Source organism: Heterodontus francisci, chromosome 18 (assembly GCF_036365525.1).
Source record: "Heterodontus francisci isolate sHetFra1 chromosome 18, sHetFra1.hap1, whole genome shotgun sequence".
NCBI classification, from domain to species: Eukaryota; Metazoa; Chordata; class Chondrichthyes; order Heterodontiformes; family Heterodontidae; genus Heterodontus; species Heterodontus francisci.
The window spans coordinates 91,475,025-91,547,113 of record NC_090388.1 but is presented as its reverse complement, the minus strand read 5'-3'; positions in this window follow the sequence as shown (position 1 = coordinate 91,547,113).

Here is a 72,089-nt window from a genome sequence, read left to right as displayed (position 1 = left end):
ACCCCTTACCCACACAATGAAACACCTTCCCCACACACTGATACCCCTCCCGCACACAGTTAAACCCTTCCCCACACACTGAAACCCCTTCCCCACACACTGAAACCACTTCCCCACACACGGAATCCCCCTCCGCACACAATGAAACACCTTCCCCACAGAATGAAACACCTTCCCCACACACTGAATCCCCCTTCCCGACACACTGAAACCGCATCCGCACACAATGCAACACCTTCCCCACACACTGAAACACCTTCCGCACTCACTGAAACACCTTCCGCACACACTGAAACCCCTTCCCCACACACTGAAACACCTTCCCAACACACTGAAACCCATTCCCCACTCATTGAAACACTACCCCACACACAGAAACCCCTTCCCCACACACTGAAAGCCCTTCCGCACACACTGAAACACCTTCCCCAAACACTGAAACCCCTTCCCCACACACTAAAACCCCTTCCAAACACACTGAAACCCCTTCCCCACACACTGCAACCCCTTCCCCACACACTGAAAGCCCTTCCGCATACACTGTTTCACCGTCCCCACACACTGAAACACATCCCCACTCACTGAAACACCTTCCCCACACACTGAAAACCCTTCCGCAAACACTGAAATACATCCCCACACACTGATACCCGAACCCACAAACTGAAACCCCTTCCCCACTCACTGAAACCCCTTCCGCACACACTGAAACACCTTCCCCACACACTGAAACCACTTCCCCACACATTGAAACCCCTTCCGCACACAGTGAATCCCTTCCCCACATCCTGAAACCCCTTCCCCACACACTGAAACCCCTTCCCCACATACTGAAACCCCTTCCCCACACACTGAAACACATCCCCACAGACTGAAACCCCTTCCACACACACTGAAACACATCCCCACACACTGAAACACCTTCCCCACACACTGAAACCCCTTCCCCACACACTGAAACCCCTTCTGCACACAGTGAAACCCTTCCCCAAACACTGAAACCCCTTCCCCACACACTGAAACACATCCCCACACACAGAAACCCCTTCCCCACACACTGAAACCCCTTCTGCACACACTGTTTCACCTTCCCCACACACTGAAAAACATCCCCACACACTGAAACACCTTCCGCACACACTGAAAACCCTTCCGCAAACACTGAAACACATCCCCACACACTGAAACCCATCCCCACACACTGAAAACCATCCCCACACACTGAAACACCTTCCCCATGCACTGAAACCCTTCCCCACACACTGAAACACATCCCCACACACTGAAACACATCCTCACACACTGAGACACCTTCCCCACACACTGGAACCCCTTCCCCACAGACTGAAACACATCCCCACACACTGAAACCCCTTCCCCACAAACTGAAACAACTTCACCACACAGTGGAACCCCTTCCCCACACACTGAAACACCGTCCTCTCACACTGTAACCCTTCCCATCACACTGAAACACTTCCCCACACACTGAAACACCTTCCCCACAAACTGAAACCCCTTCCCAACACACTGAAACCCTTCCCCACACACTGAAACCCCTTCCCCACACACTGAAACCACTTCCCCACACACTGAATCCACCTCCGCACACAATGAAACACCTTCCCCAAACAATGAAACACCTTCCCCACACACTGAATCTCCCTTCCCCACACACTGCAACCCCTTCCCCACACACTGAAAGCCCTTCCGCACACACTGTTTCACCGTCCCCACACACTGAAACACATCCCCACTCACTGAAACACCTTCCCCACACACTGAAAACCCTTCCGCAAACACTGAAACACATCCCCACACACTGAAACCCCTTCCCCACACACTGAAACCCCTTCCGCACACAGTGAAACCCTTCCCCAAACACTGAAACCCCTTCCCCACACACTGAAACACATCCCCACACACAGAAACCCCTTCCCCACACACTGAAACCCCTTCCACACACACTGAAACACCTTCCCCACACACTGAAACCCCTTCCCCACACACTAAAACCCCTTCCGCACACACTGAAACCCCTTCCCCACACACTGCAACCCCTTCCCCACACACTGAAAGCCCTTCCGCACACACTGTTTCACTGTCCCCACACACTGAAACACATCCCCACTCACTGAAACACCTTCCCCACACACTGAAAACCCTTCCGCAAACACTGAAACACATCCCCACACACTGAAACCCATCCCCACACACTGAAACCCATCCCCACACACTGAAACAGCTTCCCCATACACTGAAACCCTTCCTCACACACTGAAACACATCCCCACACACTGAAACACATCCCCACACACTGAGACCCCTTCCCCACAGACTGAAACACATCCCCACACACTGAAACACCTTCCCCACACACTGAAACATCTTCCACACACACTGAAACACCTTCCCCACACACTGAAACCCCTTCCCCACACACTGAAACACCGTCCTCTCACACTGTATCCCTTCCCATCACACTGAAATACTTCCCCACACACTGAAACACCTTCCCCACAATCTAAAACCCCTTCCCCACACACCGAAACCCTTCCCCACATACTGAAACCCCTTCCCCACTCACTGAAACACCTTACCCAAACACTTAAACCCTTCCCCACACACTGAAACCCTTCCCCACATACTGAAACCCCTTACCCACACAATGAAACACCTTCCCCACACACTGAAACCCCTCCCGCACACAGTTAAACCCTTCCCCACACACTGAAACCCCTTCCCCACACACTGAAACCACTTCCCCACACACGGAATCCCCCTCCGCACACAATGAAACACCTTCCCCACAGAATGAAACACCTTCCCCACACACTGAATCCCCCTTCCCCACACACTGAAACCGCATCCGCACACAATGCAACACCTTCCCCACACACTGAAACACCTTCCGCACTCACTGAAACACCTTCCGCACACACTGAAACCCCTTCCCCACACACTGAAACACCTTCCCAACACACTGAAACCCATTCCCCACTCATTGAAACACTACCCCACACACAGAAACCCCTTCCCCACACACTGAAAGCCCTTCCGCACACACTGAAACACCTTCCCCAAACACTGAAACCCCTTCCCCACACACTAAAACCCCTTCCAAACACACTGAAACCCCTTCCCCACACACTGCAACCCCTTCCCCACACACTGAAAGCCCTTCCGCACACACTGTTTCACCGTCCCCACACACTGAAACACATCCCCACTCACTGAAACACCTTCCCCACACACTGAAAACCCTTCCGCAAACACTGAAATACATCCCCACACACTGATACCCGAACCCACAAACTGAAACCCCTTCCCCACTCACTGAAACCCCTTCCGCACACACTGAAACACCTTCCCCACACACTGAAACCACTTCCCCACACATTGAAACCCCTTCCGCACACAGTGAATCCCTTCCCCACATCCTGAAACCCCTTCCCCACACACTGAAACCCCTTCCCCACATACTGAAACCCCTTCCCCACACACTGAAACACATCCCCACAGACTGAAACCCCTTCCACACACACTGAAACACATCCCCACACACTGAAACACCTTCCCCACACACTGAAACCCCTTCCCCACACACTGAAACCCCTTCTGCACACAGTGAAACCCTTCCCCAAACACTGAAACCCCTTCCCCACACACTGAAACACATCCCCACACACAGAAATCCCTTCCCCACACACTGAAACCCCTTCCGCACACACTGTTTCACCTTCCCCACACACTGAAAAACATCCCCACACACTGAAACACCTTCCGCACACACTGAAAACCCTTCCGCAAACACTGAAACACATCCCCACACACTGAAACCCATCCCCACACACTGAAAACCATCCCCACACACTGAAACACCTTCCCCATGCACTGAAACCCTTCCCCACACACTGAAACACATCCCCACACACTGAAACACATCCTCACACACTGAGACACCTTCCCCACACACTGGAACCCCTTCCCCACAGACTGAAACACATCCCCACACACTGAAACCCCTTCCCCACAAACTGAAACAACTTCACCACACAGTGAAACCCCTTCCCCACACACTGAAACACCGTCCTCTCACACTGTAACCCTTCCCATCACACTGAAACACTTCCCCACACACTGAAACACCTTCCCCACAAACTGAAACCCCTTCCCAACACACTGAAACCCTTCCCCACACACTGAAACCCCTTCCCCACACACTGAAACCACTTCCCCACACACTGAATCCCCCTCCGCACACAATGAAACACCTTCCCCAAACAATGAAACACCTTCCCCACACACTGAATCTCCCTTCCCCACACACTGAAACCGCTTCCGCACACAATGAGACACCTTCCCCACACACTGAACCCACTTCCCCACACACTGAAACACCTTCTGCACACACTGAAACCCCTTCCCCACACACTGAAACACCTTCCCAACACACTGAAACCCATACCCCACTCACTGAAACACACCCCCACGCACTGAAACCCCTTCCCCAAACACTGAAACACATCCCCACACACTGCAACTCCTTCCACACAAACTGAAACACATCCCCACACACTGAAACCCCTTCCCCACACACTGAAGCCCCTTCCGCGCACAGTGAAACACTTCCCCACAGACTGAAACCCCTTCCCCACAAACTGAAACCCTTTCGCCACACACTGAAACCCCTTCCCCACACACTGAAACCCCTTCGTCACACACTGAATCCCCTTCCCCACACACTGAAACTCTTCCCCACACTCTGAAACCCGATCCCCACACTGAAACACCTTCCCCATACACTGAAACCCCTTCCCCAAACACTGAAACCCCTTCCGCACACACTGAAACACCTTCCCCACACACTGAAACCCCTTCCACACACACTGAAACCCATCCCCACACACTGATAACAGAACCCACAAACTGAAACCCCTTCCCCGCACACTGAAACCCCATCCGCACACACTGAAACACCTTCCCCACACACTGAAACCACTTCCCCACACACTGAAACCCCTTCCGCACACAGTGAAACCCTTCCCCACATCCTGAAACCCCTTCCCCACACACTGAAACACATCCCCACAGACTGAAACCCCTTCCACAAACACTGAAACACATCCCCACACACTGAAACACCTTCCCCACACACTGAAACCCCTTCCCCACACACTGAAACACCGTCCTCTCACACTGTAACCCTTCCCATCACACTGAAACACTTCCCCACACACTGAAACACCTTCCCCACAAACTGAAACCCCTTCCCAACACACTGAAACCCTTCCCCACACACTGAAACCCCTTCCCCACACACTGAAACCACTTCCCCACACACTGAATCCCCCTCCGCACACAATGAAACACCTTCCCCAAACAATGAAACACCTTCCCCACACACTGAATCTCCCTTCCCCACACACTGAAACCGCTTCCGCACACAATGAGACACCTTCCCCACACACTGAACCCACTTCCCCACACACTGAAACACCTTCTGCACACACTGAAACCCCTTCCCCACACACTGAAACACCTTCCCAACACACTGAAACCCATACCCCACTCACTGAAACACACCCCCACGCACTGAAACCCCTTCCCCAAACACTGAAACACATCCCCACACACTGCAACTCCTTCCACACAAACTGAAACACATCCCCACACACTGAAACCCCTTCCCCACACACTGAAGCCCCTTCCGCGCACAGTGAAACCCTTCCCCACAGACTGAAACCCCTTCCCCACAAACTGAAACCCTTTCGCCACACACTGAAACCCCTTCCCCACACACTGAAACCCCTTCGTCACACACTGAATCCCCTTCCCCACACACTGAAACTCTTCCCCACACTCTGAAACCCGATCCCCACACTGAAACACCTTCCCCATACACTGAAACCCCTTCCCCAAACACTGAAACCCCTTCCGCACACACTGAAACACCTTCCCCACACACTGAAACCCCTTCCACACACACTGAAACCCATCCCCACACACTGATAACAGAACCCACAAACTGAAACCCCTTCCCCGCACACTGAAACCCCATCCGCACACACTGAAACACCTTCCCCACACACTGAAACCACTTCCCCACACACTGAAACCCCTTCCGCACACAGTGAAACCCTTCCCCACATCCTGAAACCCCTTCCCCACACACTGAAACACATCCCCACAGACTGAAACCCCTTCCACACACACTGAAACACATCCCCACACACTGAAACACCTTCCCCACACACTGAAACCCCTTCCCCACACACTGAAACCCCTCCCACACACAGTGAAACCCTTCCCCAAACACTGAAACCACTTCCCCACACACTGAAACACATCCCCACACACAGAAACCCCTTCCCCACACACTGAAACCCCTTCCGCACACACTGAAACACCTTCCCCACACACTGAAACCTCTTCCCCACACACTGAAACCCCTTCCGCACACACTGTTTCACCTTCCCCACACACTGAAACACATCCCCACACACTGAAACACATTCCCCGCACACTGAAAACCCTTCCGCAAACACTGAAACACATCCCCACACATTGAAACCCATCCCCACGCACTGAAACCCATCCCCACACACTGAAACACCTTCCCCATACACTGAAACCCTTCCCCATACACTGAAACACATCCATACACACTGAAACACATTCCCACACACTGAGACAACTTCCCCACACACTGGAACCCCTTCCCCACACACTGAAACACCTTCCCCACACACTGAAACATCTTCCACACACACTGAAACAGCTTCACCACTCACTGAAGCCCCTTCCGCACAGTCTGAAACACATCCCCATACACTGAAACCCCTTCCCCACAAACTGAAACAACTTCACCACACAGTGAAACACCTTCCCCACACACTGAAACACCGTCCTCTCACACTGTAACCCTTCCCAACACACTGAAACACTTCCCCACACTCTGAAACACCTTCCCCACAAACTGAAACCCCTTCCCCACACACTGAAACCCTTCCCCACACACTGAAACCCCTTCCCCACACACTGAAACACCTTACCCAAACACTTAAACCCGTCCCCACACACTGACACCCTTCCCCACATACTGAAACCCCTTCCCCACACAATGAAACACCTTCCCCACACACTGAAACCCCTCCCACACACAGTGAAACCCTTCCCCACACACTGAAACCCCTTCCCCACACACTGAAACCCCTCCCACACACAGTGAAACCCTTCCCCAAACACTGAAACCCCTTCCCCACACACTGAAACACATCCCCACACACAGAAACCCCTTCCCCACACACTGAAACCCCTTCCGCACACACTGAAACACCTTCCCCACACACTGAAACCTCTTCCCCACACACTGAAACCCCTTCCGCACACACTGTTTCACCTTCCCCACACACTGAAACACATCCCCACACACTGAAACACATTCCCCGCACACTGAAAACCCTTCCGCAAACACTGAAACACATCCCCACACACTGAAACCCATCCCCACGCACTGAAACCCATCCCCACACACTGAAACACCTTCCCCATACACTGAAACCCTTCCCCATACACTGAAACACATCCATACACACTGAAACACATTCCCACACACTGAGACAACTTCCCCACACACTGGAACCCCTTCCCCACACACTGAAACACCTTCCCCACACACTGAAACATCTTCCACACACACTGAAACAGCTTCACCACTCACTGAAGCCCCTTCCGCACAGTCTGAAACACATCCCCATACACTGAAACCCCTTCCCCACAAACTGAAACAACTTCACCACACAGTGAAACACCTTCCCCACACACTGAAACACCGTCCTCTCACACTGTAACCCTTCCCAACACACTGAAACACTTCCCCACACTCTGAAACACCTTCCCCACAAACTGAAACCCCTTCCCCACACACTGAAACCCTTCCCCACACACTGAAACCCCTTCCCCACACACTGAAACACCTTACCCAAACACTTAAACCCGTCCCCACACACTGACACCCTTCCCCACATACTGAAACACCTTCCCCACACACTGAAACCCCTCCCGCACACAGTTAAACCCTTCCCCACACACTGAAACCCCTTCCCCACACACTGAAACCACTTCCCCACACACGGAATGTCCCTCCGCACACAATGAAACACCTTCCCCACACACTGAAACCCCTTCCCCACACTCTGAAACCCCTTCCCCACTCACTGAAAGCTCTTCCCTACACACTGAAACACCTTCCCCACACTCTGAAAGATCTTCCCTACACACTGAAACACCTTCCCCACACAATGAAACCCCTACCCCACACACTGAAACCCATTCCGCACGCACTGAAACCCATCCCCACAGACTGAAACCATTCCCCACACACTGAAACCCCTTCACCACTCACTGAAACACCTTCCCCACACACTGAAACACCTTCCCCACACACTGAAACCCATTCCGCACACACTGAAACCCATCCCCACACACTGATACCCGAACCCACAAACTGAAACCCCTCCCCCACTCACTGAAACCCCTTCCGCACACACTGAAACACCTTCCCCACACACTGAAACCACTTCCCCACACATTGAAACCCCTTCCGCACACAGTGAATCCCTTCCCCACATCCTGAAACCCCTTCCCCACACACTGAAACCCCTTCCCCACATACTGAAACCCCTTCCCCACACACTGAAACACATCCCCACAGACTGAAACCCCTTCCACACACACTGAAACACATCCCCACACACTGAAACACCTTCCCCACACACTGAAACCCCTTCCCCACACACTGAAACCCCTTCTGCACACAGTGAAACCCTTCCCCAAACACTGAAACCCCTTCCCCACACACTGAAACACATCCCCACACACAGAAACCCCTTCCCCACACACTGAAACCCCTTCCGCACACACTGTTTCACCTTCCCCACACACTGAAAAACATCCCCACACACTGAAACACCTTCCGCACACACTGAAAACCCTTCCGCAAACACTGAAACACATCCCCACACACTGAAACCCATCCCCACACACTGAAAACCATCCCCACACACTGAAACACCTTCCCCATGCACTGAAACCCTTCCCCACACACTGAAACACATCCCCACACACTGAAACACATCCCCACACACTGAGACACCTTCCCCACACACTGGAACCCCTTCCCCACACACTGAAACACCTTCCCCACACACTGAAACATCTTCCACACACACTGAAACACCTTCACCACACACTGAAACCCCTTCCCCACAGACTGAAACACATCCCCACACACTGAAACCCCTTCCCCACAAACTGAAACAACTTCACCACACAGTGAAACCCCTTCCGCACACACTGAAACACCGTCCTCTCACACTGTAACCCTTCCCAACACACTGAAACACTTCCCCACACACTGAAACACCTTCCCCACAAACTGAAACCCCTTCCCAACACACTGAAACCCTTCCCCACACACTGAAACCCCTTCCCCACACACTGAAACCACTTCCCCACACACTGAATCCCCCTCCGCACACAATGAAACACCTTCCCCAAACAATGAAACACCTTCCCCACACACTGAATCTCCCTTCCCCACACACTGAAACCGCTTCCGCACACAATGAGACACCTTCCCCACACACTGAACCCACTTCCCCACACACTGAAACACCTTCCGCACACACTGAAACCCCTTCCCCACACACTGAAACACCTTCCCAACACACTGAAACCCATACCCCACTCACTGAAACACACCCCCACGCACTGAAACCCCTTCCCCAAACACTGAAACACATCCCCACACACTGCAACTCCTTCCACACAAACTGAAACACATCCCCACACACTGAAACCCCTTCCCCACACACTGAAGCCCCTTCCGCGCACAGTGAAACCCTTCCCCACAGACTGAAACCCCTTCCCCACAAACTGAAACCCTTTCGCCACACACTGAAACCCCTTCCCCACACACTGAAACCCCTTCGTCACACACTGAATCCCCTTCCCCACACACTGAAACTCTTCCCCACACTCTGAAACCCGATCCCCACACTGAAACACCTTCCCCATACACTGAAACCCCTTCCCCAAACACTGAAACCCCTTCCGCACACACTGAAACACCTTTCCCACACACTGAAACCCCTTCCGCACACACTGAAACCCATCCCCACACACTGATAACAGAACCCACAAACTGAAACCCCTTCCCCGCTCACTGAAACCCCATCCGCACACACTGAAACACCTTCCCCACACACTGAAACCACTTCCCCACACACTGAAACCCCTTCCGCACACAGTGAAACCGTTCCCCACATCCTGAAACCCATTCCCCACACACTGAAACACATTCCCACAGACTGAAACCCCTTCCACACACACTGAAACACATCCCCACACACTGAAACACCTTCCCCACACACTGAAACCCCTTCCCCACACACTGAAACCCCTCCCACACACAGTGAAACCCTTCCCCAAACACTGAAACCCCTTCCCCACACACTGAAACACATCCCCACACACAGAAACCCCTTCCCCACACACTGAAACCCCTTCCGCACACACTGAAACACCTTCCCCACACACTGAAACCCCTTCCCCACACTAAAACCCCTTCCGCACACACTGAAACCCCTTCCCCACACACTGCAACCTCTTCCCCACACACTGAAACCCCTTCCGCACACACTGTTTCACCTTCCCCACACACTGAAACACATCCCCACACACTGAAACACATTCCCCGCACACTGAAAACCCTTCCGCAAACACTGAAACACATCCCCACACACTGAAACCCATCCCCACGCACTGAAACCCATCCCCACACACTGAAACACCTTCCCCATACACTGAAACCCTTCCCCATACACTGAAACACATCCCTACACACTGAAACACATTCCCACACACTGTGACAACTTCCCCACACACTGGAACCCCTTCCCCACACACTGAAACACCTTCCCCACACACTGAAACATCTTCCACACACACTGAAACAGCTTCACCACTCACTGAAGCCCCTTCCGCACAGTCTGAAACACATCCCCACACACTGAAACCCCTTCCCCACAAACTGAAACAACTTCACCACACAGTGAAACCCCTTCCCCACACACTGAAACACCGTCCTCTCACACTGTAACCCTTCCCAACACACTGAAACACTTCCCCACACTCTGAAACACCTTCCCCACAAACTGAAACCCCTTCCCCACACACCGAAACCCTTCCCCACACACTGAAACCCCTTCCCCACACACTGAAACACCTTACCCAAACACTTAAACCCGTCCCCACACACTGACACCCTTCCCCACATACTGAAACCCCTTCCCCACACAATGAAACACCTTCCCCACACACTGAAACCCCTCCCGCACACAGTTAAACCCTTCCCCACACACTGAAACCCCTTCCCCACACACTGAAACCACTTCCCCACACACGGAATGTCCCTCCGCACACAATGAAACACCTTCCCCACACACTGAAACCCCTTCCGCACACACTGAAACCCATCCCCACACACTGATAACAGAACCCACAAACTGAAACCCCTTCCCCGCTCACTGAAACCCCATCCGCACACACTGAAACACCTTCCCCACACACTGAAACCACTTTCCCACACACTGAAACCCCTTCCGCACACAGTGAAACCCTTCCCCACATCCTGAAACAACTTCCCCACACACTGAAACACATCCCCACAGACTGAAACCCCTTCCACACACACTGAAACACATCCCCACACACTGAAACACCTTCCCCACACACTGAAACCCCTTCCCCACACACTGAAACCCCTCCCACACACAGTGAAACCCTTCCCCAAACACTGTAACCTCTTCCACACACACTGAAACACATCCCCACACACTGAAACACCTTCCCCACACACTGAAACCCCTTCCTCACACACTGAAACCCCTCCCACACACAGTGAAACCCTTCCCCAAACACTGAAACCCCTTCCCCACACACTGAAACACATCCCCACACACAGAAACCCCTTCCCCACACACTGAAACCCCTTCCGCACACACTGAAACACCTTCCCCACACACTGAAACCCCTTCCCCACACTAAAACCCCTTCCGCACACACTGAAACCCCTTCCCCACACACTGCAACCTCTTCCCCACACACTGAAACCCCTTCCGCACACACTGTTTCACCTTCCCCACACACTGAAACACATCCCCACACACTGAAACACATTCCCCGCACACTGAAAACCCTTCCGCAAACACTGAAACACATCCCCACACACTGAAACCCATCCCCACGCACTGAAACCCATCCCCACACACTGAAACACCTTCCCCATACACTGAAACCCTTCCCCATACACTGAAACACATCCCTACACACTGAAACACATTCCCACACACTGAGACAACTTCCCCACACACTGGAACCCCTTCCCCACACACTGAAACACCTTCCCCACACACTGAAACATCTTCCACACACACTGAAACAGCTTCACCACTCACTGAAGCCCCTTCCGCACAGTCTGAAACACATCCCCACACACTGAAACCCCTTCCCCACAAACTGAAACAACTTCACCACACAGTGAAACCCCTTCCCCACACACTGAAACACCGTCCTCTCACACTGTAACCCTTCCCAACACACTGAAACACTTCCCCACACTCTGAAACACCTTCCCCACAAATTGAAACCCCTTCCCCACACACTGAAACCCTTCCCCACACACTGAAACCCCTTCCCCACACACTGAAACACCTTACCCAAACACTTAAACCCGTCCCCACACACTGACAACCTTCCCCACATACTGAAACCCCTTCCCCACACAATGAAACACCTTCCCCACACACTGAAACCCCTCCCGCACACAGTTAAACCCTTCCCCACACACTGAAACCCCTTCCCCACACACTGAAACCACTTCCCCACACACGGAATCCCCCTCCGCACACAATGAAACACCTTCCCCACACAATGAAACACCTTCCCCACACACTGAATCCCCCTTCCCCACACACTGAAACCGCTTCCGCACACAATGAAACACCTACCCCACACAATGACACCACTTCCCCACACACTGAAACACATTCCACACACACTGAAACACCTTCCCCACACACTGAAACACCTTCCCAACACACTGAAACCCATTGCCCGCTCACTGAAACACACCCCCACACACTGAAACCCCTTCCCCAAACACTGAAACACATCCCCACACACTGCAACTCCTTCCACACAAACTGAAACACATCCCCACACACTGAAACACCTTCCCCACACACTGAAACCCCTTCCCCACACACTGAAACCCCTTCTGCACACAGTGAAACCCTTCCCCACACACTGAAACCCCTTCCCCACCCATTGAAACCCCTTCCCCACACACAGAAACCACTTCCCCACACACTGAAATGCCTTCCGCACACAGTGAAACCCTTCCCCACATCCTGAAACCCCTTTCCCACACACTGAAACCCCTTCCCCACATACTGAAACCCCTCCCCCACACACTGAAAGACATCCCCACAGACTGAAACCCCTTCCACACACACTGAAACACATCGCCACACACTGAAACACCTTCCCCACACACTGAAACCCCTTCCCCACACATTGAAACCCCTTCCGTACACAGTGAAAGCCTTCCCCAAACACTGAAACCCCTTCGCCACACACTGAAACACATCCCCACACACAGAAACCCCTTCCCCACACACTGAAACCCCTTCCGCACACACTGAAACACCTTCCCCACACACTGAAACCCCTTCCCCACACACTAAAACCCCTTCCGCACACACTGAAACCCCTTCCCCACACACTGCAACCCCTTCCCCACACACTGAAAGCCCTTCCGCACACACTGTTTCACCGTCCCCACACACTGAAACACATCCCCACTCACTGAAACACCTTCCCCACACACTGAAAACCCTTCCGCAAACACTGAAACACATCTCCACACACTGAAACCCCTTCCCCACACACTGAAACCCCTTCCGCACACAGTGAAACCCTTCCCCAAACACTGAAACCCCTTCCCCACACACTGAAACACATCCCCACACACAGAAACCCCTTCCCCACACACTGAAACCCCTTCCACACACACTGAAACACCTTCCCCACACACTGAAACCCCTTCCCCACACACTAAAACCCCTTCCGCACACACTGAAACCCCTTCCCCACACACTGCAACCCCTTCCCCACACACTGAAAGCCCTTCCGCACACACTGTTTCACTGTCCCCACACACTGAAACACATCCCCACTCACTGAAACACCTTCCCCACACACTGAAAACCCTTCCGCAAACACTGAAACACATCCCCACACACTGAAACCCATCCCCACACACTGAAACCCATCCCCACACACTGAAACAGCTTCCCCATACACTGAAACCCTTCCTCACACACTGAAACACATCCCCACACACTGAAACACATCCCCACACACTGAGACACCTTCCCCACACACTGGAACCCCTTCCCCACACACTGAAACACCTTCCCCACACACTGAAACATCTTCCACATACACTGAAACACCTTCCCCACACACTGAAACCCCTTCCCCACAGACTGAAACACATCCCCACACACTGAAACACCTTCCCCACACACTGAAACATCTTCCACACACACTGAAACACCTTCCCCACACACTGAAACCCCTTCCCCACACACTGAAACACCGTCCTCTCACACTGTATCCCTTCCCATCACACTGAAATACTTCCCCACACACTGAAACACCTTCCCCACAATCTAAAACCCCTTCCCCACACACCGAAACCCTTCCCCACATACTGAAACCCCTTCCCCACTCACTGAAACACCTTACCCAAACACTTAAACCCTTCCCCACACACTGAAACCCTTCCCCACATACTGAAACCCCTTACCCACACAATGAAACACCTTCCCCACACACTGAAACCCCTCCCGCACACAGTTAAACCCTTCCCCACACACTGAAACCCCTTCCCCACACACTGAAACCACTTCCCCACACACGGAATCCCCCTCCGCACACAATGAAACACCTTCCCCACACAATGAAACACCTTCCCCACACACTGAATCCCCCTTCCCCACACACTGAAACCGCATCCGCACACAATGCAACACCTTCCCCACACACTGAAACACCTTCCGCACTCACTGAAACACCTTCCGCACACACTGAAACCCCTTCCCCACACACTGAAACACCTTCCCAACACACTGAAACCCATTCCCCACTCATTGAAACACTACCCCACACACAGAAACCCCTTCCCCACACACTGAAAGCCCTTCCGCACACACTGAAACACCTTCCCCAAACACTGAAACCCCTTCCCCACACACTAAAACCCCTTCCAAACACACTGAAACCCCTTCCCCACACACTGCAACCCCTTCCCCACACACTGAAAGCCCTTCCGCACACACTGTTTCACCGTCCCCACACACTGAAACACATCCCCACTCACTGAAACACCTTCCCCACACACTGAAAACCCTTCCGCAAACACTGAAATACATCCCCACACACTGAAACCCATCCCCACACACTGAAACCCATCCCCACACACTGAAACAGCTTCTCCATGCACTGAAACCCTTCCTCACACACTGAAACACATCCCCACACACAGAAACCACTTCCCCACACACTGAAATGCCTTCCGCACACAGTGAAACCCTTCCCCACATCCTGAAACCCCTTTCCCACACACTGAAACCCCTTCCCCACATACTGAAACCCCTCCTCCACACACTGAAAGACATCCCCACAGACTGAAACCCCTTCCACACACACTGAAACACATCGCCACACACTGAAACACCTTCCCCACACACTGAAACCCCTTCCCCACACATTGAAACCCCTTCCGTACACAGTGAAAGCCTTCCCCAAACACTGAAACCCCTTCGCCACACACTGAAACACATCCCCACACACAGAAACCCCTTCCCCACTACTGAAACCCCTTCCGCACACACTGAAACACCTTCCCCACACACTGAAACCCCTTCCCCACACACTAAAACCCCTTCCGCACACACTGAAACCCCTTCCCCACACACTGCAACCCCTTCCCCACACACTGAAAGCCCTTCCGCACACACTGTTTCACCGTCCCCGCACACTGAAACACATCCCCACTCACTGAAACACCTTCCCCACACACTGAAAACCCTTCCGCAAACACTGAAACACATCCCCACACACTGAAACCCCTTCCCCACACACTGAAACCCCTTCCACACACAGTGAAACCCTTCGCCAAACACTGAAACCCCTTCCCCACACACTGAAACACATCCCCACACACAGAAACCCCTTCCCCACACACTGAAACCCCTTCCACACACACTGAAACACCTTCCCCACACACTGAAACCCCTTCCCCACACACTAAAACCCCTTCCGCACACACTGAAACCCCTTCCCCACACACTGCAACCCCTTCCCCACACACTGAAAGCCCTTCCGCACACACTGTTTCACTGTCCCCACACACTGAAACACATCCCCACTCACTGAAACACCTTCCCCACACACTGAAAACCCTTCCGCAAACACTGAAACACATCCCCACACACTGAAACCCATCCCCACACACTGAAACCCATCCCCACACACTGAAACAGCTTCCCAATACACTGAAACCCTTCCTCACACACTGAAACACATCCCCACACACTGAAACACATCCCCACACACTGAGACACCTTCCCCACACACTGGAACCCCTTCCCCACACACTGAAACACCTTCCCCACACACTGAAACATCTTCCACATACACTGAAACACCTTCCCCACACACTGAAACCCCTTCCCCACAGACTGAAACACATCCCCACACACTGAAACACCTTCCCCACACACTGAAACATCTTCCACACACACTGAAACACCTTCCCCACACACTGAAACCCCTTCCCCACACACTGAAACACCGTCCTCTCACACTGTATCCCTTCCCATCACACTGAAATACTTCCCCACACACTGAAACACCTTCCCCACAATCTAAAACCCCTCCCCCACACACCGAAACCCTTCCCCACATACTGAAACCCCTTCCCCACTCACTGAAACACCTTACCCAAACACTTAAACCCTTCCCCACACACTGAAACCCTTCCCCACATACTGAAACCCCTTACCCACACAATGAAACACCTTCCCCACACACTGAAACCCCTCCCGCACACAGTTAAACCCTTCCCCACACACTGAAACCCCTTCCCCACACACTGAAACCACTTCCCCACACACGGAATCCCCCTCCGCACACAATGAAACACCTTCCCCACACAATGAAACACCTTCCCCACACACTGAATCCCCCTTCCCCACACACTGAAACCGCATCCGCACACAATGCAACACCTTCCCCACACACTGAAACACCTTCCGCACTCACTGAAACACCTTCCGCACACACTGAAACCCCTTCCCCACACACTGAAACACCTTCCCAACACACTGAAACCCATTCCCCACTCATTGAAACACTACCCCACACACAGAAACCCCTTCCCCACACACTGAAAGCCCTTCCGCACACACTGAAACACCTTCCCCAAACACTGAAACCCCTTCCCCACAAACTAAAACCCCTTCCAAACACACTGAAACCCCTTCCCCACACACTGCAACCCCTTCCCCACACACTGAAAGCCCTTCCGCACACACTGTTTCACCGTCCCCACACACTGAAACACATCCCCACTCACTGAAACACCTTCCCCACACACTGAAAACCCTTCCGCAAACACTGAAATACATCCCCACACACTGAAACCCATCCCCACACACTGAAACCCATCCCCACACTCTGAAACAGCTTCCCCATGCACTGAAACCCTTCCTCACACACTGAAACACATCCCCACACACTGAAACACATCCCCACACACTGAGACACCTTCCCCACACACTGGAACCCCTTCCCCACACACTGAAACACCTTCCCCACACACTGAAACATATTCCACACACACTGACACCCCTTCCCCACAGACTGAAACACATCCCCACACAGTGAAACACCTTCCCCTTCACACTGAAACATCTTCCACACACACTGAAACACCTTCCCCACACACTGAAACATCTTCCACACACACTGAAACCCCTTCCCCACACACTGAAACACCTTCCCCACAGACTGAAACACATCCCCAAACACTGAAACACCTTCCACACACACTGAAACATCTTCCACACACACTGGAACACCTTCCCCACACACTGAAACCACTTCCCCACACACTGAAACCCCTTCCGCACACAGTGAAACCCTTTCCCACATCCTGAAACCCCTTCCCCACACACTGAAACACATCCTCACAGACTGAAACCCCTTCCACACACACTGAAACACATCCCCACACACTGAAACACCTTCCCCACACACTGAAACCCCTTCCCCACACACTGAAACCCCTCCCACACACAGTGAAACCCTTCCCCAAACACTGAAACCCCTTCGCCACACACTGAAACACATCCCCACACACAGAAACCCCTTCCCCACACACTGAAACCCCTTCCGCACACACTGAAACACCTTCCCCACACACTGAAACCCCTTCCCCACTCTAAAACCCCTTCCGCACACACTGAAACCCCTTCCCCACACACTGCAACCTCTTCCCCACACACTGAAACCCCTTCCGCACACACTGTTTCACCTTCCCCACACACTGAAACACATCCCCACACACTGAAACACATTCCCCACACACTGAAAACCCTTCCGCAAACACTGAAACACATCCCCACACACTGAAACCCATCCCCACGCACTGAAACCCATCCCCACACACTGAAACACCTTCCCCATACACTGAAACCCTTCCCCATACACTGAAACACATCCCTACACACTGAAACACATTCCCACACACTGAGACAACTTCCCCACACACTGGAACCCCTTCCCCACACACTGAAACACCTTCCCCACACACTGAAGCATCTTCCACACACACTGAAACAGCTTCACCACTCACTGAAGCCCCTTCCGCACAGTCTGAAACACATCCCCACACACTGAAACCCCTTCCCCACAAACTGAAACAACTTCACCACACAGTGAAACCCCTTCCCCACACACTGAAACACCGTCCTCTCACACTGTAACCCTTCCCAACACACTGAAACACTTCCCCACACTCTGAAACACCTTCCCCACAAACTGAAACCCCTTCCCCACACACTGAAACCCTTCCCCACACACTGAAACACCTTACCCAAACACTTAAACCCGTCCCCACACACTGACACCCTTCCCCACATACTGAAACCCCTTCCCCACACAATGAAACACCTTCCCCACACACTGAAACCCCTTCCCCACACACTGAAACCAATTCCCCACACACGGAATCCCCCTCCGCACACAATGAAACACCTTCCCCACACAATGAAACACCTTCCCCACACACTGAATCCCCCTTCCCCACACACTGAAACCGCTTCCGCACACAATGAAACACCTTCCCCACACAATGACACCACTTCCCCACACACTGAAACACCTTCCGCACACACTGAAACACCTTCCCCACACACTGAAACACCTTCCCAACACACTGAAACCCATTGCCCGTTCACTGAAACACACCCCCACACACTGAAACCCCTTCCCCAAACACTGAAACACATCCCCACACACTGCAACTCCTTCCACACAAACTGAAACACATCCCCACACACTGAAACACCTTCCCCACACACTGAAACCCCTTCCCCACACACTGAAACCCCTTCTGTACACAGTGAAACCCTTCCCCACACACTGAAACCCCTTCCCCACCCATTGAAACCCCTTCCCCACATCCTGAAACCCCTTTCCCACACACTGAAACCCCTTCCCCACATACTGAAACCCCTCCCCCACACACTGAAAGACATCCCCACAGACTGAAACCCCTTCCACACACACTGAAACACATCCCCACACACTGAAACACCTTCCCCACACACTGAAACCCCTTCCCCACACATTGAAACCCCTTCCGCACACAGTGAAAGCCTTCCCCAAACACTGAAACCCCTTCGCCACACACTGAAACACATCCCCACACACAGAAACACCTTCCCCACACACTGAAACCCCTTCCACACACACTGAATCACCTTCCCCACACACTGAAACCCCTTCCCCACACACTGAAAGCCCTTCCGCACACACTGTTTCACCGTCCCCACACACTGAAACACATCCCCACTCACTGAAACACCTTCCCCACACACTGAAAACCCTTCCCCACACAATGAAACCCTTCCCCAAACACTGAAACCCCTTCCCCACACACTGAAACACATCCCCACACACAGAAACCCCTTCCCCACACACTGAAACCCCTTCCGCACACACTGAAACACCTTCCCCACACACTGAAACCCCTTCCCCACACACTAAAACCCCTTCCGCACACACTGAAACCCCTTCCCCACACACTGCAACCCCTTCCCCACACACTGAAAGCCCTTCCGCACACACTGTTTCACCGTCCCCACACACTGAAACACATCCCCACTCACTGAAACACCTTCCCCACACACTGAAAACCCTTCCGCAAACACTGAAACACATCCCCACACACTGAAACCCATCCCCACACACTGAAACCCATCCCCACACACTGAAACAGCTTCCCCATACACTGAAACCCTTCCTCACACACTGAAACACATCCCCACTCACTGAAACACCTTCCCCACACACTGAAAACCCTTCCGCAAACACTGAAACACATCCCCACACACTGAAACCCATCCCCACACACTGAAACGCATCCCCACACACTGAAACAGCTTCCCCATACACTGAAACCCTTCCTCACACACTGAAACACATCCCCACACACTGGAACACATCCCCACACACTGAGACACCTTCCCCACACACTGGAACCCCTTCCCCACACACTGAAACACCTTCCCCACACACTGAAACATCTTCCACACACACTGAAACACCTTCCCCACACACTGAAACCCCTTCCCCACAGACTGAAACACATCCCCACACACTGAAACACCTTCCCCACACACTGAAACATCTTCCACACACACTGAAACACCTTCCCCACACACTGAAACCCCTTCCCCACACACTGAAACACCGTCCTCTCACACTGTATCCCTTCCCATCACACTGAAATACTTCCCCACACACTGAAACACCTTCCCCACAAACTGAAACCCCTTCCCCACACACCGAAACCCTTCCCCACACACTGAAACCCCTTCCCCACTCACTGAAACACCTTACCCAAACATTTAAACCCTTCCCCACACACTGAAACCCTTCCCCACATACTGAAACCCCTTACCCACACAATGAAACACCTTCCCCACACACTGAAACCCCTCCCGCACACAGTTAAACCCTTCCCCACACACTGAAACCCCTTCCCCACACACTGAAACCACTTCCCCACACATGGAATCCCCCTCCGCACACAATGAAACACCTTCCCCACACAATGAAACACCTTCCCCACACACTGAATCCCCCTTCCCCACACACTGAAACCGCATCCGCACACAATGAAACACCTTCCCCACACACTGAAACCACTTCCCCACACACTGAAACACCTTCCGCACACACTGAAACCCCTTCCCCACACACTGAAACACCTTCCCAACACACTGAAACCCATTCCCCACTCATTGAAACACTACCCCACACACAGAAACCCCTTCCCCACACACTGAAAGCCCTTCCGCACACACTGAAACACCTTCCCCAAACACTGAAACCCCTTCCCCACACACTAAATCCCCTTCCAAACACACTGAAACCCCTTCCCCACACACTGCAACCCCTTCCCCACACACTGAAAGCCCTTCCGCACACACTGTTTCACCGTCCCCACACACTGAAACACATCCCCACTCACTGAAACACCTTCCCCACACACTGAAAACCCTTCCGCAAACACTGAAACACATCCCCACACACTGAAACCCATCCCCACACACTGAAACCCATCCCCACACACTGAAACAGCTTCCCCATACACTGAAACACTTCCTCACACACTGAAACACATCCCCACACACTGAAACACATCCCCACACACTGAGACACCTTCCCCACACACTGGCACCCCTTCCCCACACACTGAAACACCTTCCCCACACACTGAAACATATTCCACACACACTGAAACCCCTTCCCCACAGACTGAAACACATCCCCACACACTGAACCACCTTCCCCACACACTGAAACATCTTCCACACACACTGAAACACCTTCCCCACACACTGAAACATCTTCCACACACACTGAAACACCTTCCCCACACACTCAAACCCCTTCCCCACAGACTGAAACACATCCCCACACACTGAAACACCTTCCCCACGCACGGAAACATCTTCCACACACACTGAAACACCTTCCCCACACACTGAAACCCCTTCCCCACATACTGAGACACCTTCCCCACACACTGGAACCCCTTCCCCACACACTGAAGCACCTTCCCCACACACTGAAACATATTCCACACACACTGAAACACATTCCCCACACACTGAAACCCCTTCCCCACAGACTGAAACACATCCCCACACACTGAAACACCTTCCCCACACACTGGAACATCTTCCACACACACTGAAACACCTTCCCCACACACTGAATCCCCTTCCCCACACACTGAAAAACCGTCCTCTCACACTGTATCCCTTCCCATCACACTGAAATACTTCCCCACACACTGAAACACCATCCCCATAAACTGAAACCCCTTCCCCACACACTGAAATCCTTCCCCACACACTGAAACCCCTTCCCCACACACTGAAAAACCTTACCCAAACACTTAAACCCTTCCACACACACTGAAACCCTTCCCCACATACTGAAACCCCTTCCCCACACAATGAAACACCTTCCCCACACACTGAAACCCCTCCCGCACACAGTTAAACCCTTTCCCACACACTGAAACCCCTTCCCCACACACTGAAGCCACTTCCCCACACACAGAATCCCCCTCCGCACACAATGAAACACCTTCCCCACACAATGAAACACCTTCCCCACACACTGAATCCCCCTTCCCCACGCACTGAAACCGCTTCCGCACACAATGAAACACCTTCCCCACACACTGAAACCACTTCCCCACACACTGAAACAACTTCCGCACGCACTGAAACCCCTTCCCCACACACTGAAACACCTTCCCAACACACTGAAACCCATTCCCCACTCACTGAAATACACCCCCACGCACTGAAACCCCTTCCCCACACAATGAAACACCTTCCCAACACACTGAATCCCCCTTCCCCACACACTGAAACCGCATCCGCACACAATGAAACACCTTCCCCACACACTGAAACCACTTCCCCACACACTGAAACACCTTCCGCACACACTGAAACCCCTTCCCCACACACTGAAACACCTTCCCCACACACTGAAACCCATTCCCCACTCATTGAAACACTACCCCACACACAGAAATCCCTTCCCCACACACTGAAAGCCCTTCCGCACACACTGAAACACCTTCCCCAAACACTGAAATCCCTTCCCCGCTCACTAAAACCCCTTCCAAACACACTGAAACCCCTTCCCCACACACTGCAACCCCTTCCCCACACACTGAAAGCCCTTCCGCACACACTGTTTCCCCGTCCCCACACACTGAAACACATCCCCACTCACTGAAACACCTTCCCCACACGCTGAAAACCCTTCCGCAAACACTGAAGCACATCCCCACACACTGAAACCCATCCCCACACACTGAAACCCATCCCCACACACTGAAACAGCTTCCCCATACACTGAAACCCTTCCTCACACACTGAAACACATCCCCACACACTGAGACACCTTCCCCACACACTGAAACCCCTTCCCCACACACTGAAACACATCCCCACACACTGAAACACCTTCCCCACACACTGAAGCATCTTCCACGCACACTGAAACACCTTCCCCACACACTGAAACATCTTCCACACACACTGAAACACCTTCCCCACACACTGAAACCCCTTTCCCACAGACTGAAACACATCCCCACACACTGAAACACCTTCCCCACACACTGAAACATCTTCCACACACACTGAAACACCTTCCCCACACACTGAAACCCCTTCCCCACATACTGAGACACCTTCCCCACACACTGGAACCCCTTCCCCACACACTGAAACACCTTCCCCACACACTGAAACATATTCCACACACACTGAAACACCTTCCCCACACACCGAAACCCCTTCCCCACAGACTGAAACACATCCCCACACACTGAAACACCTTCCCCACACACTGAAACATCTTCCACACACACTGAAAGACCTTCCCCACACACTGAAACCCCTTCCCCACACACTGAAACACCGTCCTCTCACACTGTATCCCTTCCCATCACACTGAAATACTTCCCCACACACTGAAACACCTTCCCCATAAACTGAAACCCCTTCCCCACACACTGAAACCCTTCCCCACACACTGAAACCCCTTCCCCACACACTGAAACACCTTACCCAAACACTTAAACCCTTCCCCACACACTGAAACCCTTCCCCACATACTGAAACCCCTTCCCCACACAATGAAACACCTTCCCCACACACTGAAACCCCTTGCGCACACAGTTAAACCCTTTCCCACACACTGAAACCCCTTCCCCACACACTGAAACCACTTCCCCACACACGGAATCCCCCTCCGCACACAATGAAACACCTTCCCCACACAATGAAACACCTTCCCCACACACTGAATCCCCCTTCCCCACGCACTGAAACCGCTTCCGCACACAATGAAACACCTTCCCCACACACTGAAACCACTTCCCCACACACTGAAACACCTTCCGCACACACTGAAACCCTTCCCCACACACTGAAACACCTTCCCAACACACTGAAACCCATTCCCCACTCACTGAAACACACCCCCACACACTGAAACCCCTTCCCCAAACACTGAAGCACATCCCCACACACTGAAACTCCTTCCACACAAACTGAAACACATCCCCACACACTGAAACACCTTCCCCACACACTGAAACCCCTTCCCCCACACAGTGAAACCCCTTCCGCTCACAGTGAAACCCTTCCCCACATACTGAAACCCCTTCCCCACACACTGAAACCCCTTCGACAAACACAGAAACCCCTTCCCCACACACTGAAACCCCTTCCCCACACACTGAATCCCCTTCCACCAACACTGAAACCCCTTCCCCACACTGAATCCCTTCCCCACACTCTGAAAACGCTTCCCCACACTCTGAAACAGCTTCCCCACACACTGAAACCCTTCCCACACTCTGAAACCTCTTCCCCACACATTGAAACACCTTCCCCACACACTGAAACCCCTTTCCCACACACTGAAACCACTTCCCACACACTGAAACCCATCCCGACACACTGAAACCATCCCCCACACACTGAAACCCCTTCACCACACACTGAAACCCCTTCGCTACACACTGAAACACCTTCCCCACACACTGAAACACCTTCACCACGCACTGAAATCACTTCCCCACACTCTGAAACAGCTTCCCCACACACTGAAACCCTTCCCCACAATCTGAAACCTCTTCCCCACACTGAAACCCCTTCCCCACAAACTGAAACACATCCCCACACACTGAAACCCCTTCCACACACACAGAAACCACTTCCCCACACACTGAAACCCCTTCCGCACACACTGAAACAACTTCCCAACACACTGAAACCCCTCCCCACACACTGCAACCCCTTCCCCACACACTGAAACTCCTTCTGCAAACACTGAAACACCTTCCCCACAAACTGAAACACCTTCCCCACACACTGAAACCCCTTCCCCAAACACTGAATCCCCTTCCACACACAGCGAAAACCTTCCCTACGAACTGAAACCCCTTTCCCCACACACTGAAACCCCTTCCCCAAACACTGAAACCCCTTCCCCACACACTGAAACCCCTTCCCCACACACTGAATCCCCTTGCCCCACACTGAAACCCCTTCACCCCACACTGAATTCCTTCCCCACACACTGAAACAGCTTCCCCACACACTGAAACACCTTCCCCACACACTGAAACCCCTTCGCCACACATTAAAACCACTTCCCACTCACTGAAACCCATCCCCACAATCTGAAACCATTCCCCACACACTGACACCCTTCTGCATACACTGAAACCCATCCCCACACACTGAAAAACATCCCACACACTGAAACAACTTCCCCACACACTGAAACACCATCCCCACTAACTGCAACCCTTCCCCACACTCTGAAACCCCTTTCCCACACACTGAAACCATTTCCCCGCACACTGAATCCCCTTCTCCCCCACACTGAAACCCCTTCCCCCCACACTGAATCCCATCCCCACACACTGAAACAGCTTCCCCACACACTGAAACCCTTCCCCACACTCTGAAACCTCTTCCCCACACACTGAAACACCTTCCCACACACTGAAACCCCTTCCCCACACACTGAAACCACTTCCCACACACTGAAGCACATCCCCACAATCTGAAACCATTCCCCACACACCGAAACCCCTTCTGCATACACTGAAACCCATCCCCACACACTGAAACCCATCCCCACACCCTGAAACACCTTCCACACACACTGAAACACCTTCCCCACACACTGAAACCCTTCACCACACTCTGAAACCTCTTCCCCACACACTGAAACACCTTCCCCACACACTGAAACACCTTCACCATACACTGAAATCCCTTCCCCACACAATGAATCTCTTCCCCACACTCTGAATCCCATCCCCACACTGAAACCCCATCCCCACAAACTGAAACACATCCCCACACAATGAAAACCCTTCCACACACACAGAAACCACTTCCCCACACACTGAAAGCCCTTCCGCACACACTGAAACAACTTCCCCAAACAATGAAACCCCTTCCCCACCCACTGAAATCCCTTCTGCACTCACTGAAACCCGTTCTGCACACACTGAAACACCTTCCCAACACACTGAAACCCCTCCCCACACACTGCAACCCCTTCCCCACACACTGAAACTCCTTCTGCAAACACTGAAACATCTTCCCCACAAACTGAAACACCTTCCCCACACACTGGAACCCCTTCCGCAAACACTGAATCCCTTCCACAGACAGTGAAAATATTCCCTACGAACTGAAACCCCTTCCCCACACACTGAAACCCCTTCCCCAAACACTGAAACCCCTTCCCCACACACTGAAACCCCTTCCCCACACACTGAATCCCTTGCCCCCACACTGAAACCCCTTCCCCCCACACTGAATTCCTTCCCCACACACTGAAACAGCTTCCCCACACACTGAAACACCTTCCCCACACACTGAAACCCCTTCCCCACACATTGAAACCACTTCCCACACACTGAAAACCCTTCCCCACAATCTGAAACCATTCCCCACACACTGAAACCCCTTCTGCATACACTGAAACCCATCCCCACACACTGAAACCCATCCCCACACACTGAAACAACTTCCCCACACACTGAAACACCATCCCCACAAACTGAAACCCTTCCCCACACTCTGAAACTCCTTCCCCACACACTGAAACCATTTCCCCGCACACTGAATCCCCTTCCCCCCACACTGAAACCCCTTCCCCCCACACTGAATCCCTTCCCCACACACTGAAACAGCTTCCCCACACACTGAAACCCTTCCCCACACTCTGAAACCTCTTCCCCACACACTGAAAAACCTTCCCCACTCACTGAAACCCCTTCCCCACACACTGAAACCACTTCCCACACACTGAAACACATTCCCACAATCTGAAACCATTCCCCACACACCGAAACCCCTTCTGCATACACTGAAACCCATCCCCACACACTGAAACCCATCCCCACACCCTGACACACCTTCCACACACACTGAAACACCTTCCCCACACACTGAAACCCTTCCCCACACTCTGAAACCACTTCCCCACACACTGAAACCCCTTCTGCACACAGTGAAACCCTTCTCCAGACACTGAAACACATCCCCACATACTGAAACCCCATCCCCACACACTGAGAACACATCCCCACACACTGAAACAACTTCCACACACACTGAAACACATCACAACACAATGAAACACCTTCCCCACACACTGAAACCCCTTCCCAACACACTGAAACCCCTTCCGCACACAGTGAAACCCTTCCCCAAACACTGAAACCCCTTCCCCAAACACTGAAACACATCCCCACACTCAGAAACCCCTTTCCCACTCACTGAAACCCCTTCCGCACACACTGAAACTCCTTCCCCACACACTGAAACCCCTTCCCACACACTAAAACCCCTTCTGTACACACTGAAACCCCTTCCCCACACACTGCAACCCCTTCCCCACACACTGAAACCCCTTCCCCAAACACTGAAACCCCTTCCCCACACACTGAAACCCCTTCCCCACACACTGAATCCCCTTGCCCCCACACTGAAACCCCTTCCCCCCACACTGAATTCCTTCCCCACACACTGAAACAGCTTCCCCACACACTGAAACACCTTCCCCACACACTGAAACCCCTTTGCCACACATTGAAACCACTTCCCACACACTGAAACCCACCCCCACAATCTGAAACCATTCCCCACACACTGAAACCCCTTCTGCATACACTGAAACCCATCCCCACACACTGAAACCCATCCCCACACACTGAAACAACTTCCCCACACACTGAAACACCATCCCCACAAACTGCAACCCTTCCCCACACTCTGAAACCCCTTCCCCACACACTGAAACCATTTCCCCGCACACTGAGTCCTCTTCCCCCCACACTGAAACCCCTTCCCCCCACACTGAATCCCTTCCCCACACACTGAAACAGCTTCCCCACACACTGAAACCCTTCCCCACACTCTGAAACCCATCCCCATACCCTGAAACACCATCCACACACACTGAAACACCTTCCCCACACACTGAAACCCTTCACCACACTCTGAAACCTCTTCCCCACACACTGAAACACCTTCCCCACACAGTGAAACACCTTCACCATACACTGAAATCCCTTCCCCACACAATGGAACTCTTCCCCACACTCTGAAATCCCATCCCCACACTGAAACCCCTTCCCCACAAACTGAAACACATCCCCACACACTGAAACAACTTCCACACACACTGAAACACATCACAACACAATGAAACACCTTCCCCACACACTGAAACCCCTTCCCAACACACTGAAACCCCTTCCGCACACAGTGAAACCCTTCCCCAAACACTGAAACCCCTTCCCCAAACACTGAAACACATCCCCACACTCAGAAACCCCTTTCCCACTCACTGAAACCCCTTCCGCACACACTGAAACTCCTTCCCCACACACTGAAACCCCTTCCCACACACTAAAACCCCTTCTGTACACACTGAAACCCCTTCCCCACACACTGCAACCCCTTCCCCACACACTGAAACCCCTTCCCCAAACACTGAAACCCCTTCCCCACACACTGAAACCCCTTCCCCACACACTGAATCCCCTTGCCCCCACACTGAAACCCCTTCCCCCCACACTGAATTCCTTCCCCACACACTGAAACAGCTTCCCCACACACTGAAACACCTTCCCCACACACTGAAACCCCTTTGCCACACATTGAAACCACTTCCCACACACTGAAACCCACCCCCACAATCTGAAACCATTCCCCACACACTGAAACCCCTTCTGCATACACTGAAACCCATCCCCACACACTGAAACAACTTCCCCACACACTGAAACACCATCCCCACAAACTGCAACCCTTCCCCACACTCTGAAACCCCTTCCCCACACACTGAAACCATTTCCCCGCACACTGAGTCCTCTTCCCCCCACACTGAAACCCCTTCCCCCCACACTGAATCCCTTCCCCACACACTGAAACAGCTTCCCCACACACTGAAACCCTTCCCCACACTCTGAAACCCATCCCCATACCCTGAAACACCATCCACACACACTGAAACACCTTCCCCACACACTGAAACCCTTCACCACACTCTGAAACCTCTTCCCCACACACTGAAACACCTTCCCCACACAGTGAAACACCTTCACCATACACTGAAATCCCTTCCCCACACAATGGAACTCTTCCCCACACTCTGAAATCCCATCCCCACACTGAAACCCCTTCCCCACAAACTGAAACACATCCCCACACACTGAAAACCCTTCCACACACACAGAAACCACTTCCCCACACACTGAAAGCCCTTCCGCACACACTGAAACAACTTCCCCAAACAATGAAACCCCTTCCCCACACACTGAAATCCCTTCTGCACTCACTGAAACCCGTTCTGCACACACTGAAACACCTTCCCAACACACTGAAACCCCCCCCCCCCACACACTGCAACCCCTTCCCCACACACTGAAACTCCTTCTGCAAACACTGAAACACATTCCCCACAAACTGAAACACCTTCCCCACGCACTGAAACCCCTTCCGCAAACACTGAAACCCCTTCCCCACACACTGAATCCCCTTGCCCCCACACTGAAACCCCTTCCCCCCACACTGAATTCCTTCCCCACACACTGAAACAGCTTCCCCACACACTGAAACACCTTCCCCACACACTGAAACCCCTTCCCCACACACTGAATCCCCTTGCCCCCACACTGAAACCCCTTCCCCCCACACTGAATTCCTTCCCCCCACACTGAATTCCTTCCCCACAAACTGAAACAGCTTCCCCACACACTGAAACCCCTTCTACACACACTGAAACCCCTTCCCCACACACTGAATCCCCTTGCCCCCACACTGAAACCCCTTCCCCCCACACTGAATTCCTTCCCCACACACTGAAACAGCTTCCCCACACACTGAAACACCTTCCCCACACACTGAAACCACTTCCCCACACATTGAAACCACTTCCCACACACTGAAACCCATCCCCACAATCTGAAACCATTCCCCACACACTGAAACCCCTTCTGCATACACTGAAACCCATCCCCACACACTGAAACCCATCCCCACACACTGAAACAACTTCCTCACACACTGAAACACCATCCACACAAACTGAAACCCTTCCCCACACTCTGAAACCCCTTCCCCACACACTGAAACCATTTCCCCGCCCACTGAATCCCCTTCCCCCCACACTGAAACCCCTTCCCCCCACACTGAATCCCTTCCCCACACACTGAAACAGCTTCCCCACACACTGAAACCCTTCCCCACACTCTGAAACCTCTTCCCCACACACTGAAACACCTTCCCCACACACTGAAACCCCTTCCCCACACACTGAAACCACTTCCCACACACTGAAACACATCCCCACAATCTGAAACCATTCCCCACACACCGAAACCCCTTCTGCATACACTGAAACCCATCCCCACACACTGAAACCCATCCCCACACCCTGACACACCTTCCACACACACTGAAACACCTTCCCCACACACTGAAACCCTTCCCCACACTCTGAAACCACTTCCCCACACACAGAAACCCCTTCTGCACACAGTGAAACCCTTCCCCACACACTGAAACCCCTTCCCCAGGCACTGAAACACATCCCCACATACTGAAACCCCATCCCCACACACTGAAACACATCCCCAAACACTGAAACCACTTCCACACACACTGAAACACATCACAACACAATGAAACACCTTCCCCACACACTGAAACCCCTTCCCAACACACTGAAACCCCTTCCGCACACAGTGAAACCCTTCCCCAAGCACTGAAACCCCTTCCCCAAACACTGAAACACATCCCCACACTCAGAAACCCCATTCCCACTCACTGAATCCCCTTCCGCACACACTGAAACACCTTCCCCACACACTGAAACCCCTTCCCCACACACTAAAACCCCTTCTGCACACACTGAAACCCCTTCCCCACACACTGCAACCCCATCATCACGAACTGAAACCCCTTCCGCACACACTGTAACACCTTCCCCACACACTGAAACACATCCCTACACACTGATACACCTTCCCCACACACTGAAACCCCTTCCGCCAGCACTGAAACTCATCCCCACACACTGAAACCCATCCCCACACAGTGAAACCCATCCCCACACACTGAAACACATCCCCACCCACTGAAACAAATCCCCACACACTGAAACACCTTCCCCACACACTGGAACCCCTTCCCCACTCACTGAAACACCTTCCCCACATGCTGAAACATCTTCCACACACACTGAAATAACTTCCCCACACACTGAAACCCCTTCCCCACACTCTGAAACCCCTTCCCCACACACTTAAACCCCTTCCGCACACACTGAAACTCCTTCCCCACACACTGAAACCACTTCCCCACACACTGAATCCCATTCCGCACACAGTGAAACCCTTCCTCACAAACTGAAACCCCTTCCCCACACACTGAAACACATTGCCGCACTCTGAAACCACTTCCCCTCACACTGAAACACATCCCCACACACTGAAACCCTTTCCCCACAAAGTGAAACACATCCCCAAACACTGAAACCCCTTCCGCACACAGTGAAACACATCCCCGCACACTGAAGCCCCTTCCCCACACACTGAAACGCCTTCCCCACACACTGAAAACCTTTCCCCACAAACTGAAACACATCCCCACACATTGAAACCCCTTCCACACACACAGAAACCACTTCCCCACACACTGAAACCCCTTCCGCACACACAGAAACCACTTCCCCACACACTGAAACCCCTTCCACACACACTGAAACAACTTCCCCAAACAATGAAACCCCTTCACCACACACTGAAACCCATCCCCACACACTGAAACCACTTCCCACACACTGAAACACATCCCCACAATCTGAAACCATTCCCCACACACCGAAACCCCTTCTGCATACACTGAAACCCATCCCCACACACTGAAACCCATCCCCACACCCTGACACACCTTCCACACACACTGAAACACCTTCCCCACACACTGAAACCCTTCCCCACACTCTGAAACCACTTCCCCACACACAGAAACCCCTTCTGCACACAGTGAAACCCTTCCCCACACACTGAAACCCCTTCCCCAGGCACTGAAACACATCCCCACATACTGAAACCCCATCCCCACACACTGAAACACATCCCCAAACACTGAAACCACTTCCACACACACTGAAACACATCACAACACAATGAAACACCTTCCCCACACACTGAAACCCCTTCCCAACACACTGAAACCCCTTCCGCACACAGTGAAACCCTTCCCCAAGCACTGAAACCCCTTCCCCAAACACTGAAACACATCCCCACACTCAGAAACCCCATTCCCACTCACTGAAACCCCTTCCGCACACACTGAAACACCTTCCCCACACACTGAAACCCCTTCCCCACACACTAAAACCCCTTCTGCACACACTGAAACCCCTTCCCCACACACTGCAACCCCATCATCACGAACTGAAACCCCTTCCGCACACACTGTAACACCTTCCCCACACACTGAAACACATCCCTACACACTGATACACCTTCCCCACACACTGAAACCCCTTCCGCCAGCACTGAAACTCATCCCCACACACTGAAACCCATCCCCACACAGTGAAACCCATCCCCACACACTGAAACACATCCCCACCCACTGAAACAAATCCCCACACACTGAAACACCTTCCCCACACACTGGAACCCCTTCCCCACTCACTGAAACACCTTCCCCACATACTGAAACATCTTCCACACACACTGAAATAACTTCCCCACACACTGAAACCCCTTCCCCACACTCTGAAACCCCTTCCCCACACACTTAAACCCCTTCCGCACACACTGAAACTCCTTCCCCACAAACTGAAACCACTTCCCCACACACTGAATCCCATTCCGCACACAGTGAAACCCTTCCTCACAAACTGAAACCCCTTCCCCACACACTGAAACACATTGCCGCACTCTGAAACCCCTTCCCCTCACACTGAAACACATCCCCACACACTGAAACCCTTTCCCCACAAAGTGAAACACATCCCCAAACACTGAAACCCCTTCCGCACACAGTGAAACACATCCCCACACACTGAAGCCCCTTCCCCACACACTGAAACGCCTTCCCCACACACTGAAAACCTTTCCCCACAAACTGAAACACATCCCCACACATTGAAACCCCTTCCACACACACAGAAACCACTTCCCCACACACATAAACCCCTTCCACACACACAGAAACCACTTCCCCAAACAATGAAACCCATTCACCACACACTGAAAGCCATCCCCACACACTGAAACCCATCCCCACACACTGAAACAACTTCCCCACACACTGAAACACCATCCCCACAAACTGAAACCCTTCCCCACACTCTGAAACCCCTTCCCCACACACTGAAACCATTTCCCCGCACACTGAATCCCCTTCCCCCCACACTGAAACCCCTTCCCCCCACACTGAATCCCTTCCCCACACACTGAAACAGCTTCCCCACACACTGAAACCCTTCCCCACACTCTGAAACCTCTTCCCCACACACTGAAACACCTTCCCCACACACTGAAACCCCTTCCCCACACACTGAAACCACTTCCCACACACTGAAACACATCCCCACAATCTGAAACCATTCCCCACACACCGAAACCCCTTCTGCATACACTGAAACCCATCCCCACACCCTGAAACACCTTCCACACACACTGAAACACCTTCCCCACACACTGAAACCCTTCCCCACACTCTGAAACCTCTTCCCCACACACTGAAACTCCTTCCCCACACACTGAAACCCCTTCCGCACACCCTGTAATACCTTCCCCACACACTGAAACACATCCCCACAAACTGAAACACCTTTCCCACACACTGATACCCCTTCTGCATACACTGAAAACCATCCCCACACACTGAAACCCATCCCCACACACTGAAACACATTCCCCACACACTGAAACACCTTCCCCACATACTGAAACCCCTTCCCCACACACTGCAAACCCTTCCCCATACACTGAAACTCCTTCCGCACACACTGAAACACCTTCCCCATACACTGAAACCCTTCCCCACATCGTGAAACACCTTCCCCACACACTGAAGCACCTTCCCCACACACTGATATCCCTTCCGCACACAGTTAACTTCCCCACACACTGAAACCCCTTCCCCACACACTGAAACCCCTTCCCCAAAAACTGAAACCCCTTCCACACACAGTGAAACCCTTCCCAACGAACTGAAACCCCTTCCCCACACACTGAAACCTCTTCCCCAAACACTGAAACACATCCCCACACACTGAAACCCCTTCTCCCCACACTGAATCCCATCACCACACTCGGAAACCCCTTCCACACACACTGAAACAGCTTCCCCACACACTGAAACCCATCCCCACACACTGAAACAAATCCCCACACACTGAAACACCTTCCCCACACACTGGAACCCCTTCCCCACTCACTGAAACACCTTCCGCACACACTGAAACACCTTCCCCACTCACTGAAACCCTTCCCCACATAGTGAAACACCTTCCCCACACACTGAAGCACCTTCCCCACACACTGAAATCCCTTCCGCACACAGTTAACTTCCCCACACACTGAAACCCCTTCCCCACACACTGAAACCCCTTCCCCAAAAACTGAAACCCCTTCCACACACAGTGAAACCCTTCCCAACGAACTGAAACCCCTTCCCCACACACTGAAACCTCTTCCCCAAACACTGAAACCCATCCCCACACACTGAAACCCCTTCCCCACACACTGAATCCCCTTCCCCCCACACTGAAACCCCTTCTCCCCACACTGAATCCCATCCCCACACTCTGAAACCCCTTCCACACACACTGAAACAGCTTCCCCACACACTGAAACCCTTCCCCACACTCTGAAACCTATTCCCCACACACTGAAACACCTTCCGCACACAATGAAACCCCTTTCCCGCACACTGAAACCACTTCCCACACACTGAAACCCATCCCCACACACTGAAACAAATCCCCACACACTGAAACACCTTCCCCACATACTGTAACATCTTCCACACACACTGAAATAACATCCCCACACACTGAAACCCCTTCCCCACACTCTGAAACCCCTTCCCCACACACTGAAACCCCTTCCGCACACACTGAAACTCCTTCCCCACACACTGAAACCACTTTCCCACACATTGAAACCCATTCCGCACACAGTGAAACCCTTCCTCACAAACTGAAACCCCTTCCCCACACACAGAAACACATCGCTGCATTCTGAAACCCCTTCCCCTCACAATGAAACACATCCCCACACACTGAAACCCTTTCCCCACAAAGTGAAACACATCCCCAAACACTGAAACCCCTTCCGCACACAGTGAAACCCTTCCCCACACACTGAAACCCCTTCCCCACACACTGAAAACCCTTCCCCACAAACTGAAACACATCCCCACACACTGAAACCCCTTCCACACACACAGAAACCACTTCCCCACACACTGAAACAACTTCCCCAAACAATGGAACCCCTTCACCACACACTGAAACCCATCCCCACACACTGACACCCATCCCCACACACTGAAACAACTTCCCCACACATTGAAACACCATCCCACAAACTGAAACCCTTCCCCACACTCTGAAACCCCTTCCCCACACACTGAAACCATTTCCCCGCACACTGAATCCCCTTCCCCCCACACTGAAACCCCTTCCCCCCACACTGAATCCCTTCCCCCCACACTGAAACAGCTTCCCCACACACTGAAACCCTTCCCCACACTCTGAAACCTCTTCCCCACACAATGTAACCCCTTCCCCACACACTGAAACCCCTTCCCCACACACTGAAACCACTTCCCACAAACTGAAACACATCCCCACAATCTGAAACCATTCCCCACATACAGAAACCCCTTCTGCATACACTGAAACCCATCCCCACACACTGAAACCCATCCCCACACCCTGAAACACCTTCCACACACACTGAAACACCTTCCCCACACACTGAAACCCTTCCCCACACTCTGTAACCTCTTCCCCACACACTGAAACACCTTCCCCACACACTGAAACCCCTTCCGCACACCCTGTAACACCTTCCCCACACACTGAAACAAATCCCCACACACTGAAACACCTTCCCCACACACTGAAACCCCTTCTGCATACACTGAAAACCATCCCCACACACTGAAACCCATCCCCACACACTGAAACACATTCCCCACACACTGAAACACCTTCCCCACATACTAAAACCCCTTCCCCACACACTGCAAACCCTTCCCCACACACTGAAACTCCTTCCGCACACACTGAAACACCTTTCCCACACACTGAAACCCTTCCCCACATAGTGAAACACCTTCCCCACACACTGAAGCACCTTCCCCACACACTGAAATCCCTTCCGCACACAGTTAACTTCCCCACACACTGAAACCCCTTCCCCAGACACTGAAACCCCTTCCCCAAAAACTGAAACCCCTTCCACACACAGTGAAACCCTTCCCAACGAACTGAAACCCCTTCCCCACACACTGAAACCTCTTCCCCAAACACTGAAACACATCCCCACACACTGAAACCCCTTCCCCACACACTGAATCCCCTTCCCCCCACACTGAAACCCCTTCTCCCCACACTGAATCCCTTCCCCACACTCCGAAACCCCTTCCACACACACTGAAACAGCTTCCCCACACACTGAAACCCTTCCCCACATTCTGAAACCTATTCCCCACACACTGAAACACCTTCCGCACACAATGAAACCCCTTCCCCACACACTGAAACCACTTCCCACACACTGAAACCCATCCCCACACACTGAAACCATTCCCCACACACTGAAACCCCTTCTCCACACACTGAAAGCCCTTCCCCACTCACTGAAACACCTTCCCCACACACTGAAACACCTTCACCACACACTGAAATCCCTTCCCCGCACACTGAAACTCTTCCCCACACTCTGAAACCCCATCCCCACACTGAAACACCTTCCCCACACACTGAAACCCCTTCCACACACACTGAAACACCTTCCCCACACACTGAAACCCCTTCCGCATACACTGAAACCCATCCCCTCACACTGAAACCCCAACCCACAAACTGAAACCCCTTCCCCACACACTGAAACCCCTTCTGCACACAGTGAAACCCTTCCCCACACACTGAAACCCCTTCCCCAGACACTGAAACACAGCCCCACATACTGAAACCCCATCCCCACACACTGAAACACATCACAACACAATGAAACACCTTCCCCACACACTGAAACCCCTTCCCAACACACTGAAACCCCTTCCGCACACAGTGAAACCCTTCCCCAAACACTGAAAACCCTTCCTCAAACACTGAAACACATCCCCACACTCAGAAACCCCATTCTCACTCACTGAAAGCCCTTCCGCACACACTGAAACACCTTCCCCACACACTGAAACCCCTTCCCCACACACTAAAACCCCTTCTGCACACACTGAAACCCCTTCCCCACACACTGCAACCCCATCCCCACAAACTGAAACCCCTTCCGCACACACTGTAACACCTTCCCCACACACTGAAACACATCGCCACACACTGATACACCTTCCCCACACACTGAAACCCCTTCCGCCAGCACTGAAACTCATCCCCACACACTGAAACCCATCCCCACACAGTGAAACACACCCCACACACTGAAACACCTTCCCCACACACTGAAACCCTTCCCCACACACTGAAACACATCCCCACCCACTGAAACAAATCCCCACACACTGAAACACCTTCCCCACACACTGGAACCCCTTCCCCACTCCCTGAAACACCTTCCCCACATACTGAATCATCTTCCACACACACTGAAATAACTTCCCCACACACTGAAACCCCTTCCCCACACTCTGAAACCCCTTCCCCACACACTGAAACCCCTTCCGCACACACTGAAACTCCTTCCCCACACACTGAAACCACTTCCCCACACACTGAAACCCATTCCGCACACAGTGAAACCCTTCCTCACAAACTGAAACCCCTTCCCCACACACTGAAACACATCGCCGCACTCTGAAACCCCTTCCCCTCACACTGAAACACATCCCCAAACACTGAAACCCCTTCCGCACACAGTGAAACCCTTCCCCACACACTGAAGCCCCTTCCCCACACACTGAAACACCTTCCCCACACACTGAAAACCCTTCCCCACAAACTGAAACACTTCCCCACACACTGAAACCCCTTCCACACACACAGAAACCACTTCCACACACACTGAAACAACTTCCCCAAACAATGAAACCCCTTCACCACAAACTGAAACCCCTTCCGCACACACTGAAACCCCTCCCCTCACACTGCAACCCCTTCCCCACACACTGAAACTCCTTCCGCACACACTGAAACACCTTCCCCACAAACTGAAACGCCTTCCCCACACAGTGAAACCCCTTCCCCAAACACTGAAACCCCTTTCACACACAGTGAAAACCTTCCCAACGAACTGAAAACCCTTCCCCACACACTGAAACCCCTTCCCCAAACACTGAAACACATCCCCACACTCTGAAACCCCTTCCCCACACACTGAATCCCCTTCCCCCCACACTGAAACCCCTTCCCCCCACACTGAATCCCTTCCCCTAACACTGAAACAGCTTCCCCACACACTTAAACCCTTCCCACACTCTGAAACATCTTCCCCACACACTGAAACACCTTCCTCACACACTGAAACCCCTTCCCCACACACTGAAACCACTTCCCACACACTGAAACCCATCCCCACAATCTGAAACCATTCGCCACACACTGAAACCCCTTCAACACACACTGAAACCCCTTCCCCACACACTGAAACATCTTCCCCACACACTGAAACACCTTCATCACACACTGAAATCCCTTCCCCACTCACTGAAACTCTTCCCCACACTGAAACACCTTCCCCACACACTGAAACCCCTTCCCCACACACTGAAACCCATTCTGCACACACTGAAACACCTTCCCCACACACTGAAACCCCTTCCGCACACAATGAAACGCATCCCCACACACTGAAACCCCAACCCACAAACTGAAACCCCTTGCCCACACTCTGATACCTCTTCCGCACACACTGAAACACCTTCCGTACACACTGAAACACCTTCTCCACACACTGAAACATCTTCCCCACACACTGAAACACCTTCATCACACACTGAAATCCCTTCCCCACACACTGAAACTCTTCCCCACACTGAAACTACTTCCCCACACACTGAAACACCTTCCGCACACACTGAAACCCGTTCCGCACACACTGAAACACATTCCTAACACACTGAAACCCCTTCCCCAAACACTGAAACACATCCCCACACACTGAAACCCCTTCCACACACACTGAAACACATCCCCACACACTGAAACACCTTCCCCACACACTGATACCCCATCCCCAAACAATGAAACCCCTTCCGCACACAGTGAAACACATCCCCACAAACTGAAAACCCTTCCCCACACACTGAAACACATCCCCACACACAGAAACGCCATCCCCACACACTGAAACCCCTTCCCCACACACTGAAACACATCCCCACACACAGAAACGCCTTCCCCACACACTGAAACCCCTTCCACACACACTGAAACACCGTCCCCACACACTGAAACCCTTTCCCAAAAAGTGAAACACATCCCCAAACACTGAAACCCCTTCCGCACACAGTGAAACCCTTCCCCACACACTGAAGCCCCTTCCCCACACACTGAAACACCTTCCCCACACACTGAAAACCCTTCCCCACAAACTGAAACACATCCCCACACACTGAAACCCCTTCCACACACACAGAAACCACTTCCCCACACACTGAAACACCTTCCACACACACTGAAACAACTTCCCCAAACAATGAAAACCCTTCACCACACACTGAAACCCCTTCCGCACACACTGAAACCCCTTCCGCTCACACTGAAACACCATCCCCACACACTGAAACCCCTCCCCTCACACTGCAACCCCTTCCCCACACACTGAAACTCCTTCCGCACACACTGAAACACCTTCCCCACAAACTGAAACACCTTCCCCACACAGTGAAAACCCTTCCCCAAACACTGCAACCCCTTCCACACACAGTGAACACCTTCCCAACGAACTGAAGACCCTTCCCCACACACTGAAACCCCTTCCCCAAACACTGAAACACATTCCCACACTCTGATACCCCTTCCCCACACACTGAATCCCCGTCCCCCCACACTGAAACCCCTTCCCCCCACACTGAATCCCTTCCCCTAACACTGAAACAGCTTCCCCACACACTTAAACCCTTCCCCACACTCTGAAACATCTTGCCCACACAGTGAAACACCTTCCTCACACACTGAAACCCCTTCCCCACACACTGAAACCACTTCCCACACACTGAAACCCATCCCCACAATCTGAAACCATTCTCCACACACTGAAACCCCTTCAACACACACTGAAACCCCTTCCCCACACACTGAAACATCTTCCCCACACACTGAAACACCTTCATCACACACTGAAATCCCTTCCCCACACACTGAAACTCTTCCCCACACTGAAACAACTTCCCCACACACTGAAACCCCTTCCCCACACACTGAAACCCATTCTGCACACACTGAAACACCTTCCCCACACACTGAGTCCCCTTCCGCACACAATGAAACGCATCCCCACACACTGAAACCCCAACCCACAAACTGAAACCCCTTGCCCACACTCTGATACCCCTTCCGCGCACACTGAAACACCTTCCGTACACACTGAAACACCTTCTCCACACACTGAAACCCCTTCCCCACAAACTGAAACAACTTCACCACACAGTGAAACCCCTTCCCCACACACTGAAACCCGTTCTGCACACACTGAAACCCGTTCCGCACACACTGAAACACATTCCCAACACACTGAAACCCCTTCCCCAAACACTGAAACACATCCCCACACACTGAAACCCCTTCCACACACACTGAAACACATCCCCACACACTGAAACACCTTCCCCACACACTGAAACCCCTTTCCTCACACAATGAAACCCCTTCCGCACACAGTGAAACACATCCCCACACACTGAAACCCCTTCCCCACACACTGAAACACATCCCCACACACAGAAACGCCTTCCCCACACACTGAAACCCCTTCCACACACACTGAAACACCATCCCGAAACACTGAAACCCCTTCCCCACACACTGAAACACCTTCCCCAAACACTGAAACCCCTTCCGCAAACACTGAAACCCATCCCCACACACTGAAACCCTTCCCCACACACCGAAACCCATCCCCACACACTGAAACACCTTCCCCACACACTTAAACCGTTCCCCACACACTGAAACACATCCCCACACACTGAAACACATCCCCACACACTGAAACACCTTCCCCACACACTGGAACCCCTTCCCCACACACTGAAACCCCTTCCGCACACACTGAAACCCCTCCCCTCACACTGCAACCCGTTCCCCACACACTGAAACTCCTTCCGCACACACTGAAACACCTTCCCCACAAACTGAAACACCTTCCCCACACAGTGAAAACCCTTCCCCAAACACTGAAACCCCTTCCACACACAGTGAAAACCTTCCCAACGAACTGACACCCCTTCGCCACACACTGAAACCCCTTCCCCAAACACTGAAACACATCCCCACACACTGAACCCCCTTCCCCACACACTGAATCCCCTTACCCCCACACTGAAACCCCTTCCCCCCACACTGAATCCCTTCCCCTAACACTGAAACATCTTCCCCACACACTGAAACACCTTCCCCACACACTGAAACCCCTTCCCCACACACTGAAACCACTTCCCACAAACTGAAACCCATCCCCACAATCTGAAACCATTCTCCACACACTAAAACCCCTTCAACACACACTGAAACCCCTTCCCCACCGACTGAAACATCTTCCCCACACACTGAAACATCTTCACCACACACTGAAATCCCTTCCCCACACACTGAACTCTTCCCCACACTGAAACACCTTCCCCACACACTGAAACCCCTTCCCCACACACTGAAACCCCTTCTGCACACAGTGAAACACCTTCCCCACACACGGAAAAACCTTCCGCACACAATGAAACGCATCCCCACACACTGAAGCCCCAACCCACAAACTGAAACCCCTTGCCCTCACTCTGACACCCCTTCCGCACACACTGAAACACCTTCCGTACACACTGAAACACCTTCCCCACACACTGAAACCCCTTCCCCACAATCTGAAACAGCTTCACCACACAGTGAAACCCCTTCCCCACACACTGAAACCCTTCCCCACACACTGAAACCCTTCCCCACATACTGAAACCCTTACCCCACACACTGAAACACCTTCCCCACACACTGAAACCCCTTCCACACACAGTTAAACCCTTCCCCACAATCTGAAACCCCTTCCACACACACTGAAACCACTTCCCCACACACTGAATCTCCCTCCGCACACAATGAAACACCTTCCCCACACAAGGAAACACTTCCCCACACATTGAAACACCTTCCCCACAAACTGAAACCCCTTCCACATACACTGAAACCCCTTCCCCACACACTGAAACACCTTAACCACACACTGAAACCCTTCCCCACACACTGAAACCCTTCCCCACATACTGAAACCCCTACCCCACACACTGAAACACCTTCCCCACACACTGAAACCCCTTCCGCACACAGTTAAACCCTTCCCCACAATCTGAAACCCCTTCCACACACACTGAAACCACTTCCCCACACACTGAATCTCCCTCCGCACACAATGAAACACCTTCCCCACACAATGAAACAACGTCCCCACACAATGAATCCCCCTTCCCCACACACTGAAACCGCTTCCGCACACAATGAAACACCTTCCCCACACACTGAAACCACTTCCCCACACACTGAAACAACTTCTGCACACACTGAAACACCTTCCGCACACACTGAAACACCTTCCCAACACACTGAAACCACTTCCCCACACACTGAAATACATCCCCACATACTGAAACCGCTTCCCCAAACACTGAAACACATCCCTACACACTGAAACCCCTTGCACACTCACTGAAACACATCCCCACACACTGAAACACCTTCCCCACACACTGAAACCCCTTCCCCACTCACTGAAACCGCTTCTGCACACAGTGAAACCCTTCCCCACACACTGAAACCCCTTCCCCACACACTGAAACCCCTTCCGCACACACTGAAACCCCTTCCCCACACGCTGAAACCCCTTCCGCACACACGGCAACACCTTCCCCACACACTGAAACCCATCCCCATACACTGAAAAACCTTCCCCACACACTGAAACCCCTTCCCCACACACTGAAACACCTTCCCCGCACACTGAAACTCCTTCCATACAAACTGAAATCCCTTCCCCACACACTGAAACCCTTCCCCACACTCTGAAATCCCTTCCCCACACACTGAAACACCTTCCCCACACACTGAAACCCCTTCGCCACACTCTGAAACCCCTTCCCCACGCACTGAAACACCTACCCCACACACAGGAACCCCCTCCGCTCTCACTGAAACCAATCCCCGCACACTGAATCCCCACCCCCACTCACTGAAACCCCTTCCCCACACACTGAAACCCCTTCCCCACACAATGAAACACATCCCCAAACACTGAAACACCTTCCCCACACACTGAAACACCTTTAGCACACACTGAAACACTTCCCCACACACTGAAACACATCCCCACACACTGAAACACCTTCCCCACACACTTAAACCCTTCCCCACACACGGAAACACCTTCCCCACACACTAAAACCCCTTCCCCACACATCTGAAACACCTTCTCCACACACTGAAACACCTTCCCCACACACTGAAATCCCTTCCCCACACACTGAAACCCTTCCCCACACTCTGAAACCCCTTCGCCACGCACAGAAACACCTTCCCCACACACTGAAACCCCTTCCCCACACGCTGAAACCCCTTCCCCACACACTGAAACAACTTCCCCACAAACTGAAACACCTTCCGCACACACTGAATCCCATCCCCACACACTGAAACCCCACCCCCACTCACTGAAACCACTTCCCCACACACTGAAACACCGTCCCCACACACTGAAACACATCCCCAAACACTGAAACACCTTCCCCACATACAGAAACCCTTTCCGGAAACATTGTAACCCATGCCCTCACACTGAAACCCCTTCCCCAAACACTGAAACCGTTCCTCACACACTGAAACCCCTTCCCCACACACTGAAACACCTTACCGACACACTGAAACCCTTCCCCACACACTGAAACCCTTCCCCACATCCTGAAACCACTTCCCCACACACTGAAACACCTTCCCCACACACTGAATCCTCTTCCGCACACAGTTAAACCCTTCCGCACAAACTGAAACCCCTTCCACACACACTGAAACCACTTCCCCACACACTGAATCTCCCACCGCACACAATGAAACACCTTCCCCACACAATGAAACACCTTCCCCACACACTGAATCCCCCTTCCCCACACACTGAAACCGCATCCGCACACACTGAAACAACTTCTGCACACACTGAAACCCCTTCCCCACACACTGAAACACATCCCCACATACTGAAACCCCTTCCCCAAACACTGAAACACATCCCCACACACTGAAACCCCTTCCACACACACTGAAACACATCCCCACACAATGAAACACCTTCCCCACGCACTGAACTCCCTTCCCCACACACTGAAACCCCTTCCACACACAGTGAAACCCTTCCCCACACACTGAAACCCCTTCCCCACACACTGAAACACATCACCACACACAGAAACCCCATCCCCACACACTGAAACCCCTTCCACACACACTGACAAACCTTCACGACACACTGAAACCCCTTCCCCACACTCTGAAACCCCTTCCGCACACACTGAAACCCCTTCCCCACACACTGAAACCCCTTTCCCACACACTGAAACCCCTTCCGCACACACTGTAACACCTTCCCCACACACTGAAACACATCCCCATACACTGAAACACCTTCCCCACATACTGAAACCCCTTCCACATACACTGAAACCCATCCCCACACACTGAAACCCATCCCCACACACTGAAACACCTTCCCCACGCACTTAAACCCTTCCCCACACACTGAAACACATCGCCACACATTGAAACACATCCCCACACACTGAAAAACCTTCCCCACACACTGAAACCCCTTCCCCACACACAGAAACACTTCCCCGCACACTGACACACCTTCCCCACTAACTGAAATCCCTTTCCCACACACTGAAACCCTTCCCCACACTCTGAAACCCCTTCCCCACCCACTGAAACACCTTCCCCACACTCTGAAACCCCTTCCCCACACGCTGAAACCCCTTCCCCACACACTGAAACACCTTCCCCACTCACTGAAACCCGTTCCGCTCTCACTGAAACCCATCCCCACACACTGAAACCCCACCCCCACACACTGAAACCCCTTCCCCAAACACGGAAACACATCCCCACACACTGAAACCCCTTCCACACACACTGAAACACATCCCCACACACTGAAACACCATCCCCACACACTGAAATCCCTTCCCCACACACTGAAACCCATTCCACACACAGTGAAACCCTTCCCCACACACTGAAACCCCTTCCCCATACACTGAAACACATCCGCACACACAGAAACGCCTTCCCCACACACTGAAACCCATTCCGCACACAGTGAAACCCTTCCCCACACACTGAAACCCCTTCCGCGCACACTGAAACACATCCCCACACACAGAAACGCCTTCCCCACACACTGAAACCCCTTCCACACACACTGAAACAACTTCCGGACACACTGAAACCCCTTCCCCACACACTGAAACACCTTCCTCACACACTGAAACTCCTTCCGCAAACAGTGAAACCCATCCCCATACACTGAAACCCTTCCCCACACACTGAAACCCATCCCCACACACTGAAACACATTCCCCACACACTTAAAACTTTCCCCACACACTGAAACACATCCCCACACACTGAAACACATCCCCACACACTGAAACACCTTCCCCACACACTGGAACCCCTTCCCCACACACTGACCCACCTTCCCCACACACTGAAACATCTTCCACACACACTGAAACACCTTCCCCACACACTGAAACACCTTCCCCACACACTGAAACACATCCCCACTCACTGAAAACCTTCCCCACAAACTGAAACCCCGTCCTCTCACACTGTAACCCTTCCCCACACAAGGAAGCACTTCCCAACACATTGAAACACCTTCCCCACAAACTGAAACCCCTTCCCCACACACTGAAACCCCTGCCCCGCACACTCAAACCCCGTCCTCTCACACTGTAACCCTTCCCCACACAAGGAAGCACCTCCCCACACATTGAAACACCTTCCCCACAAACTGAAACCCCTTCCCCACACACTGAAACCCCTTCCCCGCACACTGAAACCCTTCCCCACACACTGAAACCCCTTCCCCACACACTGAAACTCATTACCCACACACTGAAACCCTTTCCCACATACTGAAACCCCTTCCCCACACACTGAAACATCTTCCCCACACACTGAAACCCCTTCTGCACACAGTTAAACCCTTCCCCACACACTGAAACCCCTTCCCCACACAATGAAACACCTTCCCCACACACTGAATCCCCCTTCCCCACACACTGAAACCGCTTCTGCACACAATGAAACACCTTCCCCACACACTGAAACCCCTTCTGCACACTCTTAAACACTTCCCCACACACTGAAACCCCTTCCCCACACACTGAAACACCTACCCCACACATTGAAACCCCTTCCCCACACACTAAAACCACTTCCGCACACACTGAAACCCCTTCCCCACACTCTGCCAGCCCTTCCGCACACACTGAACCCCCTTCTGCACACACTGTAACACCTTCCCCACACACTGAAACACATCCCCACACACTGAAACACCTTCCCCACACACTGAAACCCCTTCCGCAAACACTGAAACCCATCCCCACACACTGAAACCCATCCCCACACACTGAAACCCATCCCCACACACTGAAACACCATCCCCACACACTGAAACCCTTCCCCACACACTGAAACACGTCCCCACACACTGAAACACATCCCCACACACGGAAACACCTTCCCCACACACTGGAACCCCTTCCCCACACACTGAAACACCTTCCCCACACACTGAAACATCTTCCACACTCACTGAAACACCTTCACCACACACTGAAACCCTTCCCCACACACTGAAACACATCCCCGCACACTGAAACAACTTCCCCACACACTTAAACCCTTCCCCACACACTGAAACACATCCCCACACATTGAAACACATCCCCACACACTGAAACACCTTCCCCACACACTGAAACCCCTTCCCCACTCACTGAAACACCTTCCCCGCACACTGAAACACCTTCCCCACACACTGAAATCCCTTCCCCACACACAGAAACACCTTCCCCACACACTGAAACCCCTTCCACACACGCTGAAACCCCTTCCCCACACACTGAAACAACTTCCCCAAACACTGAAACACCTTCCCCACACACTGAAAACCCTTCCGGAAACATTGTAATCCATGCCCTCACACTGAAACCCCTTCCCCAAACACTGAAACCATTCCTCACACACTGAAACCCCTTCCCCACACACTGAAACACCTTACCCACACACTGAAACCCTTCCCCACGCACTGAAACCCTTCCCCACATACTGAAACCCCTTCCCCACACACTGAAACACCTTTCCCACACACTGAAACCCCTTCCGCACACAGTTAAACCCTTCCCCACAAACTGAAACCCCTTCCACACACACTGAAACACCTTCCTCACACACTGAATCTCCCTCCGCACACAATGAAACACCTTCCCCACACTTTAAAAAACCTTCCCCACACACTGAATCCCCCTTCCCCACACACTGAAAACGCTTCCGCACACAATGAAACACCTTCCCCACACACTGAAACCACTTCCCCACACACTGAAACAACTTCCGCACACACTGAAACACCTTCCGCACACACTGAAACACCTTCCCAACACACTGAAACCCCTTCCCCACACACTGAAACACATCCCCACATACTGAAACACCTTCCCCAAACACTGAAACACATCCCAACACACTGAAACCCCTTCCACACACACTGAAACAAATCCCCACACACTGAAACACCTTCCCCACACACTGAAAGCCCTTCCCCACACACTGAAACCCCTTCCGCACACAGTGAAAAACCTTCCCGACACACTGAAACCGCTTCCCCACACACTGAAACCCCTTCCGCACACACTGAAACCCCTTCCCCACACACTGAAACCCCTTCCCCACACACTGAAACCCCTTCCGCACACACTGTAACACCTTCCCCACACACTGAAACACATCCCCATACACTGAAACACCTTCCCCACATACTGAAACCCCTTCCACATACACTGAAACCCATCCCCACACACTGAAACCCATCCCCACACACTGAAACCCATCCCCACACACTGAAACACCTTCCCCACACACTTAAACCTTTCCCCACACACTGAAACACATCGCCACACATTGAAACACATCCCCACACACTGAAAAACCTTCCCCACACACTCAAACCCCTCCCCACACACTGAAACACCTTCCCCGCACACTGAAAGACCTTCCCCACATACTGAAATCCCTTTCCCACACACTGCAACCCTTCCCCACACTCTGAAACCACTTCCCCACGCACTGAAACCCTTCCCCACATACTGAAACCCCTTCCCCACACACTGAAACACCTTTCCCACACACTGAAACCCCTTCCGCACACAGTTAAACCCTTCCCCACAAACTGAAACCCCTTCCACACACACTGAAACACCTTCCTCACACACTGAATCTCCCTCCGCACACAATGAAACACCTTCCCCACACTTTAAAAAACCTTCCCCACACACTGAATCCCCCTTCCCCACACACTGAAAACTCTTCCGCACACAATGAAACACCTTCCCCACACACTGAAACCACTTCCCCACACACTGAAACACCTTCCTCACACACTGAATCTCCCTCCGCACACAATGAAACACCTTCCCCACACTTTAAAAAACCTTCCCCACACACTGAATCCCCCTTCCCCACACACTGAAAACTCTTCCGCACACAATGAAACACCTTCCCCACACACTGAAACCACTTCCCCACACACTGAAACAACTTCCGCACACACTGAAACACCTTCTGCACACACTGAAACACCTTCCCAACACACTGAAACCCCTTCCCCACACACTGAAACACATCCCCACATACTGAAACACCTTCCCCAAACACTGAAACACATCCCAACACACTGAAACCCCTTCCACACACACTGAAACAAATCCCCACACACTGAAACACCTTCCCCACAACTGAAAGCCCTTCCCCACACACTGAAACCCCTTCCGCACACAGTGAAAAACCTTCCCGACACACTGAAACCGCTTCCCCACACACTGAAACCCCTTCCGCACACACTGAAACCCCTTCCCCACACACTGAAACCCCTTCCCCACACACTGAAACCCCTTCCGCACACACTGTAACACCTTCCCCACACACTGAAACACATCCCCATACACTGAAACACCTTCCCCACATACTGAAACCCCTTCCACATACACTGAAACCCATCCCCACACACTGAAACACCTTCCCCGCACACTGAAAGACCTTCCCCACATACTGAAATCCCTTTCCCACACACTGCAACCCTTCCCCACACTCTGAAACCACTTCCCCACACAGCGAAACTCATCCCCAAACACTGAAAAACCTTCCCCACACACTGAAACACGTTCACCACTCACTGAAACCCTTCCCCACACACTGAAACACATCCCCACACATTGAAACACCTTCCCCACACTCTGAAACCCCTTCCGCACACACTGAAACACATCCCCACACACTGTGACCCCATCCCCACAAACTGAAACCCCTTCCGCACACACTGATACACATTCCCCACTCACTGAAACTCCTTCCCCACGCACTGAAACCCCTTCCGCACAGACTGAAACCCCTTCCCCACACACTGAAACACCTTCCCCACACGCTGAAACCCCATCCTCACACGCTGAAACCCCTTCCCCACACACTGAAACGCCTTCCCCACACACTGAAACCCCTTCCGCTCTCACTGAAACCCATCCCCACACACTGAAACCCCACCCCCACTCACTGAAACCCCTTACCCACACATTGAAACCCCTTCCCCACACAGTGAAACACATCCGCAAACACTGAAACACCTTTCCCACAAACTGAAACACCTTCACCACACACTGAAACCCTTCCCCACACACTGAAACACATCCCCACACACTGAAACACCTTCCCCACAAACGTTAACCCTTCACCACACACTGAAACACATCCCCACACATTGAAACACATCCCCACACACTGAAACACCTTCCCCACACACTGAAACCCCTTCCCCACACACTGAAACACCTTCCCCGCACACTGAAACACCTTCCCCACACACTGAAATCCCTTCCCCTTACACTGAAACCCTTCCCCACACTCTGAAACCCCTTCCCCACACACAGAAACACCTTCCCCACACACTGAAACCCCTTCCACGCACGCTGAAACCCCTTCCCCACACACTGAAACAACTTCCCCAAACACTGAAACTCCTTCCCCACACACTGAAAACCCTTCCGGAAACATTGTAATCCATGCCCTCACACTGAAACCCCTTCCCCAAACACTGAAACCATTCCTCACACACTGAAACCCCTTCCCCACACACTGAAACACCTTACCCACACACTGAAACCCTTCCCCACACACTGAAACCCTTCCCCACATGCTGAAACCCCTTCCCCACACACTGAAACACCTTCCCCACACACTGAAACCCCTTCCGCACACAGTTAAACCCTTCACCACAAACTGAAACCCCTTCCACACACACTGAAACACCTTCCCCACACACTGAATCTCCCTCCGCACACAATGAAACACCTTCCCCACACTTTAAAAAACCTTCCCCACACACTGAATCCCCCTTCCCCACACACTGAAAACGCTTCCGCACACAATGAAACACCTTCCCCACACACTGAAACCACTTCCCCACACACTGAAACAACTTCCGCACACACTGAAACACCTTCCGCACACACTGAAACACCTTCCCAACACACTGAAACCCCTTCCCCACACACTGAAACACATCCCCACATACTGAAACACCTTCCCCAAACACTGAAACACATCCCAACACACTGAAACCCCTTCCACACACACTGAAACAAATCCCCACACACTGAAACACCTTCCCCACACACTGAAAGCCCTTCCCCACACACTGAAACCCCTTCCGCACACAGTGAAAAACCTTCCCGACACACTGAAACCGCTTCCCCACACACTGAAACCCCTTCCGCACACACTGAAACCCCTTCCCCACACACTGAAACCCCTTCCCCACACACTGAAACCCCTTCCGCACACACTGTAACACCTTCCCCACACACTGAAACACATCCCCATACACTGAAACACCTTCCCCACATACTGAAACCCCTTCCACATACACTGAAACCCATCCCCACACACTGAAACCCATCCCCACACACTGAAACCCATCCCCACACACTGAAACACCTTCCCCACACACTTAAACCTTTCCCCACACACTGAAACACATCGCCACACATTGAAACACATCCCCACACACTGAAAAACCTTCCCCACACACTCAAACCCCTCCCCACACACTGAAACACCTTCCCCGCACACTGAAAGACCTTCCCCACATACTGAAATCCCTTTCCCACACACTGCAACCCTTCCCCACACTCTGAAACCACTTCCCCACACAGCGAAACTCATCCCCAAACACTGAAAAACCTTCCCCACACACTGAAACACGTTCACCACTCACTGAAACCCTTCCCCACACACTGAAACACATCCCCACACATTGAAACACCTTCCCCACACACTGAAACCCCTTCCGCACACACTGAAACACATCCCCACACACTGTGACCCCATCCCCACAAACTGAAACCCCTTCCGCACACACTGATACACATTCCCCACTCACTGAAACTCCTTCCCCACGCACTGAAACCCCTTCCGCACAGACTGAAACCCCTTCCCCACACACTGAAACACCTTCCCCACACGCTGAAACCCCATCCTCACACGCTGAAACCCCTTCCCCACACACTGAAACGCCTTCCCTACACACTGAAACCCCTTCCGCTCTCACTGAAACCCATCCCCACACACTGAAACCCCACCCCCACTCACTGAAACCCCTTACCCACACACTGAAACCCCTTCCCCACACAGTGAAACACATCCACAAACACTGAAACACCTTTCCCACAAACTGAAACACCTTCACCACACACTGAAACCCTTCCCCACACACTGAAACACATCCCCACACACTGAAACACCTTCCCCACAAACGTTAACCCTTCACCACACACTGAAACACATCCCCACACATTGAAACTCATCCCCACACACTAAAACACCTTCCCCACACACTGCAACCCCTTTCCCACACACTGAAACAACTTCCCCGCACACTGAAACACCTTCCCCACACACTGAAACACCTTCCCCACACACTTAAACCCTTCCCCACACACTGAAGCACATCCCCACACATTGAAACACATCCCCACACACTGAAACACCTTCCCCACACACTGAAACCCCACCCCCACACACTGAAACACCTTCCCCACACACTGAATCCCCTTCTCCACATGCTGAAACCCCTTCCCCACACACTGAAACAACTTCCCCACAAACTGAAACACCTTCCGCACACACTGAAACCCATCCCCACACACTGTGACCCCTTCCCCACACACTGAAACCCCTTCCGCACACACTGAAACACATTCCCCACACACTGAAACTCCTTCCGCACACACTGAAACCCCTTCCGCACAGACTGAAACCCCTTCCGCACACAATGGAACACCTTCCCCACACTCTGATACCCCTTCCCCACACACTGAAACACATCCCAACACACTGAAACCCCTTCCACACACACTGAAACAAATCCCCACACACTGAAACAACTTCCGCACACACTGAAACACCTTCCGCACACAGTTAAACCCTTCCCCACAAACTGAAACCCCTTCCACACACACTGAAACACCTTCCCCACACACTGAATCTCCCTCCGCACACAATGAAACACCTTCCCCACACTTTAAAAAACCTTCCCCACACACTGAATCCCCCTTCCCCACACACTGAAAACGCTTCCGCACACAATGAAACACCTTCCCCACACACTGAAACCACTTCCCCACACACTGAAACAACTTCCGCACACACTGAAACACCTTCCGCACACACTGAAACACCTTCCCAACACACTGAAACCCCTTCCCCACACACTGAAACACATCCCCACATACTGAAACACCTTCCCCAAACACTGAAACACATCCCAACACACTGAAACCCCTTCCACACACACTGAAACAAATCCCCACACACTGAAACACCTTCCCCACACACTGAAAGCCCTTCCCCACACACTGAAACCCCTTCCGCACACAGTGAAAAACCTTCCCGACACACTGAAACCGCTTCCCCACACACTGAAACCCCTTCCGCACACACTGAAACCCCTTCCCCACACACTGAAACCCCTTCCCCACACACTGAAACCCCTTCCGCACACACTGTAACACCTTCCCCACACACTGAAACACATCCCCATACACTGAAACACCTTCCCCACATACTGAAACCCCTTCCACATACACTGAAACCCATCCCCACACACTGAAACCCATCCCCACACACTGAAACCCATCCCCACACACTGAAACACCTTCCCCACACACTTAAACCTTTCCCCACACACTGAAACACATCGCCACACATTGAAACACATCCCCACACACTGAAAAACCTTCCCCACACACTCAAACCCCTCCCCACACACTGAAACACCTTCCCCGCACACTGAAAGACCTTCCCCACATACTGAAATCCCTTTCCCACACACTGCAACCCTTCCCCACACTCTGAAACCACTTCCCCACACAGCGAAACTCATCCCCAAACACTGAAAAACCTTCCCCACACACTGAAACACGTTCACCACTCACTGAAACCCTTCCCCACACACTGAAACACATCCCCACACATTGAAACACCTTCCCCACACACTGAAACCCCTTCCGCACACACTGAAACACATCCCCACACACTGTGACCCCATCCCCACAAACTGAAACCCCTTCCGCACACACTGATACACATTCCCCACTCACTGAAACTCCTTCCCCACGCACTGAAACCCCTTCCGCACAGACTGAAACCCCTTCCCCACACACTGAAACACCTTCCCCACACGCTGAAACCCCATCCTCACACGCTGAAACCCCTTCCCCACACACTGAAACGCCTTCCCCACACACTGAAACCCCTTCCGCTCTCACTGAAACCCATCCCCACACACTGAAACCCCACCCCCACTCACTGAAACCCCTTACCCACACACTGAAACCCCTTCCCCACACAGTGAAACACATCCACAAACACTGAAACACCTTTCCCACAAACTGAAACACCTTCACCACACACTGAAACCCTTCCCCACACACTGAAACACATCCCCACACACTGAAACACCTTCCCCACAAACGTTAACCCTTCACCACACACTGAAACACATCCCCACACATTGAAACTCATCCCCACACACTAAAACACCTTCCCCACACACTGCAACCCCTTTCCCACACACTGAAACAACTTCCCCGCACACTGAAACACCTTCCCCACACACTGAAACACCTTCCCCACACACTTAAACCCTTCCCCACACACTGAAGCACATCCCCACACATTGAAACACATCCCCACACACTGAAACACCTTCCCCACACACTGAAACCCCACCCCCACACACTGAAACACCTTCCCCACACACTGAATCCCCTTCTCCACATGCTGAAACCCCTTCCCCACACACTGAAACAACTTCCCCACAAACTGAAACACCTTCCGCACACACTGAAACCCATCCCCACACACTGTGACCCCTTCCCCACACACTGAAACCCCTTCCGCACACACTGAAACACATTCCCCACACACTGAAACTCCTTCCCCACACACTGAAACCCCTTCCGCACAGACTGAAACCCCTTCCGCACACAATGGAACACCTTCCCCACACTCTGATACCCCTTCCCCACACACTGAAACACATCCCAACACACTGAAACCCCTTCCACACACACTGAAACAAATCCCCACACACTGAAACAACTTCCGCACACACTGAAACACCTTCCGCACACACTGAAACACCTTCCCAACACACTGAAACCCCTTCCCCACACACTGAAACACATCCCCACATACTGAAACACCTTCCCCAAACACTGAAACACATCCCAACACACTGAAACCCCTTCCACACACACTGAAACAAATCCCCACACACTGAAACACCTTCCCCACACACTGAAAGCCCTTCCCCACACACTGAAACCCCTTCCGCACACAGTGAAAAACCTTCCCGACACACTGAAACCGCTTCCCCACACACTGAAACCCCTTCCGCACACACTGAAACCCCTTCCCCACACACTGAAACCCCTTCCCCACACACTGAAACCCCTTCCGCACACACTGTAACACCTTCCCCACACACTGAAACACATCCCCATACACGGAAACACCTTCCCCACATACTGAAACCCCTTCCACATACACTGAAACCCATCCCCACACACTGAAACCCATCCCCACACACTGAAACACCTTCCCCACACACTTAAACCTTTCCCCACACACTGAAACACATCGCCACACATTGAAACACATCCCCACACACTGAAAAACCTTCCCCACACACTCAAACCCCTCCCCACACACTGAAACACCTTCCCCGCACACTGAAAGACCTTCCCCACATACTGAAATCCCTTTCCCACACACTGCAACCCTTCCCCACACTCTGAAACCACTTCCCCACACAGCGAAACTCATCCCCAAACACTGAAAAACCTTCCCCACACACTGAAACACGTTCACCACTCACTGAAACCCTTCCCCAAACACTGAAACACATCCCCACACATTGAAACACCTTCCCCACACTCTGAAACCCCTTCCGCACACACTGAAACACATCCCCACACACTGTGACCCCATCCCCACAAACTGAAACCCCTTCCGCACACACTGATACACATTCCCCACTCACTGAAACTCCTTCCCCACGCACTGAAACCCCTTCCGCACAGACTGAAACCCCTTCCCCACACACTGAAACACCTTCCCCACACGCTGAAACCCCATCCTCACACGCTGAAACCCCTTCCCCACACACTGAAACGCCTTCCCCACACACTGAAACCCCTTCCGCTCTCACTGAAACCCATCCCCACACACTGAAACCCCACCCCCACTCACTGAAACCCCTTACCCACACACTGAAACCCCTTCCCCACACAGTGAAACACATCCGCAAACACTGAAACACCTTTCCCACAAACTGAAACACCTTCACCACACACTGAAACCCTTCCCCACACACTGAAACACATCCCCACACACTGAAACACCTTCCCCACAAACGTTAACCCTTCACCACACACTGAAACACATCCCCACACATTGAAACTCATCCCCACACACTAAAACACCTTCCCCACACACTGAAACCCCTTTCCCACACACTGAAACACCTTCCCCGCACACTGAAACACCTTCCCCACACACTGAAACACCTTCCCCACACACTTAAACCCTTCCCCACACACTGAAGCACATCCCCACACATTGAAACACATCCCCACACACTGAAACACCTTCCCCACACACTGAAACCCCACCCCCACACACTGAAACACCTTCCCCACACACTGAATCCCCTTCTCCACATGCTGAAACCCCTTCCCCACACACTGAAACAACTTCCCCACAAACTGAAACACCTTCCGCACACACTGAAACCCATCCCCACACACTGTGACCCCTTCCCCACACACTGAAACCCTTCCGCACACACTGAAACACATTCCCCACACACTGAAACTCCTTCCCCACACACTGAAACCCCTTCCGCACAGACTGAAACCCCTTCCGCACACAATGGAACACCTTCCCCACACACTGATACCCCTTCCCCACACACTGAAACAACTTCCCCACACACTGAAACCAATTCCCCACACACTGAAACCCCGTCCCCACACACTGCAATCCCTTCCCACACACTGAAACACCTTCCCCACACACTGAAACACCTTCCCCACACACAGAAACACATCCCCACACACTGAAACCCCTTCCCCACAAACTGAAACAACTTCACCACACAGTGAAACCCGTTCCCCACACACTGAAACCCCGTCCTCTCACACTTTAACCCTTCCCCACACAAGGAAACACTTCCCCACACATTGAAACACATTCCCCACAAACTGAAACCCCTTCCCCACACACAGAAACCCCTTCCCCACACACTGAAACAACTTAACCACACACTGAAACCCTTCCCCACACACTGAAACCCTTCCCCACATACTGAAACCCCTACCCCACACACTGAAACACCTTCCCCACACACTGAAACCCCTTCCGCACACAGTTAAACCCTTCCCCACAATCTGAAACCCCTTCCACACACACTGAAACCACTTCCCCACACACTGAATCTCCCTCCGCACACAATGAATCCCCCTTCCCCACACACTGAAACCGCTTCCGCACACAATGAAACACCTTCCCCACACACTGAAACCACTTCCCCACACACTGAAACAACTTCTGCACACACTGAAACACCTTCCGCACACACTGAAACACCTTCCCAACACACTGAAACCACTTCCCCACACACTGAAATACATCCCCACATACTGAAACCGCTTCCCCAAACACTGAAACACATCCCTACACACTGAAACCCCTTGCACACTCACTGAAACACATCCCCACACACTGAAACACCTTCCCCACACACTGAAACCCCTTCCCCACTCACTGAAACCGCTTCTGCACACAGTGAAACCCTTCCCCACACACTGAAACCCCTTCCCCACACACTGAAACCCCTTCCGCACACACTGAAACCCCTTCCCCACACGCTGAAACCCCTTCCGCACACACGGCAACACCTTCCCCACACACTGAAACCCATCCCCATACACTGAAAAACCTTCCCCACACACTGAAACCCCTTCCCCACACACTGAAACACCTTCCCCGCACACTGAAACTCCTTCCATACAAACTGAAATCCCTTCCCCACACACTGAAACCCTTCCCCACACTCTGAAATCCCTTCCCCACACACTGAAACACCTTCCCCACACACTGAAACCCCTTCGCCACACTCTGAAACCCCTTCCCCACGCACTGAAACACCTACCCCACACACAGGAACCCCCTCCGCTCTCACTGAAACCAATCCCCGCACACTGAATCCCCACCCCCACTCACTGAAACCCCTTCCCCACACACTGAAACCCCTTCCCCACACAATGAAACACATCCCCAAACACTGAAACACCTTCCCCACACACTGAAACACCTTTAGCACACACTGAAACACTTCCCCACACACTGAAACCCTTGCCCACACACTGAAACACCTTCCCCACACACTAAAACCCCTTCCCCACACATCTGAAACACCTTCTCCACACACTGAAACACCTTCCCCACACACTGAAATCCCTTCCCCACACACTGAAACCCTTCCCCACACTCTGAAACCCCTTCGCCACGCACAGAAACACCTTCCCCACACACTGAAACCCCTTCCCCACACGCTGAAACCCCTTCCCCACACACTGAAACAACTTCCCCACAAACTGAAACACCTTCCGCACACACTGAATCCCATCCCCACACACTGAAACCCCACCCCCACTCACTGAAACCACTTCCCCACACACTGAAACCCCGTCCCCACACACTGAAACACATCCCCAAACACTGAAACACCTTCCCCACATACTGAAACCCTTTCCAGAAACATTGTAACCCATGCCCTCACACTGAAGCCCCTTCCCCAAACACTGAAACCGTTCCTCACACACTGAAACCCCTTCCCCACACACTGAAACACCTTACCCACACACTGAAACCCTTCCCCACACACTGAAACCCTTCCCCACATCCTGAAACCACTTCCCCACACACTGAAACACCTTCCCCACACACTGAATCCTCTTCCGCACACAATTAAACCCTTCCGCACAAACTGAAACCCCTTCCACACACACTGAAACCACTTCCCCACACACTGAATCTCCCACCGCACACAATGAAACCGCATCCGCACACACTGAAACAACTTCTGCACACACTGAAACCCCTTCCCCACACACTGAAACACATCCCCACATACTGAAACCCCTTCCCCAAACACTGAAACACATCCCCACACACTGAAACCCCTTCCACACACACTGAAACACATCCCCACACAATGAAACACCTTCCCCACACACTGAACCCCCTTCCCCACACACTGAAACCCCTTCCACACACAGTGAAACCCTTCCCCACACACTGAAACCCCTTCCCCACACACTGAAACACATCACCACACACAGAAACCCCATCCCCACACACTGAAACCCCTTCCACACACACTGACAAACCTTCACGACACACTGAAACCCCTTCCCCACACTCTGAAACCCCTTCCGCACACACTGAAACCCCTTCCCAACACACTGAAACCCCTTTCCCACACACTGAAACCCCTTCCGCACACACTGTAACACCTTCCCCACACACTGAAACACATCCCCATACACTGAAACACCTTCCCCACATACTGAAACCCCTTCCACATACACTGAAACCCATCCCCACACACTGAAACCCATCCCCACACACTGAAACCCATCCCCACACACTGAAACACCTTCCCCACGCACTTAAACCCTTCCCCACACACTGAAACACATCGCCACACATTGAAACACATCCCCACACACTGAAAAACATTCCCCACACACTGAAACCCCTTCCCCACACACAGAAACACCTTCCCCGCACACTGACACACCTTCCCCACTAACTGAAATCCCTTTCCCACACACTGAAACCCTTCCCCACACTCTGAAACCCCTTCCCCACCCACTGAAACACCTTCCCCACACTCTGAAACCCCTTCCCCACACGCTGAAACCCCTTCCCCACACACTGAAACACCTTCCCCACTCACTGAAACCCGTTCCGCTCTCACTGAAACCCATCCCCACACACTGAAACCCCACCCCCACACACTGAAACCCCTTCCCCAAACACTGAAACACATCCCCACACACTGAAACCCCTTCCACACACACTGAAACACATCCCCACACACTGAAACACCATCCCCACACACTGAAATCCCTTCCCCACACACTGAAACCCATTCCACACACAGTGAAACCCTTCCCCACACACTGAAACCCCTTCCCCATACACTGAAACACATCCGCACACACAGAAACGCCTTCCCCACACACTGACACCCCTTCCACACACACTGAAACAACTTCCCGACACACTGAAACCCCTTCCCCACACACTGAAACACCTTCCTCACACACTGAAACTCCTTCCGCAAACACTGAAACCCATCCCCATACACTGAAACCCTTCCCCACACACTGAAACCCATCCCCACACACTGAAACACATTCCCCACACACTTAAAACTTTCCCCACACACTGAAACACATCCCCACACACTGAAACACATCCCCACACACTGAAACACCTTCCCCACACACTGGAACCCCTTCCCCACACACTGACCCACCTTCCCCACACACTGAAACATCTTCCACACACACTGAAACACCTTCCCCACACACTGAAACACCTTCCCCACACACTGAAACACATCCCCACTCTCTGAAAACCTTCCCCACAAACTGAAACCCCGTCCTCACACACTGAAACCCCTGCCCCGCACACTCAAACCCCGTCCTCTCACACTGTAACCCTTCCCCACACAAGGAAGCACCTCCCCACACATTGAAACACCTTCCCCACAAACTGAAACCCCTTCCCCACACACTGAAACCCCTTCCCCGCACACTGAAACCCTTCCCCACACACTGAAACCCCTTCCCCACACACTGAAACTCATTACCCACACACTGAAACCCTTTCCCACATACTGAAACCCCTTCCCCACACACTGAAACATCTTCCCCACACACTGAAACCCCTTCTGCACACAGTTAAACCCTTCCCCACACACTGAAACCCCTTCCCCACACAATGAAACACCTTCCCCACACACTGAATCCCCCTTCCCCACACACTGAAACCGCTTCTGCACACAATGAAACACCTTCCCCACACACTGAAACCCCTTCTGCACACTCTTAAACACTTCCCCACACACTGAAACCCCTTCCCCACACACTGAAACACCTACCCCACACATTGAAACCCCTTCCCCACACACTAAAACCACTTCCGCACACACTGAAACCCCTTCCCCACACTCTGCCAGCCCTTCCGCACACACTGAACCCCCTTCTGCACACACTGTAACACCTTCCCCACACACTGAAACACATCCCCACACACTGAAACACCTTCCCCACACACTGAAACCCCTTCCGCAAACACTGAAACCCATCCCCACACACTGAAACCCATCCCCACACACTGAAACCCATCCCCACACACTGAAACACCATCCCCACACACTGAAACCCTTCCCCACACACTGAAACACGTCCCCACACACTGAAACACATCCCCACACACGGAAACACCTTCCCCACACACTGGAACCCCTTCCCCACACACTGAAACACCTTCCCCACACACTGAAACATCTTCCACACTCACTGAAACACCTTCACCACACACTGAAACCCTTCCCCACACACTGAAACACATCCCCGCACACTGAAACACCTTCCCCACACACTTAAACCCTTCTCCACACACTGAAACACATCCCCACACATTGAAACACATCCCCACACACTGAAACACCTTCCCCACACATTGAAACCCCTTCCCCACACACTGAAACACCTTCCCCGCACACTGAAACACCTTCCCCACACACTGAAATCCCTTCCCCTTACACTGAAACCCTTCCCCACACTCTGAAACCCCTTCCCCACACACAGAAACACCTTCCCCACACACTGAAACCCCTTCCCCACACACTGAAACACCTTCCTCACACACTGAAACTCCTTCCGCAAACACTGAAACCCATCCCCATACACTGAAACCCTTCCCCACACACTGAAACCCATCCCCACACACTGAAACACATTCCCCACACACTTAAAACTTTCCCCACACACTGAAACACATCCCCACACACTGAAACACATCCCCACACACTGAAACACCTTCCCCACACACTGGAACCCCTTCCCCACACACTGACCCACCTTCCCCGCACACTGAAACATCTTCCACACACACTGAAACACCTTCCCCACACACTGAAACACCTTCCCCACACACTGAAACACATCCCCACTCACTGAAAACCTTCCCCACAAACTGAAACCCCGTCCTCTCACACTGTAACCCTTCCCCACACAAGGAAGCACTTCCCCACACATTGAAACACCTTCCCCACAAACTGAAACCCCTTCCCCACACACTGAAACCCCTGCCCCGCACACTGAAACCCCGTCCTCTCACACTGTAACCCTTCCCCACACAAGGAAGCACCTCCCCACACATTGAAACACCTTCCCCACAAACTGAAACCCCTTCCCCACACACTGAAACCCCTTCCCCGCACACTGAAACCCTTCCCCACACACTGAAACCCCTTCCCCACACACTGAAACTCATTACCCACACACTGAAACCCTTTCCCACATACTGAAACCCCTTCCCCACACACTGAAACACCTTCCCCACACACTGAAACCCCTTCTGCACACAGTTAAACCCTTCCCCACACACTGAAACCCCTTCCCCACACAATGAAACACCTTCCCCACACACTGAATCCCCCTTCCCCACACACTGAAACCGCTTCTGCACACAATGAAACACCTTCCCCTCACACTGAAACCCCTTCTGCACACTCTTAAACACTTCCCCACACACTGAAACCCCTTCCCCACACACTGAAACACCTACCCCACACATTGAAACCCCTTCCCCACACACTAAAACCACTTCCGCACACACTGAAACCCCTTCCCCACACTCTGCCAGCCCTTCCGCACACACTGAACCCCCTTCTGCACACACTGTAACACCTTCCCCACACACTGAAACACATCCCCACACACTGAAACACCTTCCCCACACACTGAAACCCCTTCCGCAAACACTGAAACCCATCCCCACACACTGAAACCCATCCCCACACACTGAAACCCATCCCCACACACTGAAACACCATCCCCACACACTGAAACCCTTCCCCACACACTGAAACACGTCCCCACACACTGAAACACATCCCCACACACGGAAACACCTTCCCCACACACTGGAACCCCTTCCCTACACACTGAAACACCTTCCCCACACACTGAAACATCTTCCACACTCACTGAAACACCTTCACCACACACTGAAACCCTTCCCCACACACTGAAACACATCCCCGCACACTGAAACACCTTCCCCACACACTTAAACCCTTCCCCACACACTGAAACACATCCCCACACATTGAAACACATCCCCACACACTGAAACACCTTCCCCACACACTGAAACCCCTTCCCCACACACTGAAACACCTTCCCCGCACACTGAAACACCTTCCCCACACACTGAAATCCCTTCCCCTTACACTGAAACCCTTCCCCACACTCTGAAACCCCTTCCCCACACACAGAAACACCTTCCCCACACACTGAAACCCCTTCCACACACGCTGAAACCCCTTCCCCACACACTGAAACAACTTCCCCACAAAATGAAACACCTTCCGCACACACTGAAACCCATCCCCACACACTGAAACCCCACCCACACAGACTGAAACCCCTTCCCCACACACTGAAACCCTTCCCCACACACTGAAACACATGCCCAAACACTGAAACACCTTCCCCACACACTGAAAACCCTTCCGGAAACATTGTAATCCATGCCCTCACACTGAAACCCCTTCCCCAAACACTGAAACCATTCCTCACACACTGAAACCCCTTCCCCACACACTGAAACACCTTACCCACACACTGAAACCCTTCCCCACACACTGAAACCCTTCCCCACATACTGAAACCCCTTCCCCACACACTGAAACACCTTTCCCACACACTGAAACCCCTTCCGCACACAGTTAAACCCTTCCCCACAAACTGAAACCCCTTCCACACACACTGAAACACCTTCCCCACACACTGAATCTCCCTCCGCACACAATGAAACACCTTCCCCACACTTTAAAAAACCTTCCCCACACACTGAATCCCCCTTCCCCACACACTGAAAACGCTTCCGCACACAATGAAACACCTTCCCCACACACTGAAACCACTTCCCCACACACTGAAACAACTTCCGCACACACTGAAACACCTTCCGCACACACTGAAACACCTTCCCAACACACTGAAACCCCTTCCCCACACACTGAAACACATCCCCACATACTGAAACACCTTCCCCAAACACTGAAACACATCCCAACACACTGAAACCCCTTCCACACACACTGAAACAAATCCCCACACACTGAAACACCTTCCCCACACACTGAAAGCCCTTCCCCACACACTGAAACCCCTTCCGCACACAGTGAAAAACCTTCCCCACACACTGAAACCCCTTCCCCACACACTGAAACCCCTTCCGCACACACTGTAACACCTTCCCCACACACTGAAACACATCCCCATACACTGAAACACCTTCCTCACATACTGAAACCCCTTCCACATACACTGAAACCCATCCCCACACACTGAAACCCATCCCCACACACTGAAACCCATCCCCACACACTGAAACACCTTCCCCACACACTTAAACCTTTCCCCACACACTGAAACACATCGCCACACATTGAAACACATCCCCACACACTGAAAAACCTTCCCCACACACTCAAACCCCTCCCCACACACTGAAACACCTTCCCCGCACACTGAAAGAACTTCCCCACATACTGAAATCCCTTTCCCACACACTGCAACCCTTCCCCACACTCTGAAACCACTTCCCCACACAGCGAAACTCATCCCCAAACACTGAAAAACCTTCCCCACACACTGAAACACGTTCACCACTCACTGAAACCCTTCCCCACACACTGAAACACATCCCCACACATTGAAACACCTTCCCCACACACTGAAACCCCTTCCGCACACACTGAAACACATCCCCACACACTGTGACCCCATCCCCACAAACTGAAACCCCTTCCGCACACACTGATACACATTCCCCACTCACTGAAACTCCTTCCCCACGCACTGAAACCCCTTCCGCACAGACTGAAACCCCTTCCCCACACACTGAAACACCTTCCCCACACGCTGAAACCCCATCCTCACACGCTGAAACCCCTTCCCCACACACTGAAACGCCTTCCCCACACACTGAAACCCCTTCCGCTCTCACTGAAACCCATCCCCACACACTGAAACCCCACCCCCACTCACTGAAACCCCTTACCCACACACTGAAACCCCTTCCCCACACAGTGAAACACATCCGCAAACACTGAAACACCTTTCCCACAAACTGAAACACCTTCCCCACACACTTAAACCCCTTCCCCACACACTGAAACACATCCCCACACATTGAAACACATCCCCACACACTGAAACACCTTCCCCACACACTGAAACCCCTTCCCCACACACTGAAACACCTTCCCCGCACACTGAAACACCTTCCCCACACACTGAAATCCCTTCCCCTTACACTGAAACCCTTCCCCACACTCTGAAACCCCTTCCCCACACACAGAAACACCTTCCCCACACACTGAAACCCCTTCCACACACGCTGAAACCCCTTCCCCACACACTGAAACAACTTCCCCACAAAATGAAACACCTTCCGCACACTCTGAAACCCATCCCCACACACTGAAACCCCACCCACACACACTGAAACCCCTTCCCCACACACTGAAACCCCTTCCCCACACACTGAAACACATCCCCAAACACTGAAACACCTTCCCCACACACTGAAAACCCTTCCGGAAACATTGTAATCCATGCCCTCACACTGAAACCCCTTCCCCAAACACTGAAACCATTCCTCACACACTGATACCCCTTCCCCACACACTGAAACACCTTACCCACACACTGAAACCCTTCCCCACACACTGAAACCCTTCCCCACAAACTGAAACCCCTTCCACACACACTGAAACACCTTCCCCACACACTGAATCTCCCTCCGCACACAATGAAACACCTTCCCCACACTTTAACAAACCTTCCCCACACACTGAATCCCCCTTCCCCACACACTGAAAACGCTTCCGCACACAATGAAACACCTTCCCCACACACTGAAACCACTTCCCCACACACTGAAACAACTTCCGCACACACTGAAACACCTTCCGCACACACTGAAACACCTTCCCAACACACTGAAACCCCTTCCCCACACACTGAAACACATCCCCACATACTGAAACACCTTCCCCAAACACTGAAACACATCCCAACACACTGAAACCCCTTCCACACACACTGAAACAAATCCCCACACACTGAAACACCTTCCCCACACACTGAAAGCCCTTCCCCACACACTGAAACCCCTTCCGCACACAGTGAAAAACCTTCCCGACACACTGAAACCGCTTCCCCACACACTGAAACCCCTTCCGCACACACTGAAACCCCTTCCCCACACACTGAAACCCCTTCCCCACACACTGAAACCCCTTCCGCACACACTGTAACACCTTCCCCACACACTGAAACACATCCCCATACACTGAAACACCTTCCCCACATACTGAAACCCCTTCCACATACACTGAAACCCATCCCCACACACTGAAACCCATCCCCACACACTGAAACCCATCCCCACACACTGAAACACCTTCCCCACACACTTAAACCTTTCCCCACACACTGAAACACATCGCCACACATTGAAACACATCCCCACACACTGAAAAACCTTCCCCACACACTCAAACCCCTCCCCACACACTGAAACACCTTCCCCGCACACTGAAAGAACTTCCCCACATACTGAAATCCCTTTCCCACACACTGCAACCCTTCCCCACACTCTGAAACCACTTCCCCACACAGCGAAACTCATCCCCAAACACTGAAAAACCTTCCCCACACACTGAAACACGTTCACCACTCACTGAAACCCTTCCCCACACACTGAAACACATCCCCACACATTGAAACACCTTCCCCACACACTGAAACCCCTTCCGCACACACTGAAACACATCCCCACACACTGTGACCCCATCCCCACAAACTGAAACCCCTTCCGCACACACTGATACACATTCCCCACTCACTGAAACTCCTTCCCCACGCACTGAAACCCCTTCCGCACAGACTGAAACCCCTTCCCCACACACTGAAACACCTTCCCCACACGCTGAAACCCCATCCTCACACGCTGAAACCCCTTCCCCACACACTGAAATGCCTTCCCCACACACTGAAACCCCTTCCGCTCTCACTGAAACCCATCCCCACACACTGAAACCCCACCCCCACACACTGAAACCCCTTCCCCACACACTGAAACCCCTTCCCCACACAGTGAAACACATCCGCAAACACTGAAACACCTTTCCCACAAACTGAAACACCTTCACCACACACTGAAACCCTTCCCCACACACTGAAACACATCCCCACACACTGAAACACCTTCCCCACAAACGTTAACCCTTCACCACACACTGAAACACATCCCCACACATTGAAACTCATCCCCACACACTAAAACACCTTCCCCACACACTGAAACCCCTTTCCCACACACTGAAACACCTTCCCCGCACACTGAAACACCTTCCCCACACACTGAAACACCTTCCCCACACACTTAAACCCTTCCCCACACACTGAAACACATCCCCACACATTGAAACACATCCCCACACACTGAAACACCTTCCCCACACACTGAAACCCCACCCCCACACACTGAAACACCTTCCCCACACACTGAATCCCCTTCTCCACATGCTGAAACCCCTTCCCCACACACTGGAACAACTTCCCCACAAACTGAAACACCTTCCGCACACACTGAAACCCATCCCCACACACTGTGACCCCTTCCCCACACACTGAAACCCCTTCCGCACACACTGAAACACATTCCCCACACACTGAAACTCCTTCCCCACACACTGAAACCCCTTCCGCACAGACTGAAACCCCTTCCGCACACAATGGAACACCTTCCCCACACACTGATACCCCTTCCCCACACACTGAAACAACTTCCCCACACACTGAAACCAATTCCCCACACACTGAAACCCCGTCCCCACACACTGCAATCCCTTCCCACACACTGAAACCCTTCCGCACACACTGAAACACCTTCCCAAACACGCTGAAAACCCTTCCCCACACACTGAAACACCTTCCCCACACACAGAAACCCCTTCCAAACACACTGAATCCCCTTCCCGACACACTGAAACATATCCGCACACACTGAAACCCCTTCCCTACACACTGAAACACATCCCCACACACCGAAATGCCTTCCCCACACACTGAAACCCCTTCCCCACACACTGAAACCCCTTCTGGACACAGTGAAACCCTTCCCCACAGACTGAAACCCCTTCCCCACACACTGATACTCATCCCCACACACTGAAACCCCTTCCCCACACACTGAAACCCCTTCCACACACACTGAAACACCTTCCACACACACAGAAATCCCTTCCACACACACTGAAACACATCCCACACACTGAAACCCCTTCCCCACACACTGAAAGCCCTTCCGCACACACTGAAACACATTCCCCACACACTGAAACTCCTTCCGCACACACTGAAACCCCTACCGCACAGACTGAAACCCCTTCCGCACACACTGAACCACCTTCACAACACACTGAAACCCCTTCCCCAAACACTGATACCCCTTCCCCTCACACTGAAACCCCTTCCGCACACACTGAAACTCCTTCCCCACGCACTGAAATCTCTTCCACACACACTGAATCCTCTTCCCCACATACTGAAACCTCTTCCCCACACGCTGAAACTTCTTCCACACACACTGGATCCCATCCCCACACACTGGAACTCTTCCCCACACACTGAAACCCCTCCCGACACACTGAAACCTCTTCCCCACACACTGAAACCTCTTCCACACACACTGAAACCCATCCCCACACACTGAAACCTCATCACCACACACTGAAACCTCTTCCACACACACTGAAACCATTCCCTGCACACTGAAACACCTTCCCCACACACTGAAACCTCTTCCACATACACTGAAACCTTTCCCTGCACAATGAAACCCCTTCCCCACACGCTGAAACCTCTTCCCCACACTCGGAAACCTCTTCCACACACACTGAAACCCATCCCCACACATTGAAACCTCTTTCCCACAAACTGAAACCTCTTCCACACACACTGAAACCTTTCCCTACACACTGAAACATCATCCACACACAATGAAACCTCCTTCACACACACTGAAACCCCTTCCACACACACTGAAACCTCTTCCACACACACTGAAACCCCTTCCCCACACACTGAAACCTCGTCCCCACACACTGAAACCTCTTCCACACACACTGCATCCTTTCCCTGCACACTGAAACACCTTCCCCACACACTGAAACCTATTCCACACACACTGAAACCTTTCCCTGCACAATGAAACCCCTTCCCCACACACTGAAACCTCTTCCCCACACACTGAAACATCTTCCACACACACTGAAACCCATCCCCACACATTGAAACCTCTCCCCACACACTGAAACCTCTTCCACACACACTGAAACCTTTCCTGACACACTGAAACACCATCCCCACACACTGAAACCTCCTTCCCCACGCACTGAAATCTCTTCCACACACACTGAATCCTCTTCCACACACACTGAAACCCATCCCCACACACTGAACCTCTTCCCCACACACTAAAACCCCTCCCCACACACTGAAACCTCTTCCCCAGAAACTGAAACCTCTTCCACACACACTGAAACCTCTTCCCCACACACTGAAACTTCATCCCCACACACGGAAACCTCTTCCACACACACTGAAACCTTTCCCTGCACACTGAAACACCTTCCCCACACACTGATACCTCTTCCACACACACTGAAACCTTTCCCTGCACAATGAAACCCCTTCGCCGCACACTGAAACCTCTTCCCCACACACTGAAACCTCTTCCACACACACTGAAACCCATCCCCACACATTGAAACCTCTTCCCGACACACTGAAACACCATCCCCACACACTGAAACCTCCTTCACACACAATGAAACCCCTTCCACACACACTGAAACCTCTTCCACACACACTGAAACCCCTTCCCCACACCCTGAAACCCCTTCCCCACACACTGAAACCACTTCCCCGCACACTGAAACACCTTGCCACCACACTGAAGCCCCTTCCACACACACTGAAACCCATTCCCCGCACACTGACACCCCTTCCCCGCACACTGAAACCCATCCCCACACTCTGAAACCCTTCCACACAAGCTGAAACCCCTGCCCCACACGCTGAAACCCCTTCCACACAGGCTGAAACCTCTTCCGCACACACTGAAACACCTTCCGCACACATTCTGAAACCCCTTCCCCGCACGCTGAAACCCCTTCCACGCTCACTGAAACCCCTTCCACACACACTGATCCCTCTTCCACAAACACTGAAACCCCTTCCGCACACACTGAAACCTCTTCCCCACACACAAAA